This window comes from Entelurus aequoreus, linkage group LG24, assembly GCF_033978785.1.
Source record: "Entelurus aequoreus isolate RoL-2023_Sb linkage group LG24, RoL_Eaeq_v1.1, whole genome shotgun sequence".
Lineage (NCBI taxonomy): Eukaryota > Metazoa > Chordata > Actinopteri > Syngnathiformes > Syngnathidae > Entelurus > Entelurus aequoreus.
Genome location: NC_084754.1, coordinates 5,655,187 through 5,726,921, shown reverse-complemented (window position 1 = coordinate 5,726,921; position 71,735 = coordinate 5,655,187). Strand labels below are relative to the sequence as shown.

Genomic DNA, 71,735 nt, shown 5'->3' with positions numbered 1-71,735 from the left:
ATATATATATATATATATATATATATATATATATATATATATATATATATATATATATATATATATATACATACAGTACAGGCCAAAAGTTTGGGCACACCTTCTCATTCAATGCGTTTTCTTTATTTTCATGACTATTTACATTGTAGATTCTCACTGAAGGCATCAAAACTATGAATGAACACATGTGGAGTTATGTACTTAACAAAAAAAGGTGAAATAACTGAAAACATGTTTTATATTCTAGTTTCTTCAAAATAGCCACCCTTTGCTCTGATTACTTTTTCCGCACACTCTTGGCATTCTCTCGATGAGCTTCAAGAGGTAGTCACCTGGAATGGTTTTCACTTCACAGGTGTGCTTGAAACTCATCGAGAGAATGTCAAGAGTGTGCATAACAGTAATCAGAGCAAAGGGTGGCTATTTTAAAAAAATAAAATAAAATAGAATTTAAAAAAACATGTTTTCAGTTATTTCACCTTTTTTTGTTAAGTACATAACTCCACATGTGTTCATTCATACCGGTAGTTTTGATGCCTTCAGTGGCAATCTACAATGTACTAGAGAGTCATGAAAAAAGTCAAATAAAAACGCAGTGAAGGAGAAGGTGTGTCTTAATTTTTGGCATGTTCTGTGTATATAAATATCACAGATTAAATGTGTCAATACCAAAATATTACATCTAATCCCTTTTGGGCAACCAAGAGGGGTTTGGTCTATGTAGACCAAACCAAAAAGGGGTAGGATTGTATAAGGGCTGCTTCTTCCTACTCCTTTTCGGACGTGCTGAAATTAAAACAATTGGAATATATGTGATACATAACATTGTATCGTATCCATGTTCGAAACAAACTGAAACTGAACTGAATTTGTCAAGTAAAATGGAAAAAAAAAGGCATTTTGAAAGGTCAAATCTGTCAAAGTATCAGCTTCCTCTTTTATTTTGAAAGGTGATTGTTAAAAAGGAAATGGCGTGTTACAATCAGCGTTTGGTCACCGGCTAAGTTATGCCTATCACCGAGATAATGTCACTAAAATGTCTAACGAACAGCTAAATGTGTTTATATTTCATTGAAATATAATAATACAACATATGTGTGACCAAAATTACGCTACTTGGCTAAATAAATGTACTAAAGTAGGTTAAAAAACGAGGAGAAAGATCAAAGACTTCACCATTTTCTTCAAATTGGACACCAAGCTTCTATTAAGGTACTGTACCACTATTTGTTTATCTTCAGAGGGTACATTGAGATAATTTAATTCCATGGCAACAGTACTTTGATTTAATGTATTTTAATCATTGGACTACACATTTAAATACAGCTTTTATTTCGTAATTTAAGAAACAAAAGAGTGATAACATATACGTGTTCTGCTGCGTCCTAACTAGATGTAGGCAGATCCCCACATCACTAGTTACCATAGAGCTAAACTGTCCTCTACTTTGTTTTCATGCATCTTCTCTATGTAGTCCAACCTACTGTTTCTTACTAGATAGACTAAACAAGAACCTGTTGCAGGTGAATATTACAAATAACTGAGTTTACTGTTAGTTTCAGTAACTATGAAGGATGCAGCCAACCCAGGGGTGTCAAACTCAATTTAGCTCAAGGGCCGCATGAAGTAAAATCTATTCTATTCATGGCATAATAACTTAAAAGTAAAGACAACTTCAGATTATTTTCTTTGTCTTACTTTGGCCAACAATAGAACAAGTACATTCTGAAAATGCACATAACTACAAATAATCCTCTTGGCAAAACACTTGACGTAAGTGAAAAATTGGTGCCGTTTCAAAAACACCATGAAGAACACAATGAACTTAGACTTTGTCTCAGTGTTTTTACAAAACCATTAAAACTTTAAGCACTTCCTGTTTAGCATTCTAACGTTGGCAGTTTATTAAAAATGATTGGAAAAGCAACCGATTGTTTCCACAAACTGCCGCATTGGTGAAATCCGCGTACTGCCACAACACATTCATTTATCATCATTCAAATATTACAATTGTAATTAAACATGGTGTCAGTTATCAAAACGACCGCCATAACCACAACACCAGGGGGAGCTCCACTAACCACGTTAAACCCAGATTCCGATCTAACAAAGGTCTTAACTCATTTTCCTTCTATGCCACATCAATATGGAATGCACTCACAATAGGTGTAAAAGAAAGGGCATCTCTATCCTCCTTCAAAGCAGCAGTAAAAGAACACCTCCAGGCAACTTCAACCGTAAACTAACAAACTTCCTTTCACATCCTACCTCCCCGGATTGTAAAAAATCAAATGTAAATAATCAAATGTAGATACTTATTCTTATGCTCTTTGATCTCTCTCTCTATGTCCACTACTTGCTGTACATATCCTACCAAGTCAGTCCTACATTGTTCCAATGTCCATTTCTCTGATGATGCAATTGTTGATGACTGAATTGTTGATATCAACTAAACCTAACCCCCCCCCCTCCACACCCCGGATTGTAAATAATTCAATGTATATACTCTGATGTTTATCTTGTGTGATGACTGTATTATGATGATAGTATATATCTGTATCATGAATCAATTTAAGTGGACCCCAACTTAAACAAGTTGAAAAACTTATTCGGGTGTTACCATTTAGTGGTCAATTGTACGGAATATGTACTGCACTGTGCAATCTACTAATAAAAGTTTCAATCAATCAATCAAACCATAGAGCTAAACTGTCCTCTACTTTGTTTTCATGCATCTTCTCTATGTAGTCCAACCTACTGTTTGTTACTGAGAACCTGTTGCAGGTAAATATTACAAATAACTGAGCTTACTGTTAGTTTCAGTAACTATGAAGGATGCAGCCAACCCAGGAGTGTCAAACTCAATTTAGCTCAAGGGCGGCATGAAGTAAGATCTATTCTACTCATGGCATAATAACTTAAAAATAAAGACAACTTCAGATTCTTTTCTTTGTCTTACTTTGGCCAGCAATAGATATACACTACTGTTCAAAAGTTTGGGGTCACATTGAAATGTCCTTATTTTTGAAAGAAAAGCACTGTACTTTTCAATGAAGATAACTTTAAACTAGTCTTAACTTTAAAGAAATACACTCTATACATTGCTAATGTGGTAAATGACTATTCTATCTGCAAATGTCTGGTTTTTGGTGCAATATCTACATAGGTGTATAGAGGCCCATTTCCAGAAACTATCACTCCAGTGTTCTAATGGTACAATGTGTTTGCTCATTGGCTCAGAAGGCTAATTGATGATTAGAAAACCCTTGTACAATCATGTTCACACATCTGAAAACAGTTTAGCTCGTTACAGAAGCTACAAAACTGACCTTCCTTTGAGCAGATTGAGTTTCTGGAGCATCACATTTGTGGGGTCAATTAATCGCTCAAAATGGCCAGAAAAAGAGAACCTTCATCTGAAACTCGACAGTCTATTCTTGTTCTTAGAAATGAAGGCTATTCCACAAAATTGTTTGGGTGACCCCAAATTTTTGAACGGTAGTGTATATATATATTGATCTTTTTTAACTGTTATTCCACAAGTGTTGGCTTTAGCTAGAGTCATTATCACGACTGGGAGCATGAGGCGATTTCTTAACCCTCCTGAAGTTGCGCTAAGTTGCTGTCCTACTCCTCCAGGATGGCACATCCATGCGTGCTGTTGCAAGAAGATTTGATGTGTCTCCCAGTACAATCTCCAGAGCATGGAGGAGATTCCAGGAGACAGGCAGTTACTCTAGGAGAGCTGGAAAGGGCCGTAGACGGTCCTCAATGGCAACCAAGGTAATCAGAAAGGTTAACCAACGAACAAGATTTCTCTACAGAATCTCCTCTCTGGTCAACAAAAGCACCATGAGGATTCTGGCGGGAACTCTCGTTCAACCCCTTTTCGATTACGCATGCACCTCCTGGTACCCTAGCACCTCCAAAACCCTCAAATCTAAACTCCAAACATCTCAGAACAAGCTAGTCAGGTTACTTCTAGACCTCCACCCCAGATCCCACCTCACTCCTACCCACTTCTCCAAAGTGGGCTGGCTCAAGGTGGAGGACAGAGTAAAACAACTTGCACTGAGCCTAGTCTATAAAATCCACTACACCTCCCTGATACCGAAGTACATGTCAAACTACTTCCTTAACGTAAATGACCGCCATAACCACAACACCAGGGGGAGCTCCACTAACCACGTTAAACCCAGATTCCGAACTAACAAAGGTCTTAACTCATTCTCTTTCTATGCCACATCAATGTGGAATGCGCTCCCAACAGGTATAAAAGAAAGGGCATCTCTATCTTCCTTCAAAACCGCAATAAAATTTAACCTCCAGGCAGCTACAACCCTTAACTCACACCCTCCCCGGATTGCTAATAATCAAATGCAAACAATCAAATGCAGATACTTTTTCTTATGCCTTTTGATCTCTCTCTCTCTCTCTCTCTCTCTCTCTCTCTCTCTCTCTCTCTCTCTCTCTCTCTCTCTCTATGTCCACTACTTGCTGTCCATATCCCCCCCCTCCACACCCCTGATTGTAAATAATGTAAATAATTCAATGTGATTATCTTGTGTGATGACTGTATTATGATGATAGTATATATCTGATAGTATATATCTGTATCATGAATCAATTTAAGTAAACCCCGACTTAAACAAGTTGAAAAACTTATTCGGGTGTTACCATTTAGTGGTCAATTGTACGGAATATGTACTTCACTGTGCAACCTACTAATAAAAGTCTCAATCAATCAATCAAAAAACTCATCCCATCAGCAGGACCGATATCTGCTGCTTTGTGCAAGGAGGAACAGGTTGAGCACTGCCCGGGCCCTACAGAATGACATCCAGCAGGCTACTGGTGTGAATGTCTCTGCCCAAACAGTCAGAGACAGACTTCACGAGGGTGGCCTCAGGGCACGACGTCCTGTAGTGTGCCCTGTGCTCACTGCTCAGAACTGTGGAGCTCAATTGGCATTTCCCATAAAACACCAGAATTGGCAAGTCCGCCACTGGCGCCCTGTGCTTTTCACAGATGAGAGCAGGTTTACCCTGAGCACCTGTGATAGACGTGAAAGGGTCTGGAGAAGCCAAGGAGAGCGCTATGCTGCCTGCAACATCATTCAGCATTAGGGTTGGGTATCGTTTGCATTCGAACGATTCCAATTCCGATTCCGATTCCTTACGATTCTCGATTCCGATTCTTTTAAGAGGCACGGTCAAAAAAAAGTTTAGGATATTTTAAATGAGCTAGCTAACCTACAGTCTTTCTGAATGAAATAGTCTGACATTCTCCATCAAATTTTAATTCTATTAACTTTTTATGAACTTTACTATAAATTCCTCACAGGGCCGTTTTCAACTAGAATATAAATATCAAATCTATGAACTTGAATATAAATATTATAAACATTAAAAAAAATAAAAATAATAATGATAAATTATGAATACATTTTCCCAGGGGTACACTTTCCTCAAGAGAGCTTTATTTTTGAAAACCTCATGAAAACACATTTACACATAAGTGTATGATGCTGCAGGAAACCTCATGAAAACACATTTACACATAAGTGTATGATGCTGCAGGAAACCTCATGTAAACACATTTACACATAAGTGTATGATGCTGCAGGAAACCTCATGAAAACACATTTACACACACAAGTGTATGATGCTGCAGGTACTTAAACATGTTACCGTGCTCCCACTGATGGGCTAACCTGGTGCAGAAAAGCAAATAAACAATAAGAAACAACTTGCAAAACCCAGTCCAGATTAGCAGCAGGTACAGTATAAAATCAGAGACAGTTCTTGTTTAGGAAAATGACCATATCCGCCTTCTCAAGGAGGATGCGTGAGCGTTCTGGACAGATAGTGTCTCCTGCTGTGGGAAATACACGTTCGCTGGGTGTGGAAGAAGCTTGAAGGCATAAATAGGAGAAAGCTAGATCTGACAGCAAAGGATAAGTCTTTTGTTGGTTCCACCGGACCACCACCATGCAGCAGGGTCGTCAGACATAAGTATCGGTGGAACGTCCTGGTACATCTGCAGCTCTCTCTCCACTCGTTTCTTGATGGACATGGAGCTCTGTTATTTCGCGGTTATTTCATTTTTTTGTAAAGTAAAGCCACACTTTCGACCGCCGACGCCCGCTATCCATGCTTGAGCTTGACTGACTCGCTCGGCTATGCTAACACTTCCGGCGGTGGGCGCTTCTTCGTTGGTGTTCAGCGTCTTCTTCTTCGGATTCGGCGGACATATTTTTTTCCGGTCGGCGGACTGGTATCGAAAATAGGAATCGAAATTTAAACTTTTGAACGATTCCGGGAGAATCGGAAAGTTAGTCCCGGTTCCAATTGATACTCGATACTCGATACTCGATACCCAACCCTATTCAGCATGACCCGTTCGGTGGTAGGTCAGTGATGGTCTGGGGAGGCATTTCCATGGAGGGACGAACAGACCTCTACAGGCTAGAGAACGGCAGTCTGACTGCCATTAGGTATCGGGATGAAATCCTTGCACCCATGGTCAGACCCTACGCTGGTGCAGTAGGTCCTGGGTTCCTCCTGGTCCACGACAATGCCCGGCCTCATGTGGCAAGAGTATGCAGACAGTATCTGGAGGATGAAGGAATTGACACAATTGAATGGCCCCTAAACCCGATAGAACACCTCTGGGACATAATGTTTCGGTCCATCAGACGCCGCCAGGTTGCTCCTCAGACTTTACAGGAGCTCACTGATGCCCTTAGACAGATCTGGAAGGATATCCCACAATATGCTCAGCCTTTGACCCGAGCTGAGTCCGCCAACTAGGCCACCATTTCTAGTCCCCCCCCCTCCCACCCCTTCGCTTTAGTTGTATTTTTCAATTTGTCGCACTTTCATTATTATTATTTTTATTCTGCAAATTTTTTTAAAAACGTTTTATTCGACCCCTTTTACCGTATTGCATTTGCACTATCTTGTTTAGCACATTCATTGTTTATGTTCTTTTTTTTTTTTTTTTTGTTTTGCTTAGTTTTTTTTGTTGCTCTATGCCTTTTTAACCTGTAAAGCGCTTTGGTTCAATTTAAAAGTTGTTGAAAACGTGCTATATAAATAAAGTTGACTTGACTTGACACCATCCGTCGTCTCATTAGGAGCATGCCGCGACCTTGTCAAGCATGCATACAAGCACGTGGGGGCCACACAAGATATTGAAAATAATTTTGAGTTGCAGAAATTTAATTTAGGCAAAATGGACGAGCCTGCCACATAATTTTTTCACTTTGATTTTTGGGGTGTCTATATACTGAGCCCTCTGTAGGCTGAAAACTTTTATATCCATCAAAAGATGTGGCATCCTTTTGTTCCTGAGACATTCAACTGTCCATATCAGTATAGATATCCGACATTTTTTTTTTTCACCATTGAAATCTGATGTGTTTTTAAAGTGTTCCTTTAATTTTTTTGAGCAGTGTATTTGACATTTTTGCATGCAAAATTATAAGTATTATTTTTTAAATATATTTTGTGTTAATAATGTTGGGTGTCATAAATACAATTAATCCATTTCTATTTTATATTTCTTATGGAAAAACACTGCTGAAAATTCTAATCAAACAGGTGTTTTCTCCTCAGATGCTACTCTTATTGGGGGTTAAATCACCTAAAATGATTCCCGGGCGCGGCACCGCTGCTGCCTACTGCTCCCCTCACCTCCCAGGGGCTGAACAAGGGGATGGGTCAAATGCAGAGGACAAATTTCACCACACCCAGTGTGTGTGTGACAATCATTGACACTTTAACTTTAACTTAACTTTAAATATTCATGCACACTGAAGTTTTACTGAGTTGTCGACTTTTTGTTGTACTTGTGGGAACCTTGAGTATTTTAGTCCCCAACTGATTCACATTCATCCTTGCTTTCTTTTGAATGAGGATTGATGTACTCTTTTCAGATTTGTTAGGTGTACTTGTTGAAATGCAAATTTTGGGGTTATAAAGGATTGGAACAATAACAGTTGATCATGCATTGACCTGAATATAAGACAACTCTAAAAAATAAGAGACTCCTTTTTAACAACCTACTTTGGCAAAAGATCTACTGTAACATGACATATTTGTAGTGTAAAATCATGCTTTCAATATGACAAATCACCAAAACCTCTCCCATTTAATAACTTACCTAACCTTTCGACTACATTTTGGAGAGGGTCTCTGTGTCGCGGCTGCATCTCTCCTCATCACTTATGTGAGTGATCAGAAGAAAAGCTCTTGCTTGTGAAGGAGTCTTACGGCGCCACTCGCTGATTTGCATGCATGGATCTTGAATATAAGACAATACAGCAAATATTTTGAGGGAGAAAAACTAACTTATATTTCGGTCGGTAGTGTATTTGTTCATTTCACACAGAACCTAATCAAGCACCATATTTCTGTAACTGTGTGTGTCTTAACTCGCAAAACGGAATCCTGCTGTAAGATAATTAGATGTATGACGTATAAAAAACTAAGTCAATTGTTTCAAACGCAACAGTGCAGGAAAAGTGAGTCAGCTGTCAAACCTTACCCCGGTTTGACATATTGCACAGGGTAAACTTTCTCACCGGCGTCGGCCCACCTCTGTTACAGCTGTAATACAATACCTCTCAAGCAAAAATACAGTACAGGCCAAAAGTTTGGACACACCTTCTCATTTCAATGTGTTGTCTTTATTTTCCTGACTATTTACATTGTAGATTGTCACTGAAGGCATCAAAATTATGACACCTGTGAAGTGAAAAACATTTCAGGTGACTAACCTCTTGAAGCTCATCGAGAGAATGCCAAGAGTGTCCATCCATCCATCCATCCATCCATCTTCAACCGCTTATCCGGAATCGGGTCGCGGGGACAACAGCTCCAGCAAAGACCCCCAGACTTCCCTCTCCAGAGCAACATTTGCGACTTCCTCCTGGGGAATCCCGAAGCGTTCCCAGGCCAGAGAGGAGATGTAATCCCCCCATCTGGTCCTTGGCCTGCCGGGGGGCCTCCTCCCAGTGGGACGTGCAACAAGGACCTCCCTAGGGAGACGCTCGTGAGGCATCCGCACGAGATGCCCGAACCACCTAAGCTGGCTCCTTTCCAAGCCAAGGAGCAGCGGCTCTACTCCGAGTCTCTCTCGGGTGACTGCACTTCTCACCCTATCTCTAAGGGAGATGCCAGCCACCCTTCTGAGGAAACTCATTTCGGCCGCTTGTATCCGCGATCTTATTCTTTCGGTCATTACCCACACTTCATGACAAGAGTGTGCAAAGCAGTAATCAGAGTAAAGGGTGGCTATTTGGAAGAAACTAGAATATCAAACATGTTTTCAGTTATCACACCTTTTTTTGTTAAGTACATAACTCCACATGTGTTCATTCATAGTTGTGATGCCTTCAGTGACAATCTACAATGTAAATAGTCATGAAAATAAAGAAAACCCATTGAATGAGAAGGTGTGTCCAAACTTTTGGCCTGTACTGTATGTTTTGTCCGTGTCGGTACTGTACAAACATTATTGAATCAAAAATACTGAAATTCCACGACATAGTGAATTTGCAAACAGCTAAAATTATGCACAAAGCAAACTATAACCTGCTACCCAAGAATATACAACAATTCTTCTCAAAAAAAGAGGAGAAATATAATCTTAGAGAAAAACGTAATTTAAAACATTTGTTTGCACGTACAACACTTAAGACCTTCAGTATATCAGTATGTGGAATTAAATTATGGAATGGATTAAGCAAAGCAATCAAACAATGTACTAATATGATACACTTCAAGAAACTCTTCAAACTTAAAGTGTTTACAAAGTACAAAGAAGAAGAACTATGACAAACATTCTCCATTTATTTCATCCATCCATTCATTCATTCTTAAAGTAATCTTACTTATCTCATCATATGAAATATGACTTACTTCACCAATTATTATTATTAAATTCTTACTATTATTTATTTATTTATTTTTATTGTGATTACTTATGGAGTTTATTGTGAAAAAATTGTGAACAGGAAGTGAACAAAAAGTTTTGCAACTGTTATGTAAAGAAAGGGGGTAGGATTAAATAAGCTCTGCTTCTTCCTACTCCTTTTCGAACATGTTGAAAAGAAACTGGAAATTGTGATGTATCATGTTGTATGCTTGCATGTTCGAAATAAACTCAAAACTCAACTCAACTGTTCACACAGAACAGCCATACAGCAAAAAATAAGATTTTAAGGGAAGTGTCAAATGAGTAACACTGTAGATATTTAAGGACTACCTCATTCAGTGCCTCCTGCCATTACAGAGATGATATTACTCAACGTGGACAGTCATTTAGCAATATTTAGCATTTTTGTGGTCGTAGTCTGAAGAGCTGGGGTTGTACACTGAATCATAATGATAGCTGATTCCTACATTGTGCTGTATTAGTTTGTACAAGTGTGGCCTAATAAAGGCTATGTTGGGTAGGGCTACCCTTGGTATCGATGTAGGCCAATGGTAACATACTAAAACTATTTTTTTTTCGTCCTCTTCTGTTTATGTTCACAAATATCTGGGTTTTTGTTGTGTTGTTTGTTTTTATTACATTTTTATAGACTGTATGCTGTATGCATAATGACAAAACCCCACCTCATAGAATAAGTTTTGTACACAGGACTGAAGGACTTTGGAGTTGAATGAGATTTAAGAGTAGTTCTTGTTTTTCTTGACCTATACACTTAACTTTATTTTGCTGAAACAACTGTTTGCAATGAAAGGTAATAATTACCGTATTTTTCGGACTATAAGGCGCACTTAAAATCCTTTCATTTTCTCAAAAATCCACAGTGCGCCCAATGTACGGAATAATTCTGGTTATGCTTACCGACCTCGAAGCAATTTTGTGGTACATGGTGTAATGATAAGTGTGGCTAGTAGATGGTAGTCACACAAGTAATACGTGTAGACTGCAATATGACACCAGTAAACAACACCAAAACTTTAAATGTTCCATTGAAAATAAAGAACATTACACACGGCACTCAAAAATCTGTCGAAATGTTTTAGTGTGACTTTGAAGCCGCACCGCTTGATGGATTGTCGGCCCATTACGGCTACCGTAGTCAGAGATACAAGTATTACTATGGTGTGTGTATAAGGACCACAAAATGGCACCCATTAGCAGACATATTATCTGGCGTTTTGTTTCACAATATTATGCAAAACCAACTTTTCTTACCTTCTGGTACCTGCTGATGTGTATTTGATATCTGCATAAGTCCTGAAAATTTGCGCACGTAGTCCGTGGCGATGCCGTAGTCGATAAGCTTCTTCTTTTTCTCTATCTTCTTGTTATGGGGCATTCACCCTCTGCTGTTGCCATTTCTAATATAAAGTAGTGTAAAGTTCTAACTTATATCTCGCTACAGAAGTGCTAACAACTACCAGTGTAGTGGGTTTACATTATTCACCCACGGAACTTTAGCTATTAGAGAGTTCCGGTCGGACGTTTTTTCAAGGGACACATTTCCGGCGTTGTTGTTGCACTAGTGAGTCACGGATGAGGAGATGCTGCTAAGTTATTGATTGAAGTAAAGTCTGAATGTCATTAAAACAGTTAGCTCCATCTTTTGACACTTCTTCCACTCCCGTCCTTGCACGCTACACCGCTACAACAAAGATGACGGGGAGACGACGCTGTCGAAGGTGAGCCACGTAAATAAGACCGTCCACAAAACGGCGCATCCTGAAGAGACTGTCAGAAAGCGACTTGAAGATGATCTGTAAAACATCATCCATGCAACATTTTGACCAAAGAACCACCATTACATGTTATGTAGACCACGAGGAAGTGTTTTACATTTAGAATAAAATCATAATATGACCCCTTTTTAAAGCGCCCCCAAAAAAAGACCTGAATAGACCCGTTCATCGGCAGTGCGCCTTAAAATCCGGCGCGCCCTATGGTCCAGAAAATACAGTATATTATTTTGTAGCTATTGTTACATTGTTGTATATTGTTGTATTAATATATTGTTAAATGATGGTTTTATCAACCATGTATAGACAAAATCAAGTAATTGAAGGATCTTGAAAATGTTCAAATAAAAAGTATCTTTACCATTGAGTGCAAATGCTGAAAGATTTTTACCATTGTCACATCCTGTATGCTAAATACAAAGCTAAAGACAAAAAGGCAGGAAACAAAGGAATTAATATGCTGGGAAATATTCTGTGGGTAAGACTAATGTATTTAACAGACAGTTAATAGTGCTACAGATAATTTGCATGTAGCAAAAATGTAGACATTTTCCAACTGTTGAATATCTTAACATCAATGTAAAATACACTTAAAATACACTTGAACACATTTGAGAGAGCGGCAACAGTAGCAAGCCATGTAAAACAATCAAAACAAAGGTGACACGTCTTGCTGAAAAACAGAACAGGAAGTGCATGTGATATGGTAATTTCTAAGGCATCTGGTGGCTCTTACCGCCCCCAGAGAGTGTTTTAATGGCAGATACCAGGGCTAGCAGTCAATGAGGCTGTCAGGTTCAATGAATTCACGTCAATTCACGTGTTTTTTTTAGTCTTCTTCCACGCTGTCAAATGGGCACTAATCTGGAAGTAGCAACATTTTCCGGGATAGAAAAGTCAAGTTGTTGTCCTTTTAAAATGTGGTGACGTTGTCTTGGAGCATTAAGTCACAGCATAACTCACAAAACAACACCAACCCCAAACCAAATTGTGTTCTTGCTGCGCTGCAACTCTTAAATTAGGCCGTGACAAACCACATGGGGATTACTAAAAGTCTGATCCAGAAACCAGCCTGCATTCATCCAAACATGAAATACTCACGCAGTCAAATCAACGTCCTCCCAGAAGGTTAGTCAGATGTTTAAATACTCTGCGAGGCTTTGCAAGGTGTTGGAATGTTTGATAGAAACTTCCAGCAGTCACCTGCTGACTTTAAAACCCATCACAATCACACGCAGGGCAGTTGTTATAAGAATTCTGGGCCGCCTGAAAGAATATCGGTGTGGCTTCTTCCACCCCATTCATTGCCTGTGTGTGTGTGGCGGTGTGGGCCCTTAGAATTGCCACCACCTTTCCCCCTTATACAACGGCACTGGTCACGATTACAGAGTATTCACCTCTGTAAAGTCTTTTAGAGGAATTATTTCCTACCAAAAAGCTTATGGTTCTGTGAGAAATGAAAAATCTCGCTTTTTGTATCCGATGATTCATCACTGTCTGTCTGCACGCCTACGGTGCAGCACTTTGTGGTGGTCAACATCCACAGCTCAGTTTGTTGCCATTGGAAACAAAAAAGCTGCAGAACAATAGTCCTTTAGACTGCTGATGCGGCTTTTTCCTGCTTGAGGCAAACTGTATTTATATAAATGGTGGGGGATTAGATCCATCAATCCATAGAGAATATGACAGAAAGGGATGGTTGTCTCTCAGGCGCTCGGTGCTGAGTCTAGTGCCGATCATAGTCGTGGTTTGATTGACTTACTATACGTCACTATTTTTCACTCCTGAGTTGAAGCTGAGTGCTGGTCTTTTAGTTTGAGCCATGAGAGGTGTACACCCCATGATTTTGGCAGCAGATAGGTTGCATCAATATACTGTCACGTCTTAAGCCATGGTCCACATCCTAACACGAGGGAGTGATTTAATTGAATCTGTTATGCTGCATCTCAAAAATTACCTTTTTAGCCTCTGTGGAAAACCCCCAACTTGTAACTGTTCAACACACCACAGTGTTTACGACTTAACCAGATTTCCATCCGATGTCCTTGAATAAGTTGGCATGTTCTTGCGCTATTTTCCCGGGAACACAGTGATTTTTCCAGCTTGAGCCAGTCTTTCAATGATCTGGGCTTCGAAGTCTGCATCGTGGACCCCCGTTTTTCGGAATTCTCCAGCATAACGGTTCTGCTCCCAGTAGTGGTGCCAGTTTCCACGACCGTCCGCCCCGAATCCAAACACGTTCACCTGTAGGAGAGTTGGCAATGGAAGTGTATGAGAATTTTCCGAACGAGAAGACATTGAAGTTACCGGATGTCGAAGTTATTCACTGACCTCATCGCAGACGTGCAGTGCGAAGAAGAGCACCAGCATGCCTGTGGACGGGTAGCGACCGTGATGCCTGGTCCAGTGATCGTGGATGTATTTAAAGAATGCTGGGTTAAAAATTTGGACCTGTAAATAGACCAGAAGAAAATATTTGAAGAACTCAACATTTTATACCAGGCTCGACTTGGGCTAGATTGCCTCTCCTCCTTGGCCTCCACCCACACTGAGCATTCGTCTTTCAGCATGTTTGCTTGTCTCATCACTTTTATACTGCTGTATTATTGCAATTTCCCTGATTATTTTGAGTCTTTTCAATAATGATATTGTTGAAGTTGGTAGCTATCATTAATGATGACGGACTAAGTAGCGATTGCATGAATAATGTCTTTATTCTGCACACTAATTGGTATCAAGGCTTAGCAAACATGCCGCAAAATTGACTTTAAGTATTTATAGTCTTAGTCTTTTGTTTCTACCTTGAAATGTGCTGTTATCATTACGTACTTGCAGGGAGTGATCGCATTCCAGTCATTCTCTGACTTGGCTATGTTGTGCGAGGGAAAGTGCGTGGGCATGTAATCCTTCCATGCTTTTGTAGGTTTGATTATGCTGTGGTTCTCCTGAAGTCTTTTTAAACACTGACTATTTCATTATTTGTAATACTAATGCTGAAGTGTGAATGGTTGTTTGTGTATACTGCTTGTGCCTTGTCATTGTACTGGAGACCAGTTCAGGGTGTAGAAAATCAATTAATCATGCAGGTATGCATTTATGCTGGTACTATTACAACATTTTCTAGTAATATCACAATAAAATGTTCCTAATAATAGGATATTATTATAGTAGCCAGGTACTGTATGCTAACGTAACACATTAACAGTTATTTAGCTTCATAGAATAATATATAATAGGGTGCATCAACATAAAAAGCAAGTTACCAGTAAACAAGTTCAAGTCCCTGAAATCATTCCATATCACTAAAACCATTGAATTATCCTCTCTGTCAAACACGAGTAGGGATGGGGACCGAAACCCGGTGCTATAATGGCACTGTGCCAACATAAACGTTAGTAACCAGACCGGGAAAAGAAGAAACTATCGGTGCATAATTTTTGTGCCAAATGAGTGCTTGTCTGTAATATTGTACAAGTACCGACAGCCATCAGACTGTATAATGCATATGTTCCTTTTTGACTGTACTTAAATGTATAATAGACTGTATTTATATTATTCACATGTGAATAATGCTGTATAATAGACTGTATTTATGTTATTCACATGTGAATAATGCTGTATAATAGACTGTATTTATGTTATTCACATGTGAATAATGCTGTATAATAGACTATATTTATATTATTCACATGTAAAAATACCTAAATGTTTATTGTCTATTGTGAGCAAACTGTGGTGCTGAATTTCCCCCAGGGATCAATAAAGTACTTTCTATTCTATTCTAAGTATGTAATGTGGCGTCCCAAAAGAAGCACAATGAGTCCAATGCTCTTTTAAAATTGTATTGCTGACCTTAACATGCTAACAACAACCTTCATAACGCGAGTAGCCACAACAAGCAACACTTCCTCATTATGCACTAAAGACGGTTACAGCGAGCAAAGTTGCATTCATGAACCCCCTGGAATTATGAGCATCAATATTACACAAGCTGCTTTTTGCACATTCTCTATGTTCTGCATTGCTGTTTGCTGTGCATTTTATTTCTTATTTTTGAATGTATTGCCTAGTTATTTCATTTATAAAAGTATTTCAATCAGTAGTCTGTTCAACTTGAATGTCACAAAATTCCTTTTTTTTTATTTTTATTTTTTTTTAAATAAAATTTAAAAAAATATATATATATATATATATATATATATATATATATATATATATATATATATATATATATATATATATATATATATATATATATATATATATATATGTGTGTGTGTGTGTATATATATATATATATATATATATATATATATATATATATATATATATATATATATATATATATATATATATATATATGTATATATATATATATATATATATATATATATACATATATATAATTTTTACAAAAATAAAATGTTTAGCATTTTTTTAAGTACAGGTTCAGGTGCTGTTTAAGCACTGGCAACACAATAGTCCTGAGTTAAATCCAGGGCTCGGGATCTTTCTGTGTGGAGTTTGCATGTTCTCCCTGTGACTGCGTGGGTTCCCTCCGGGTACTCTGGCTTCCTCCCACCTCCAAAAACATGCACCTGGGGATAGGTTGATTGGCAACACTAAATTGGCCCTAGTGAATGAATGTTGTCTGTCTATCTGTGTTGGCCCTGTGATGAGGTGGCGACTTGTCCAGGGTATACCCCGCCTTCCGCCCGAATGCAGCTGAGATAGGCTCCAGCACCCCCCGAGACCCCGAAAGGGACAAGTGGTAGGAAATGGATGGATGGATGTCAAGTTATACATACGTATTTTGCACCTGACTAAGTTGCAGAACCAGCCTAACTATGAAAAAGTGTCCAGAAAATATTCATTATAATCATTACAACTTATTTCTTGCAAAATTACGCCTTAATCTCTTTATAAACTTTACTTTCTTAATTCTATGACGTTTTCTTCTCTATATGGCCCCAATACAGTGGAACCTAATCGACTTCCGTGTGTCACGGCGGGGTCGCATTTTAATGCACGGATCGTTTTCCCAGGATGCAGACGGAACTCCAGAGGCAGCGTGCAGGTAAGACAATGATTTATTTACCATAAATCAGTCAGGAAATACAAATCAAACAGAAAAGAATGCCGATAGCATGGGAAGCTATGGCAAAGCTTAGTCCAAAAACAGGAATCACTAAGGTATTCACACGTAACTTGTTGCATACAGCAAACTAGACAGCCAGACTGATTGTGGCAAAAAGCAGGAATAAGTAGCTCTCTGATTAGTGCCCGGGAGCAGGTGAGCGTCCCGAACACTAATCAGAGGCAGGTGAAAATAATCAGCACCCATGGCAACCAAGAACACACAAACCCAGAACTAAGGGAGTCTTTAACTAAACAAAAACATGATCACAACGGATCATGACACCGCGGGCACTGTTGGCCGAGACTTGATGAGTTGGCCTCCGTACGTTTTGCATGGATGGAAAAAGTGACAAAGAATCTTTACAGTCAACACAAACAGGTTGTCGTTAAAAAATGGCCCAATCTAAATAGGATCCTCTCTAGTCCTGTTTACAGATTATGAAACTATTTGACCCTTTAATATTAAGACCTTCGGAGGATTTGGTCACTGTAAAGGACCAACCAGATGATGAGGAATGATTAATAAGGCTCGGGGCCTACAACCTACAAATCTATATTTTTGACCGCATTTCGAAAAACACTGTAAAAGGATGTCTGTGCTGAAGCAAATATATGCACCGTGAAGTCTCCACATGGTGAGGATTAGTTGCAAGTTTTTTTATTGTCACGGATTAAAGCAGAAGTAGAAGATTAGAAAAAACAATGGGATGGTTTCTAATCTAACTGTAATCCTTTGTCAACAATGTTGACATTATTGTTTTTGTATGTGTGCATAGGCATTTCTGTCTGTTGTGTTAATGAGCAAGTAGCTACAAATAATGACTTACCTTGTCTTTATCCACACGGAGGAACTGCTTCACTGGAGCGTAGGTACTAAAGAAGAGACGTGTTTAATTAGCATTTGTCAATTGGATTGGCAACTTGTCTGAACTGTACGCTGTTCTTACAATCGGATCTGGCCACTGGACAGTGCGCTGGTGATCCAAACCAGATCCAGAGTTTTAAAAGGAACCAGGACAAAGCTGACGTTGGCCGCCAGGTTCTTGGCGCTCTCCGGGTACATGAAGTGGTGAGTGGTGTGGCTGCCGGCGTCTTCCTCGTAACCCACCGTCGGGGCTAAGTTTATTCTAAGTGTGAGAGAGGAGCAAAGTGAATTGGTTGTTATTATCCTTTTTCAGATTGTATTGTTTTTCAAAATGTTGACTTGATAATTTAACATGTTTGATCCTGGGTTCGATCCTGCACTCAGGATCTTTCTGTGTGGAGTTTGCATGTTCTGCCAGTGACTGCATGGGTTCTGTCCAAGTACTCCGGCTTCCTCCCACCTCCGAAGACATGCACCTGGGGATAGGTTGATTGGCAACACTAAATTGGCCCTAGCGTGTGAATGTTGTCTGCCTATCTGTGTTGGCCCTGCGATGAAGTGGCGACTTGTCCAGGGTGTACCCCGCCTTCCGCCCTAATGCTGCTGAGATAGGCTCCAGCACCCCCGAACGGGACAAGCGGTAGAAAATGGATGGAATAAAACCTTCATTATTTCCCTTATTCATAAAAGGCACCAAGCAAATAATAATGTCACCAAGTTTGCATCATACAGAATCATACTAAAAGTTCTTGAGTCATGCTGTTATTAAACAGCAAAAATAATGAGACTGGTGGTACAATCGGAAGAGTGGTAGTAGTGCTGTAGGAGGCAGTAATGTACTTTTACTCTTAAACTCTGTGCATTAAAGAGCCATTTTGCTTGTAAAAGAAATGTCCAAAATGTTTCTAGGTCTAAGGTCTAAAGCAGGGGTGCACATTACGTCGATCGTGAGCTACCAGTCGATCGTCGAGGGTGTGTCAGTTGATCGCCAGCCAGGCATTACAAAAATACACCTAAAAATTAGCAGTCACAAATCTTCACTATGACGTCACCTTCGTCACTTCATTGACATTCACGGCACCCGAGGGTCTTGTGAGTTCATTGCTAAGAAAAAATGACAGAAAGGAAGGCGAGAAACACTTTTCATTTCAACAGAATGCACAGTTCCTGTCTTCACAATAAAAGCCCTGCTTCATCCTGCCTGCGCTAACGAAATAGGAGTCTCAGAAAGCTAGTGCGTACAAGCTAGCAAGCTATGGAGTTTGCCATCAATGTATTTCTTGTAAAGTGTATAAAAAGGAGTATGGAAGCTGGACAAATAAGATGCCAAAAACCAACCACTTTCATGTGGAATTGGACTTTTTTTCTCCTCCATTAGAAAATGTGGACGTTATCATCACTACTGTCTGATTCCAATCAATGCAAGTCATCAGAATCAGGTAATACACCAACTTATATTCTTGTCTTCATGAAAGAAAGGAATCTATATGTGTTAAACATGCTTAAACACCTTTCACTTTTAACAAAAACGTCTTTCATAAATAAATAAATAAAAATTATATACATGAATGAGGTAGATCCCTTCGACTTGGTCAATTGAAAAGTAGGTCGCCTGCAGAAAAAGTGTGGGCACCCCTGGTCTAAAGCATGGATTCAGTTGAAAATTATACTGAGCGACTTACAACAAGTATATTACATCGATTTGATGGCACGTTTGGACGTCTATAGGCCTTTTTCTACCGCAGGACCATTTTTTTTTACCAGGGTAAATAGAGTAATCCCTGTGTTTCCACCAAAAACTACCCGGGTAGATTTAGATTTAGTTCTTCAGGAACTATGTAGTTCTTGATAGTGAGGTGGGACTTTCGGGAGTTCCTCAGGAACCTTTGAAGGGTGGCCTCTTCAGTTTTCTAAGTTTCAGCTGCCATTAGAGTATGCGAAGACAACTTGTTTATGTATTATTTCTTGTGTATTTCTATTACAACATACTTGACAATGGATAGAAAGAAGAACAAAAGGGAACGTTTGACCTGCATGCATTATGTGGGGCATCTGTGTGCTGAAGAAAGCGGATTAGTGGCACTATCTTGCATTGTTTTTACTCAGCCGTAGTCTTTAAACGTTTATGAATCTTTTTTAAACATAATTTCAATGCTTGGAGCTACGAGAAATGAATGGACTCTTGCAAACTTGTTTACAGAGAAATATAAAGTATTCAGCTGGACTTCGAAACGGCGAGGCGAGCTGCTTCTTGGGACTTTCTTTCTGTTTTCCTAAAATTTGTTTGGTTGAGCTTTTTCCTGACGTTCTTTCTTGTTACGCGGATGTATAGAATCCGTATATTGCATAGCAGTTTGGACTGCCCACCTGTTCTGGGGTCATGAGGTTTTTAAAGATTAAGAAGAAGTAGTCAAGGCTGCTGTCTTCTATGGATCAGGTTTCTTTTGGTAAATGCAGGATTCTTCTGCAAGAGAATGACCTCTGTCAATGTGCCACGCACATCAATACTGAATATAAAACAGGCAAAATCTGTCGTCTCCTTTTAATGCACAAAATCAATTCACCAAAGTCAGACTAAAAGTGAAGCTCATGGCTGCGAAATGTGTTGAATAATGATGACGGCAATAATGTCACACTAATGTGCTCATATTTAGACAGTGAGCAGAATCAGTAATCATGCCATTAGGACGTGGACATTGCAAGCAGGAACTTAACAATGTCCAAGAAATGATCACGGTATCAACATGTCATCTTGTTGCATTACAATATGTCGCAGACGAGACCGACCACAGCGAACAAAGCAGTTGTTTGTTCAGACAGGCAGGAGGTAGCCGGGCAGTGGTGCTTGTGAGCTACAGATGTTTTTTGTTTAATAATCAAACTTAAAAAATGCAAACGTCTAAGTTGTAAACTGCCCAGACATGCGTACTCCAATGTTAATGTATGCTAATTGATTTAGCACTAAGAAACATAAATTTTACTTTTTTGACCCGCCCTTTGTATACCCCCATAACGTACGCTTCACAACACATCTTAAAATACTTTTGAGCATTCCGTGGCTAGAGAAGGCTCAAAAACAACAAGGGTGCCAGCTTGCCACATAGGCACGTTGCTTAGCAGGCTGCTATAGCGCACATATATCTAGGGTTCTGATAGCGTCCGAAAATGACGAGCCAAGGGAGGAGCCTTATATACATATTTTTTATTAAATATAATTAAATCATGTGAGACATGCACCAGGGGATAGGTTGATTGGCAACACTAAATTGGCCCTAGTGTGTGAATGTTGTCTGTCTATCTGTGTTGGCCCCGCGATGAGGTGGCGACTTGTCCAGGGTGTACCCCGCCTTCTGCCCGAATGCAGCTGAGATAGGCTCCAGCACCCCCCGCGATCCCGAACAGGACAAGCGGTAGAAAATAGATGGATGGATAATAATAATAATATACCATACAATAATTAAATATGCATAAATAATCAATTTATATTGTAATCATAGCCCCTGAATTGTAATCCAATCGTTAGGTCCCTCCCTTAGTTAATGCTATGCTAGTAGTGCAAGTGTTAATGTTTGTGTGTCCCTCTCTACACCTTAATGTTACATTATTGTATGTGATGGCAGTGTTTCCCATAAACTGCCAAGATACCTGTGGAGGTGGGGGCGTGGCTATGGGCGTGATCACCATGACATCATCGAGTAATTTGCTAAATTTACTACAATGATATGATTTTCTCTAAAAAGGCTAAAAAAATGTATACTTACTAATTAATAATAAGTTTTGTTTTAATTGTCCATCCATCCATCCATCCATCCATCCATTTTACAATATAGTTACAACACTTTATGTACATATTTATATACAGATTTGAACAATAAGTTATTCACTGAAATATATTTATTAATTGTGGTTCTTACAAAAAATATATCTTATACAAATATAAAAGCTAAAATGTCTCTTAAAGCTCTGCCCCTTTAATTAGTGCATACTAAATAATTTAACTTTAGCCTACTACTACAACCATATTATTTACCAGCAACATAAAGTGAAACAGAGGCATAGGTGTCCTGCCACAGTCAGTAACAAATAAACACAAAACAGTAGTGGTGGTAGATAGACACAGAGCTTCATCAAACATCTGATCCACTGAACAAAGAGCTCCAAAAATCTTGATCCTACACTTCTCTTTTGTAAAGTAAATCCGAACAGCCGATATGGGCATCTACATCAACTATATGATTTGCCTGAGAAGCTGGATAGGACCAAAAAAAAAAAGCTGAAAAATCTATTTGTGGCGGCCTTAATTCTTTCGTGGCGGGCCGCCACAAATAAATGAATGTGTGGGAAACACTGGTTGATATGTATTACCTAGGACAAAAATAACACAAATGATGGTAGTAGTGCACATTAGTGCTTCGTAGAGCCACACACAGGCATGGACAAACACAACTCATTAGCATTAAAGCTACAAGCAGACCAACCATTGTGTTCCACTCCCAGTAGGTCTTATTAAAAAAACATTTTTAAATGTTTAAATTGTAACATCAAGGACAGATTTTGAACAATGACTTCAATTAGTCAATTTTTTAATTGACTGTGTGAAAGGGGTTCCTGTCAGGATGGTTTACTTGCAAGGTTTTGTGGATAGTATGTTGCCCGCGACCCCGAACAAGACAAGCGGTAGAAAATGGATGGATGGATGGATGTTGTTTGGCACAATCCTGCTGACAATCAAAACAACCAAAAATACATTTAACAGACCAAATGGTAGATTTGCTCTTGGCACAATGCAACAGAGGGGATAGATTAAGTCCAAAGGATTTATTTTTTATATCCGTGCGAGCAATATAATTCAACTTCTTAGGATTCTTGACCTCCCAAGAAGCCCGTGACCCCTCTGCCAACCATTTGCATCCAGGAGCGTATGAAATGTTAATATTACATATAGCATTAGGTGCACATCTGTTTACTTTTCGTCTTTCAGCCGTGATGTAACTTTAATGACACATGCCGTGCTGAGTGACAAGAGTATCGTGCTCCTTTGTGACGCCCTCCAGCCATCTGCCGCCTTCTTTCCCTCTGCCTTAGTCTTCATCTCTTTCTTCCCCCATCCCCATCCTCTCGTCTCTCACCTCATGACATAGTTGTGTTCGTCGATGGTGGCCCCATATGCAGCCCCACGTAGGTTTCCAGAGTTCCCCACCACGGCGCACCGCAGGCATCGTCCCGGATCCCAAGAGCCGTACGGAGATCTTCCGGGTATCACCTTTGACAGAACATCGTCGTCACAACTAGGAGCTTTCATTAGCAGGCAGATACAATATTCATTTGAAGAGTTTGATATTACATTAAATTCATTCCAATTCAGGGAATTTCCCAACAGCCAAGTAACAGGAAGGGTTTCTCACAAGTTTTAACACAAGTTTTGACTTGAATACTAAAAATACTTTACAAACACTAAAATGAAACACAAATTCACTTCATTGTGAATAGTTATATACTGTAAATTAAATTTTATTTCCCACCATTTTGTTCATAATTGTGTGTGTGTGTATGTATATATATATATATTAGGGCTGCAACAACTAATCGATTAAATCGATTAAAATCGATTATTAAAATAGTTGCCGATTAATTTAGTCATCGATTCGTTGGATCTATGCTATGCGCATGCGCAGTTTTTATTTATTTATTATTTTTTTAATTTTTTTTAACTAAACCTTTATTTATAAACTGCAACATTTACAAACAGCTGAGAAACAATAATCAAAATAAGTATGGTGCCAGTATGCTGTTTTTTTTCCAATAAAATACTGGATAGGGTAGAAATGTAGTTTGTCTCTTTTATCCGACTATTAATCGATTAATCGAAGTAATAATCGACAGATTAATCGATTATCAAATTAATCGTTAGTTGCAGCCCTAATATATATATATATATATACTGTACAGGCCAAAAGTTTGGACACACCTTCTCATTCAATGTGTTTCTTTATTTTCACAACTATTTACATTGTAGATTGTCACTCAAGGCATCAAAACTATGAATGAACACATGTGGAGTTATGTACTTAACAAAAAAAAAGGTGAAATAACTAAAACATGTTTTATAAAAATTCTAGTTTCTTCAAAATAGCCACCCTTTGCTCTGATTACTGTTTTGCACACTCTTGGCATTCTCTCGATGAGCTTCAAGCACACCTGTGAAGTGAAAACCATTCCAGGTCCTCTTGAAGCTCATCGAGAGAATGCCAAGAGTGTGCGAAAAAGTAATCAGAGCAAAGGGTGGCTATTTTGAAGAAACTAGAATATAAAACATGTTTTCAGTTATTTCACCTTTTTTTGTTAAGTACATAACTCCACATGAGTTCATTCATAGTTTTGATGCCTTCAGTGACAATCAACAATGTAAATAGACATGAAAATAAAGAAAACACATTGAATGAGAAGGTGTGTCCAAACTTTTGGCCTGTACTGTGTATATTAATGGACAAATTGAATGATCTGTTTATAAAAGATGCTTGTATCATAATTTTCGTTAACAATATTTGCTATGAAATAACACAATATAGACATTAAGTTAATTTTAATAATAATTATATGAAAAACAGCCATGTATGAATTGTATACTGTAAAGGATGTTTCTGGAATAGACAGAAATTAGTAATTAAAATGTTTAATTCTCCTTCCTTCAATTGAAATGGGAATTACAATTTTTTTTGGAGACATTTTCAATTCAGTTTAAGATTTAACAAAAGCCAATTCATTAGAAAAGGTTAAATCATAACTCCACCATTTGGCAGATTTATATTTAAAAAATTATTGATATAACAAATAGGAATGGGACAATATATCAAAACATTGCGATATGTAACCTTACAATAAGATAATCACATCTTTCCACCTTGGGATGGGCGATATGGCCTAAAATCTAACAAAATTGATAAAAAAGTCAATATTTTGCACAGATGGGAGCAATCCATTCTGCCTCTAAATCACTTTAAAAATGAAAACAATACTTAATTCACATTTCACAACCTGTCTAATAACCAAGATGTAGCAACATTGTTATTGTAAGAGCGAACACTGAGGAACTGTTTAGCGCCGTAACACATCGCCATGCTACGGCATTAGCCAAAAGCTAACTACGACAAGAAGTAAGATAGCAACCGCGTCAACAGCTCAACGGCTTTTAAGTTTGTAATACACCAAACAATGCACAATACATTAATCTGTACTGACGGAAAAACATGAGCTATCATATTGCAGTATCTGTAAAGTATTTGCACACATTTCATGTTTTGTTTCCAAAGTTTCACCCTCTGTTCGTGCTCGCCTCTATAAGTTCATCCTATGTATTTTCAGGTTAAAAAAGATAAGGTTGTGAAACCTCATTTGTCCCAGAATAGTCGTCTTCGTTGTTTATTACCAAGTCTGCCATGTTTACAACACACTCGCGTTTGTTTCCAGAAGTAGGAACACACGTTTGTTGCTGGAAGCCAGAAGTATGTTGCTATTGAAATGCGCAGAGGAAAAAAGATATGGTATTGCTTCAAATGACCAAAATACGGTAAATATTGTACGTACTACATATTTTTATGAACGTGTCTGTTACTACATTTTATATATATATACTTTTAGTGTGTATATAAAATGTTGATGGAGGGTTTTGAAGTTGTATTAGAGGGCTTTGAAGGCTACAACGGTGACTCCCATTAGCCGCATCTTGCAAGTATTTATCATCTTTAAAATCCCCCCCTCCCAAAAAATATGTCTTCTTGTAATGATTGTGAACGATAGGCAAAATGCTAAAAAATTTACAGTTCCTCATTAAAAAAACTGCTCTGACTTTTGCTCAGGACTTTCCCTGTCTGTCCGATATTGCCATTACTGCCTTAAGTGGTGGAAAAGTGTATTACAACTGAATACCCTTGCCGACCACAGCTGAGAAACAGATGTTTTTCGCGGCCCAACAATGGCCCTATGGTTAAGAAACATTGCTGTAAGGCACATTAACTTTGCCCCTCTCACGACTCACAGAAGAAAGAGAAACAAAGGGGCTACAACATGCAACATGAGTTGTAAAAATGCAAAATATGAGCTATGAATGTTTTCCTTTGTTTTAACTGTATTGCAGAATCAACATATCGAGATATTATCGTTATTGTGAACCAAATATCGTACATCATATGATCACACGGTGAGGTACCCTGAGGCTCCCAGCCCGAATAACAAGCAGCACACATCCTTCTCATATACAGGTAGATGCATGCCATTCATTCCTGGAATACTGACGCTTTTTGAAAAGTCTTGTAAGCTTATTTTCAAATGCAGCAGAGTAATAATGTGACAAGATGAATGAGTAGAATACCTGGAACAACCTGAGCAGCACCTGCTGGATGCTGTGAGATTTAAACTGGGGCTGCAACATCTACAGGGAAAGAAAATCTGGTTAGGAGGCTCTGCAGAGAAATAACATCATTGAAGTGTAGTACTTTGCGTGCGTGTGTGTTCTTTTTCTGATTTGATGAACATATCTAGTAGGAAGGAACACACCCATGTGGACCAACCCCAAGTCCAAAATGAGGTCAGCAACAAAATAAAGGATGGACAAATGCAGGAGATTCCATTATGTGACTTGCAGTGAATATTTACATTATTTCTTATGTGAAAATGTTTACATTTTTTTATTTATTTATTCCAATTTGGTTTTGACGAAGCCTATGGAACCAATTCCAGTACAATAGCTAAAACCGAGGTATCATTCCACTTGATTTTTTTCTGTTACTTAGTTCTTGCAAGAGTATTCATTTGTGTTGGCCTTTTAAATATAGCTTTATGCTACTGTAGTTAACATAAAAAAGAACTGCAGACAAATTGGAATTGGATGAATCAACTTTCAAGCTTATGCTTCTGTATAGTAACCGTCCCCTCCAACGCCGCATTGTTCCTTTTATAGCGCTTTGTCAGGGTCGATGTGCAATTCTCTGCCGAAACGCTTAAGGCGGTGTTGTTAGGGGAAAAAACAAAGAGGCTACATATTGTGTATACCCTGCAAATGACAAAGAGGAGGTTTTTTCCCCCTCTTTTTTGCCTCTTACAACCCAATTGTTTATCTAACTTGATGTATTGTTACATTTGAAATGATAGTAATGGTGACAACAGAGCTAAATATTATCATTGATGATCAATATTGATGTGTACGGGTATGACAAATAAATAAACACAATATTTGTCAATTTAAACAAGTATCAAGTAGTTATAGTTGCATATTACTTGCACATACAAAGTCTCCAAGGGAACGTATCCAGTAAAAAACGTGTCTGCATCATTCAACCTACTGCGTCATGAGCTCAACTTAATTATCTATATTATAATAAATAGGTTGGTGTTTTTCATACCTACCATTATTCTCTGTTTGACTAATTTCATGCGATGAAGCCTTTTTAAAAAACATTTATTAATCAATCCAACAAAATAATTTACAATAATACCATAATAATACAATTCCAAAACCAAACGAGGCTCAGCAACATCCAGAATAGCAATCAACAGAGCAATTGAGAGGACAACACAAACATAACACAAAACAATCCAAAAGAAGTCAAACAAAACAATAATATCAACAACAGTATAAATATATTAATAAGAATTCCAACATAACAGTGATCAGAAATCCCTCATTTACATTATCATCACAGCCATTAATACAAAATAAAATAAAAACATTTAAAAAATGAACAAAAGTGCTTGCATCGATTCGTATCTCATAGGTTTGACAACACATTATGTCCAATATTTTCCACAAAGATAAAATGAATAAAATTAAGCCTTTTCTAACATTCCATTACTACAAAACATTACAGGTATGTGCTATTTTTGTTGTCATATTTGATTGATATAAGTATTTGCCAGTACTCAAGGCTCCAATATTGGTTTTGTATCGGAAATGAATATTTCGATACAATACCCCTAATTTAGGTATTTATTTTTTGACAAAAAAAAACACGTTTGGAATATTTTGTTGCATGATCAGATCATTGTAAAGTTTTGAATATATGCCATTGAATGCATTTTTCCTGAACAAATACATTGAGCAATACAGCTGAAGTGCTTTGTCAAGGCACATTATTTCCAGGCTTTAGCAGGCCACATAAAAGATGTGCCTTGAGTTTGACACCTGTGGTTTAAATTAAGAGGACAACGATGGCGTAGCTGTAGCACAGACTGAGTCTTATTGACATTTTACAAAGGGGTTGAGCTAGAAGTGCCCCACTTTCTAAACAACAGCTACCAAATGATCCTCTGTACGTCTTGTAAAGAATCAAACATCCCCTCCTCGTCTTTCCTGTTATTTCCACTCAACAAACTTCTCTAACACTCTCCTCTACCAGCGGCCGAGTTCTGCTCCTCCCTCACATTTCCATTCATGCGTCATCCCTGGCAGCATGCGTGCTCTTATGTCTAATTCTTTCTCTTTTAATTTCCCCCGCTCCCCCTTTGCCTCTCCTCCACCCCTTCTTGTTCTCTCTGAGACGCCTGTACACTACGCAGCTCATCAGTGCTGATCAGAGAGCACTAAATCTGTCTTTCACTCCCCCATTACCTCTCTCATTCTCCGGCTGGTCTCTTCTTCCATGAGTCTCCCTATCCATTTTTTCATCCCGCCATCCTTCGGCTTTTCCCTCTCTGAAGCCGCCAAATCCAGCTTGGCACATTGTGCCGCTGTTGTTCAGGGACCATTAAACTCCCTGTAAGCTGACTACTAAGGTCTACGATACCTGCCAGCAACTTTGAACACACGGATATTGTCTTTTCTAGCAAGCGTAACAACACACACTCGCGTTACTCTTTGCATGCTTTCAAGCAGACCTGGGCAAAATACGGCCCGCGGGCCACATGCGGCCCATTAAGATTTTCAATCCGGCCTGCCGGACTTTCTACATAATTTTTTTAGACCTTTAACATCAAAACTGTAGCCGCCATTATGATGTGCAGTGCTGTTTTTAAATTACCATAAGTCTTGAACTATAGAAAGTAGAGATGTCCGATAATGGCTTTTTTGCCGATATCCGATATTGTCCAACTCTTAATTACCGATTCCGATATCAACCGATACCGATATATACAGTCGTGGAATTATGCCTAATTTTGTTGTGATGCCCCGCTGGATGCATTAAACAATGTAACTTTACCATGAATTGATTAACGTGGACCCCGACTTAAACAAGTTGAAAAACTTTAGTGGTGAATTGTACGGAATATGTACTCTACTGTGCAATCTACTAATACAAGTTTCAATCAATCAATCAAAAACAAAGTTTTCCAATATAAGAGAACAACTTCAACTCCAGTTATGGAAAAAAATGCCAACATGGCACTGCCATATTTATTATTGAAGTCACAAAGTGCATTATTTTTTTTAACATGCCTCAAAACAGCTTGGAATTTGGGACATGCTCTCCCTGAGATAATCCTGATACCCATTACAACTATGGGAAATACTATACTTTGACTTTCACAAAGTGCATTATTTTTTTTAACTTGCATCAAAACAACAGCTACAAAAACAATGAAGGCACACAGCTTCAGTCCAGAGTATACTACAGCATACTTGCCAACCTCAGTGTTTCCCACACATTCATTTATTTGTGGCGGCCCGACACGAAAGAATTACGTCTGCCACAAATAACAAAAATTTAAAAAATTTTTTTTTTTTTTTTTTGTCCTGTCCAGCTTCTCAGGCAAATCATATAGTTGATGTAGATGCCCATATAGGCTGTTCAGATTTACTTTACAAAAGAGAAGTGTAGGATACTTCTCTTGTTGCCTTATTTGTATTTGACCACTACTGTTTTCTGTTTATTTGTTACTGACTGTGGCAGGACACCTCTGCCTCTGTTTCACTTTATGTTGCTGGTAAATAATATGCTTGTAGTAGTAGGCTAAAGTTAAATTATTTAGTATGCACTAATTAAAGGGGCAGAGCTTTAAGAGACATTTTAGCTTTTATATTTTATAAGATATATTTTTTGTAAGAACCACAATTAATAAATATATTTCAGTGAATAACTTATTGTTCAAATCTGTATATAAATATGTACATAAAGTGTTGTAATTATATTGTAAAATGGATGGATGGATGAATGGACGTTTAAAACAAAACTGTTATTAATTAGTAAGTATACATTTTTTGAGCCTTTTTTAGAGAAAATCATATCATTGTAGTAAATTATGCAAATTACTCGATGATGTCATGGCGACCACGCCCATAGCCACGCCCCCACCGCCACAGGTATAATGGCAGTTTATGGGAAACACTGAACCTTGAGACCTCCGAATTCGGGAGATGGGAGGGGGCGGGGTTTGGTGGTAGCAAGGGTGTATATTGTAGCGTCCCAGAAGAGTTAGTGCTGCAAAGGGTTCTGGGTATTTGTTCTGTTGTGTTTACGTTCTGTTACGGTGCGGCTGTTCTCCCGAAATGTGTTTGTCATTCTTGTTTGGTGTGGGTTCACAGTGTGGCGCATATTTGTAAAAGTGTTAAAGTTGTTTATACGGCCACCCTCATTGTGACCTGTATGGCTGTTAATCAAGTATGCCTTGCATTCACTTATGTGTGTTTAACAGCCGCCTAAAATATGTGACTGGGCCGGCACGCTGTTTGTATGGAGGAAAAGCGGAAGTGACGACAGGTTGTAGAGGACGGAAACACATTTTTACGGGATAATACATCATATTGTAGGTGTTTATTACACTTTTCATATTTTGATGTTTGTTACAATTTTGTTGTTTTGCTTGATTGTAAAAGATGTCTATGGAGGAGCTGGTCTGAGAAGTAAAAGAGGATCGATGTTCATATGTTGTTAATATTCAGTGTTTTATTGTTCATAGTTAATATTGTAAATCCCACTTTCTTTATTTTCATGTACATTTTGGGTGTCCCATTCAGTAAAAAAGTGTACAATTCCATTCGTTTTTTTTGAGGCGGTCTGTCTTAACTTTTTTAGAACTCTATCGGATGTTGTGACTTTTGGTATTAGTGTTCCTGAAAAAAAGAGGGACCCAAACACACATACTGTACAGCAGATTTTTTACAGCTAAATGTGTATGTATCATTTATACACACATACACCTTGGTCCCCCCAAACACATTTTTTCCTCTCAACGTAGCCCCCCAAGTCAAAATATTTGGAAATATCAGAAAAAGATGCAGAAGCAAATTTTTACATGATAATATATCATATTGTAGGTGTTTATTACACTTTTCATATTTTGATGTTTGTTACATTTTTGTTGTTTTGCTTGATTGTAAAAGATGTCTATGGAGGAGCTGGTCTGAGAAGTAAAAGAGGATCGATGTTCATATGTTGTTAATATTCAGTGTTTTATTGTTCATAGTTAATATTGTAAATCCCACTTTCTTTATTTTCATGTACATTTTGGGTGTCCCATTCAGTAAAAAACTGTAAAATTACATTTACAAAATTAAATTTTTAGAACTCTATCGGATGTTGTGACTTTTGATATGTTCCTGAAAAAAAGGGACACAAACACACATACTGTACAGCAGATTTTTTTTACAGCTAAATGTGTATACATCATTTATACACACATACACCTTGGCCCCCCCAAAACACATTTTTTTCTCTCAATGTGGCCCCGGAGTCAAAATATTTGGAAATATCAGGAAAAGATGCGGAAGCAAATTTTTACAACAAATGTCTGCATAAAAGTGATAATATATCATATTGTAGGTGTTTATTACCCTTTGCATTCATATTTTGCTGTTTGTTGCATTTTTGTTGTTTTGCTTGATTGTAAAGATGTCTAAGGAGTAGCTGGTCCGAGAAGTAAAAGAGGAGCGATGTTCATATGTTGTTAATATTCAGTGTTTTATTGTTCATAGTTAATATTGTAAATCCCACTTTCTTTATTTTCATTTACATTTTGGGTGTCCTATTCAGTAAAAAACTGTAAAATTCCATTTCGTTTTTTTGAGGTGGTCTGTCATAACTTTTTTAGACTTTTGGTATTAGTGTTTCTGAAAAAAGGGACCCAAACACACATACTGTACAGCAGATTTTTACAGCTAAATGTGTATATATCATTTATACACACATACACATTGGCCCCCGAGACACATTTTTTCTTGCAATAATGTGAAGGTTTACAACACTACAGCATATGTTGACATAAATGCACCTATGTTTCTTATCAATAAACCCTTTGAATCTCAAAGTTTACGTTGACAAAACGGTCTGCCACTTCTAGTGTATTGATGTCGACCTACAGGGCCACTTTTTTCACAATGAAGCAAACACGGTGATTGTGTTGTTGATAAAAGCGGGACCGGCTTAAACTAGTTCTGCTGTAAGGAGAAAAGACAAAACAGGGTTTCTTAACCATTGTTAGCCAGCTAGCGCCTTCAAGAGGACTGCCAAAAAATATGTTTCTCAGCTCATGTCCGTATGGGCCGCAGCGGTACTCGGTTGTAATACACTTTTTCATCCACTTGTGGCAGTAATGACAATATCAAATTGTAGACTGTCGATTTTACAGTAAAAACTTTACATTTACAAAATGTTACTGTAAAATAGTGTTGTTTTTTTTTCTTACATTTTACGGTAAATATAAAAACAGTACCACTGTTTTGTTTTTTGTTTTTAGCGGAAAAAGCTGGCAGCTTAGTTGCCAGAATGTTACTGTTAAATTTACATTGGTTTTTACTAGGGATGTCCGATAATATCGGCCTGCCGATATTATCGGCCGATAAATGCGTTAAAATGTAATATCGGAAATTATCGGTATCGTTTTTTTTATTATCGGTATGGTCTTTTTTTTTTTTTTTTTTTTTTTTTTTTTTTTTTTTTTTTTTTAATTAAATCAACATAAAAAACACAAGATACACTTACAATTAATGCACCAACCCAAAAAACCTCCCTCCTCATTCACACAAAAGGGTTGTTTCTTTCTGTTATTAATATTCTGGTTCCTACATTATATATCAATATATATCAATACAGTCTGCAGGGATACAGTCCGTAAGCACACATGATTGTGCGTGCTGCTGGTCCACTAATAGTACTAACCTTTAACAGTTAATGTTACTCATTTTCATTAATTACTAGTTTCTATGTAACTGTTTTTATATTGTTTTACTTTCTTTTTTATTCAAGAAAATGTTTTTAATTTATTTATCTTATTTTATAATTTTTTTTTAAAAGTACCTTATCTTCACCATACCTGGTTGTCCAAATTAGACATAATAATGTGTTAATTCCACGACTGTATATATCGGTTGATATCGGTATCGGTTGATATCGGTATCGGTAATTAAAGAGTTGGACAATATCGGAATATCGGATAACGGCAAAAAGCCATTATCGGACATCCCTAGTTTTTACAACATTATATTGTTAATGGGAAAACAGTACAAGTTATTTTTTATTCTGGCAACTTACCTGCCAGTTTTTCTACCGTAAAAACAAATGTACCATCTTTCCATTTACAGTAGTACACCGTTAAAAACAACAACCGTAGATTTTGGCAGCTCAGTCAACAGAATTTTAACGCAAAAAACAGTAGTAGTTTTTTTCAATTTACATTAATATGCTGTAAAGAACAACATCAAATGTATTGTCATTTTTATTAATTTGATGGGTAGTTTGCTGTAAAGTTAAGCATTTTAATTTAGACAAGCATGTTTGGAAACTATGATAATATACTGTAATATTTGTTGCAATATTGGATACTATTAAAGTTTAAAATGTATGCAATTTCAAGCAGTACATGTATTTTTTCTGTCAAAATGAAAAAAAATCAATTACATTTAGTGAGAAAACATATATAATTTCCAAGTGTTTGCGGGCCAGATAAAATGATGTGGCCCCCGGGCCTTGAGTTTGACACCTGTGTTATAGTGTAACATGTCAGTGTTTCCCATAAACTGCCAAGATACCTGTGGTGGTGGGGGCGTGGCTATGGGCGTGGTCACCATGACATCATCAAGTAATTTGCATAATTTACTACAATGATTGGATTTTCTCTAAAAAGGCTCAAAAAATGTATACGTACTAATTAATAATAACAGTTTTGTTTTAAACGTCCATCCATCCGTCCATCTATTTTACAATATAATTACAACACTTTATGTACATATTTATATACAGATTTGAACAATAAGTTATTCACTGAAATATATTTATTAATTGTGGTTCTTACAAAAAATATATCTTATAAAATATAAAAGCAAAAATGTCTCAAAGCTCTGCCCCTTTAATTAGTGCATACTAAATAATTTAACTTTAGCCTACTACTACAACCATATTATTTACCAGCAACATAAAGTGAAACAGAGGCAGAGGTGTCCTGCCACAGTCAGTAACAAATAAACAGAAAACAGTAGTGGTGGTAGATAGACACAGAGCTTCATCAAACATCTGATCCACTGAACAAAGAGCTCCAAAAATCTTGAACTTTAGACTGCCATCAGTTTTACTCCCTACACTTAACCATGTGTTTCCTACTGCCTGAGGACTTTGCACCCTTTGTTATATACACATGTTGTGTTTCTAATATAAATACATTTAATAAAGTCAAATACAAATAAGGCAACAAGAGAAGTATCCTACACTTCTCTTTTGTAAAGTAAATCTGAACAGCCTATATGGGCATCTACATCAACTATATGATTTGCCTGAGAAGCTGGAGAGGACAAAAAAAAAAATAAAAAAAAAAATTATAATTTATTTGTTTTACTTTTTTTTTTTTATTTAAATTTTTAATTTTTTTTTTATTTGTGGCGGACGTAATTCTTTCGTGGCGGTCCGCCACAAATAAATGAATGTGTGGGAAACCCTGCATGTACTGTAGGTATCGGCATTCCTGTCCATTCATTCCATTCTTTCAGCACTGAAAATAAGATTTGTTTCAAAGTGGTAAATATTACAGTTGGTTTGGATCGCCACACAATTCATGGCCATGAAGGTTTATAGATAATCATTCACCAGGTCTCAAAAAAGTTTTAGGACCCACAGAGGCAATACAAGAAGCTACATAATGTCTATAAATCCTTTGTAGTGATCTCACAGGTCTGCAGTCAATGCCATTTGTCTTTTTCTTTGCTTTTTCCTATACTTTCCTCCTCACTAGTTTGTCTCACTGTTGCAGTGTGACCTAATGACTTGGCAGCTGCTGGCCTATGTTTGGACTCTTTTTGCCTTTAATGAGCTGGACTGAGCCTGAGGCAACACGCACTCCCACCACATTCATGCTTAAAACTTGGATTTATACTCGGGCCAACAAAGTTAATGTACTAGCGCATCCATCCATCCATTTCTACCCCTCTTGGCGTCGCGGAGGGGCTGGAGCCTATCCCAGCTGCACTCGGGTGTAAGGCAGGGTAGACCCTGGACAACCTCATCGCAGGGCCAACACAGATAGACAACCGTTATTTATCACAAAATTCAAAAAATATTGCGTTAATCATGCATGAACACTGATTATTCAAATTTAGCTACAACATACACCCCGACAGGAATCGGGATAAATGATTTTGAGCAAACAACATTTTGTGCATTCAAGTAAAACATTTAAAAAACTTTCCTGGATGACATGGATGAAAGCAAAATTGCATTTGGGTGAAAATGTTGGAGTCTTTTTTTTAAAAGTTGATTTGAAAGTTGAAATTCTGCAAGCAAGTTATTTACTGCGATTCATTTTGATTCATCATCATTCAGTAGTGCGATTAATCTGATTTCAAAACTAATCGTTTGACAGCACTAATGTATATATACAAGACAGTGAGGTAAAGCGATTACCGTATTTTTCGGACCATAGGTCACACCAGATTAAAAGGCGCACTGCCGATGAGCGTGTCTAGTCAGGTCTATTTTCATACAAAAGGCGCACCAGATTATAGGGCGCATTAAAGGGGTCATATTATGATTTTTTTTCTAAATGTAAAACACTTCCTTGTGGTCTACATCAGTGGTTCTCAAATGGGGGTACGCATACCCCTGGGGGTACTTGAAGGTATGCCAAGGGGTACGTGAGATTTTTTTTAAATATTCTAAAAATAGCAACAATTCAAAAATCCTTTATAAATATAAATAAAAACCTATCTTTTTTTCCAAACAGTTCAAGAAAGACCAATACAAATGAGCAATATTTTGCACTGTTATACAATTTAATAAATCAGAAACTGATGACATAGTGCTGTATTTTAGTTCTTTATCTCTTTTTTTCAACCAAAAATCCTTTGCTCTGATTAGGGGGTACTTGAATTTAAATTTTTTTACAGGGGGTACATCACTGAAAAAAGGTTGAGAACCACTGGTCTACATAACATGTAATGGTGGTTCTTTGGTCAAAATGTTGCATAGATGATGTTTTACAGATCATCTTCAAGTCGCTTTCTGACAGTCGCTTCAGGATGCGCCGTTTTGTGGGCGGTCTTATTTACGTGGCTCACCTTCGACAGCGTCTTCTCCCCGTCGTCTTTGTTGTAGCGGTGTAGCGTGCAAGGACGGGAGTGAGAGAAGTGTCAAAAGATGGCGCTAACTGTTTTAATGACATTCAGACTTTACTTCAATCAATAACGGAGCAGCATCTCCTCATCCGTGGCTCACTAGTGCAACAACAACGCCGGAAATGTGTCCCGTGAAAAACCTTCCGACATGAACTCTCTAACGACTAAAGTTCCGTGGGTGAATTATTATTATTATTATTATTATTATTATTATATATTTTTTTTTCATGTTTATTTCGAATATGTAGACAAAACAAAAACAAACAAATTTTGCAAAAAAACAACAAAAAAGCCATTCAAGAATGAATAACAAAAACAATAATAATAATAATAATAATAATAATAATAGTAATAATAAAAAGCAAAAAGAAACAAGAAATGAAAATAAACATTAATGTAAACATATCCGAAAAATATATGTATATATATATATATATATATATATATATATATATATATATATATATATATATATATATATATATATATATATATATATATATATATATATATATATATATATATATATATATATATATATATACATACAACATACATTTAACAAGTAACTATGAATGTGACACAACAGCTCTTAGTACAGTTCACTATATCCTGTGAACAATATATTTTTGTACATTCTTTTAAAAACATTGATGCTTGGACTTTGCTTATGTACTTCACTCAGATTGTTCCACAACTTGACACCTGTGATGGAAATGCGAAAACTTTTCATGGTGGAATTTCTCATCTGAATTTTTAAATTGAGTTCTCTCCTCAAACTATGCCCCCCCTCACGTTCACTAAACATGTTTTGAATGTTCAGTGGTAACAAATGGTTCCTAGCCCTGTACATAGTTATTGCTGTTTGTTATGAGACGATGTCGGTGAATTTTAATAATTTAGACTGTAGAAATAGTGGATTGGTGTGTTCCAGATAGCCAACCTTGTGAATGATCCTTATGTACACCCACTACAGTTTTTAGCACTTTGATAGCTAGTCTACTGACCGATATAAGTAAGAACTTTACGCTACTTTATATTAGAAATGGCAACAGCGGAAAATTAATGCCACATAAGAAGATAGAGAAAAAGAAGAAGCTTATGACTACTGTGTCGGCATGGACTACAATTGCGGACACGCGCACGTTTTCAGGACTTATGCAGATCCCAAATACACATCAGCAGGTAAGAAAAGTTGGTTTTGCAAAATATTGCGAAACAAAACGCCAGGTGATATGTCTGCTAATAGGTGCCATTCTGCAGTCCTTATACACACACCATAATAATACTCGTATGTTTAATGCGCCGACAATCCATCAAGCGGTGCGGCTTCATAGCTTACCGAAGTCGTACTAAAAACATTCTGACAAATTTTTGAGCGCCGTGTGTAATGTTCTATATTCTCAATGGAACATTTAAAGTTTTGGTGTTGTTTACTGCCATTATATTGCGGTCCAGACGTACCTCTTAAGTATGACTGCCATCTACTGGTCACACTTATCATTACACCATGTACAAAATAAAATTGCTTCGAGGTCGGTAAGCACAACCTGAATTATGCCGTACATTAGGCGCACTGTCGATTTTTGAGAAAGTGAAAGAATTTTAAGTGCGCCTTATGGTCGGAAAAATACGGTAACTGACAAAAACATATCAGATAATCTAATGTAATAATTTGGATTGATCATGATTAATCACACTAAATTACTTACTTACTTGCATAATTTAGACTACCCTTTTGACAAAACCTTTTTTAGCCAAAATCCATCCATTTTCTACCGCTTGTCCCTTTCGTGGTCGCGGGGGGTACTGGAGCCTATCTCAGCTGCATTTGGGCGGAAGGCAGGGTACACCCTGGACAAGTCGCCACCTCATGTCATATACTAACATTTTTTTCATATTTATACATGATTAATGCAATTATTTTTTGTCATAAATCACATGCGCTACTGTTAACTTTGACGGGCCCAGGATAAAATTTAAAAAAAAATAGATATCCCTAAGAAGATGTATCTGTTTCAGGTTTTCAAACATTTTGGCACTGTGGTGGTGGTGGAAAAGTTCTTCTTTTTTGCCGGCATATTAACATGGACACATGGAGAGCATGTAGTGCTTGAAGCAGTGGATTAGTTGGCATGGCGACAGCAGAGGATGAAGGGGATTTGTGATTACTGTTATACTACTTTCTCTATATTGGTGTAAAAGAAAAAAATCAAACTGGTTGAAAGGACAGCGTTCCTATGGACAATAAATGTACTATTGCAGGCTTCAGTTTTAACCTGAGGGTGTATTTACGATATCAGCTGCAGATGCAGCGCGGCCAGGAAATACAAAGGTCGCTGCCCCTCAGGAGGTTTCCGGATGAAGGCCGATTGGCAGACAGTCCGCTTTTCTTTTCTTTTCTTTTTTACAGATAAAAGCTAAAGCAGCGGACAGAATCACACATAAGAGCTGTATAAAGGCCTTGAGATAAACCGAGAGCTCCTTCATAACTCATGAAGGGAATCCAACCCACAATGGTGTATAAAGAGAGTACGGCCAACTAAATGATTGCTACCAAGGACGTGTGTGGCTGTGCCCGGATGCATGCAACTGCTGGATGGATGGATGGATATATAGTTCTAAACCTCAGGTGTCAAACTCAAGGCCCGGGGTCCAGTTCTGGCCCGCCACATCATTCTATGTGGCCCGCGAAAGCCTGGAAAAAATGGGTTTCAGTAAAATAATAATTATTTTCTTTTTTTTACTAAATGCATTCGTTCTTTAAATTTTGACAGGAAAAAAATGCACATTTTAAATTTTAATATCTGATCATGCCCGGCGGGACAGGGGTTAGTGCATGAGCCTCACAATACAAAGGTCCTGAGTAGTCCTGAGTTCAATCCCGGGCTCGGGATCTTTCTGTGTGGAGTTTGCATGTTCTCTCCCTTTTCTGCGTGGGTTCCCTCCGGGTACTCCGGCTTCCTCCCACCTCCAAAGACATGCACCTGGGGATAGGTTGATTGGCAACACTAAATTGGCCCTAGTGCATGGGTCCCCAAACTACGGCCCGCGGGCCGGATCCGGCCCCCCAGCATCCAAAATCCGGCCCACAGGAAGTCCCAAGTAAAAAAAAAAAAACTTTTTTTTTTTTGATCTTTCCTTTATAATCCATTTTCTACCGCTTGATACTCTTGGTGTCTCCTCGTCGCTCAGGCGAATCATATTGTCTAAAAATTTATTTTCCCATCGATAACTGGTGTAAAGCATACCTGTCAACCCTCCCCCTTTTGCCTGGAAATCACGTATTTTGTCCTCCGTTTTTGGCGTTTTGCTGATCCCCTCTTTGAAAAAAAACAATCCTCGGCAGTAATGTCAGCAATCTGGTCCGTTTGACTTAAGCCTCTGCAAACATGCGTTCATGACAGCGGTGTGGCGAGTGGCAATTTTCGTGATTCTATGAAATCAACAATGACAGAGAGATGGATGCACTTGAAAACAATGTAGAAGACACTTCTGACAAAAAAAAAAAGCTTTGTATGAATAGATATTTTTCCTCGTTGCAATGGTATGAAAAAACCTATTCAAAAAGCTGCCAGAAATAATTGACATGTTATACGAGTTTCCCAGTTTGCTCAAGAGGCACTGCCACAACAAATGTATACACAACATGAAAGGGTGTTTAGCCGCAGTGGCAATATTGGCACCTGCCACGCAGCATCCTGCACTTGGTAGCTTGGAGTTTGTGGCTTACATTTTTAAGGATCTTCTAATAATGGTGAGCTAAAAAAAAAAAACACGATTACTAAAGGTAAATTATTTTCCTGTTACTGCAGATGTTTAAAATGTCCTCTCAAACCAGGAACTTCTTTTTTTATTTTTTTTATTAGCTGGGGATTTGAGTGTAGCTAAAGATTATACTAAGACTATTTACCGGGGGTCAGCAACCCCGTGGCTCTAGAGCCACATGTGGCTCTTGAGCAGCGCCCTGCTGGCTCCATGGAGCTTTTTCACAAAATGAAAAAAATGGGGTGAAAAAAAAACACTTCACAAACCTTCCTAATTGTTAGAAAGCCAACTGTTTAATATGTTTGTGTTTATGCTTCGCTGATGAGAGTATTTGGCGAGCGCTGTTTTGTCCTAATAATTTCAGCGGCCCTTGAACTCACCGTTGTGTGGAATGTGACTCAACAGTTTATTTACATGTAAATCTTTCTCCGACGCTGCCACAGAAAGATGTTTTATGCCACTCCTTCTTTGTTTAATTTTGTCCACCAAACGTTTTATATTGTGCGTAAATGCACAAAGGTGAGCTTTGTTGATATTGTTGACTTGTTATGGAGTGTGAATCAGGCATATTTACATCATTTTAAAGTTAAAGTACCCATGATTGTCACACACATACTAGGTGTGGCGAAATTATTCTCTGCATTTGACCCATCACCCTTGATCACCTCCTGGGAGGTGAGGGGAGCAGTGAGCAGCAGCGGTGACCGCGCCCGGGAATCATTTTTTGTGATTCAACCCCCAATTTCAATCCTTGATGCTGAGTGCCAAGCAGGGAGGTAATGGGTCACATTTTTATAATCTTTGGTATGACTCGGCCGGGGTTTGAACTCACAACCTAACAATCTCAGGGCGTGTTGCCATCATTATAACACTTATATAAGTCTTTACATTTTTTGCGGCTCCAGACAGATTACTTTTTTGTATTTTTGGTCCAATATGGCTCTTTCAACATTTTGGGTTGCCGACCCCTGCTATATACCAATATTTTATGTGCATCTATCCATGCGTGAAACTTTAAAAAATCCAGAAATGTGTTCATGTTTGTCAAAGCGTGGACTTTGGGTTGGGGAAGTTGGAGCGGGCAAGGCGTGAAGGTAAGGACATATTTATTTAAACACTAACAAAAGGAACAAACGAAAAGGGCGCACAATGGCGGAAGTACAAACTTGGCTATGAAACAAAACTAACTCTTAGACAGAAACTATGGACATGAAACAAAACTACACTTACTGTGACGTGAAAAAACAAAACTTACGTGGCATGGAACTATGGCTTGGAATGAACGCATGGGTGTCAGAAGTAATGTCGCCAGGCCGACTGCCTGGCAACTGAAAGCATAAATAATACCGACATGATTAATGACAGGTGTGTGAGTGCAGACGTGGAACAGGTGAAACTAATGGGTAACCATGGAAACAAAACAAGGGAGTGAAAAAGCAGGAACTAAGTGACCAAAACCAAACAGGACATGACTAAAACAAAACATGATCTCAGACATGACAATGTTAAGTATTTGTTTCAATAAAACAACTAGAAACACATATTTGGGTTTTGACTGCAAGTTCACTTCCCCCAAAAAATTTTGCAATATAAATCGGGATGTTAGTTTTGGTCCATATCGCCCAACACAGCACCCATCGACACACGAACAGATGTGTAGTTGTATTGTTCCTCAACAATTCTTCAATAAATACAATAAATACATGACTTAATTTAAGTCTTTATCCATTTCATTTGTCACTTCCTGGTATACAATTATTTTTTTCATTGTTGATGTAAACTTAACCATATTTTAGGGAGTAGCCAGAACAGAGACATTTGTACCATTCCTACGTCACAATAGCTAGTATTTCTAGTCCTATGGTCAACACCACACATAGGGATAGGTACATTTCACATTCCTGTACCTGGGAATTGATACAGGTATTCAACGATTCAGTACTTTTGTGTTCTCAAATGTGTTAAATGTTTGTTTTTAAAACAAAAATCTAATTTATTTTATTTAACAATTAACACTGAGCTCTGCTGTCCGGTTGTTATCTTGTTTTCTTACACTTCTGTGTCTCAATTGTAAACACTGTATTGTAATGTAAAGTACACTTTGCATGCAGTTGCCTTAGACAGGAAGTAGTCTTTGCCATTAGGCTGAATGTACCAGTCTTGTCTTTTTTTGTTCTACACAGTTTTTATAGTGTACATATTGTACTTATTACACACCAGCTGTTTGATTACCGGTAAGTGTGTTTTAGTTGTAGTTTTCATGACTAAATTTGGAGGTGTTGAAATCGCCTTGTAAAATCAATTATGCTAATCTTAAGCATGTCTATGGCAATTTAGCGTTGAGGTAGTGCATTTTGATAAGTGGATCGTGACTGTACTTTTGAGCGCCTTCTTCACTTGGAGTTAATCCTTCAGATGCTCACGAAGTGGAAGTTTCAAGATATATGCTGACATGTCACATTGTGACTGACTTAATTGTGTAATCTCAGGTGTGTTCAACATGGATGCCTTCACTATAGTTTAATCAAAGGGGTCATATTATGATTTTGTTCTACATTTAAAACACTTCCTTGTGGTCTACATAACATGTAATGGTGGTTCTTTGGTCAAAATGTTGCATAGATTATGTTTTACAGACCATCTTCGAGCTGCGTTTTGACTTGTCTCTTCTAAATGTGCCGTTTTGTGGGCGGTATATTTACGTGCCTAAGTCTTCTTCGACTGGGTCTCCATTCCGTCAGCCTTGTTGTAGCTTTTAGCACTTCCATATGGAGTCTACTGAAGGATATAAGTATACGCTATTTTTTATTAGCAATGGCGGCAGTGAAGGATTTTACCATGCATGTGCATGTACGAGCCAGTCTGCCTCACAACAAGAGGACAGAGAAAAAGGAGAAACTTATTGACTACAACTGAATAAAAATGTGGGTAAAACTCTACCATATATGAGTACATCCACTGACTTAAGTAATGCAAAATATGCTACTAAAATCTCAAATTCCAAACGGCCCGTTCGGAGAAAGTTTGGAAGAAGGCAAGATTGTTTGTAAATATCTCCACCATGCCTCTATGATTTCATTTAAAATTTTCGAGACTTATAGGGATCCCGACTACACAAAAACAGGGACCAACAGGTAATAAAAGTTGATTTTACATAGTGTGGCCGCTAGGCTTATACGGTATACCAGTACTAGTATAGTATCGCGGTACTAATTAATTAAAAACGGTAGTATACTCTGTTTGAAAAGTACCTGTTCCCGGGCATGACGACGCGTCGTCACGTCGTGACATTGCTGGTTTTACGAGCAGAGGAGCATGTTCGGCAGCACAGAATCACGGAGTACTTACAAGCAGACACAGTGTGTAGACAGAAAAGGGAGAAGAGACACATTTTGACCTATACACTAAAGATAAAGGTGGAGTTATAACACTGAAACGCCCTCAGGAAGAGGTACTTTAAGACATGGCTAGCTGGCTAGCAGCGAACATCCATTGATTGATTGATTGAGACTTTTATTAGTAGGTTGCACAGTGAAGTACATATTCCGTACAATTGACCACTAAATGGTAACACCCGAATAAGTTTTTCAACTTGTTTAAGTCGGGGTCCACTTAAATTGATTCATGATACAGATATATACTATCATATATACTATCATCATAATACAGTCATCACACAAGATAATAACATTGAATTATTTACATTATTTACAATCAGGGGTGTGGAGGGGGGGGGGGGTAGGATATGGACAGCAAGTAGTGGACATAGAGAGAGAGCGAGAGAGAGAGAGATCAGAAGGCATAAGAAAAAGTATCTGCATTTGATTGTTTACATTTGATTATTAGCATTTGATTATTAGCAATCCGGGGAGGGTGTTAGTTTAGGGTTGTAGCTGCCTGGAGGTGAACTTTTATTGCGGTTTTGAAGGAGGATAGAGATGCCCTTTCTTTTATACCTGTTGGGAGCGCATTCCACATTGATGTGGCATAGAAAGAGAATGAGTTAAGACCTTTGTTAGTTCGGAATCTGGGTTTAACGTGGTTAGTGGAGCTCCCCCTGGTGTTGTGGTTATGGCGGTCATTTACGTTAAGGAAGTAGTTTGACATGTACTTCGGTATCAGGGAGGTGTAGCGGATTTTATAGACTAGGCTCAGTGCAAGTTGTTTAACTCTGTCCTCCACCTTGACCAAAGTGGGTAGGAGTGAGGTGGGTCTAGAAGTAACCTGACTAGCTTGTTCTGAGATGTTTGGAGTTTAGATTTGAGGGTTTTGGAGGTGCTAGGGTACCAGGAAGTGCATGCGTAATCGAAAAAGGGTTGAACGAGAGTTCCCGCCAGAATCCTCATGGTGCTTTTGTTGACCAGAGTCCGCAGTCAGAAGTGTTTTAGCTACTTCTAAATCACTAATCCTCGCCTCCATGGCGACAAATAAAGTAAGTTTCTTACAAGAATCATCCCTGCTTCACTACACACTGTAGGAGGATACGATAGCTCATCGGCGTCACTGCTAACGAAAGCTAGCGTGCCTAAATGTAAACAAATGCCATGGGTGGATCTACACCTGACATCCACTGTAATGATACCAAGTACAATAGCGTACAGTATCTAGTCGATGCTACTATGATCACAGCAATATTTTTTATCGTCACAAAATATTTTTTCCTTTTTTAAAAATTCATACTATATTTATAAACTCCGGCAATACGTACCTGGACACATGAGGACTTTAAATATGACCAATGTATGATCCTGTAACTACTAAATGTGTGGTATCATCCGAAACTAATGTAAAGCATTCAAACAACAGAAGAATAAGTGATTATTACCTTTTAACAGAAGTGTAGATAGAACATGTTGAAACGGAAAATAACCCGATATTAACAGTAAATGAACAAGTGGATTAATAATCCATTTTTACAGCTTGTCCCTCATAATGTTGACAAAATAATAGAATGATAAATGACACAATATGTTACTGCATATGTCAGCAGACAAATTAGGAGCCTTTGTTTGTTTACTTACTACTAAAAGACATGTTGTCTAGTATGTTCACTATTTTATTTATGGAGTAAATTGCAATAAGAAACATATGTTTAATGTACCCTAAGATTTTTTGTTAAAATAAAGTCAATAATGGCATTTTTTGTGGTCCCCTTTACTTATAAAAGTATCGAAAGGTATCAAAATACATTTTAGTACCAGTCTCTGTACCAAAATATTGGTATCGGGAAAACCCTAGTGGCCCCTTTAAATAAATTAAGTAGTTAGTAAGTTATTTAATTAAGTTAGATAAGTGTGCTTGTAGTGTTTACCAACAGGCACATTCAGTATAATACAATCCATTAAAGAAAATATATATATTTTTTAGAAGTGATGGGATCAATACCACTCTCCTGTCTGAATGAAGTGAATGCATCAAGAGAACATGGAGGTGCATTAAGGTGGATGTTAAAAGTGGGAGGATACTTACCACCCACCAGTAGTAGACATCAGAGGGCAGCTGGATGTTGTCTCTGGTCCACACAGGTGAGACATCTGGGTCATAGTTTTCATCAAACCAGTCCGATACCCCGGGGTCTCCAACACAACGAGGACAGGCACATGTTTTCTGTTGCTGGGGATCAGGGGGGGACAGTCTGTGGGCGCCCACGTAGCTGGGCACCAGCTTCACCCGCCGAGACTCCTCCCATCCGGGCGGCTCCAAGTAGTTGAATCCGACGCTCCCCCGGAGCGAGACGGAGAAGAAGAGCGAGGTGAAAAAGATGAGAACCAGAGAGCCGAGGACGACCAGGACTCTGCGGGAACATCTGATCCGTCCGCTCCCTTCCACGTTAGGACCTGCGGCCCCCGACCCTTGGGGGGCTCGGCTTAGCCAAGGCCTTAGCTCTGAGAGTCTGGATGCACCTCTGAAGGGGCCACCGCCCCAAAACCCCCAGCGTCTGTCCCGTTGCAGGGTGGAGGAAGGGATGCGGCCCCCCCATGGCCATGCGCCCACAACTGGGCCTGCCAGCGTACCCAGCTCACCTCTTCCTGCGCTTCTAAGGCCTGGTGAACGTGCACAGGCCAACCTCTTGTGCAACGCCTCGGACTACGAGGTCACACACCCTGTCATTCTAGTACACACACACACACACAGTCACAGTTAATGTGCACTTGGCAGTCTTCTGACGTCAGCTTGATTTGTCTCTCGCCTCACACGCTAAAGTTGCATTTACTTAAAAGACACACAGCTGCAGTCTGAGAGGGTCGGAAGTTCTTTCTTTCCCATCAGGACACAAACCGCATCTGATTCTTTATCCTGATCGCTACCCTCGCTGCCCTCATTTCCTGCCTCCTTGATGCCTTCCCGGTTTTAACAGCGGAATCCAGCAAAAAGTGAGGGTCCATGCAGCCGGTCGTCTTCTTTCTCTCCACCATCCGCACTCCGGCTCAAACGATCCGCTTTCTCTCTCTTCGCTCGGTGTCTTTGGTCGCACTGTAGTCGGAGCCCGGGAAAGCTGGCACTCTAGTTGAGAGCAGGGGAGAGAGGGAGGGACGAAGGCTGGAGGAGGAGGAGCAGTAAAAGGGAGAAAGTCAGAACTGATGGGTATTCTGTCACTTCTTGAGGCATCCTAGACAAAAAGTAGCGTGATGTGGTCTTTCTTTTCTCCCACTGCACTTGCTCCCATTGCTACCTGCTGAGGGACTATTTTAAACTGACCCTTTTCTTTCCGTGCTCCGCCTGAGCATCTTTGCTTGGGGGATTGCCGGGTCACGATCTTCACATGCTCCTAAAAAAAAAAACCCCACCACCTAGACAGTCATGTCCTTGAGGGCTTCCAGAAATAAATCCAGACGACTTAATCAAAGGAGCCCAAAAGCGTCGTAAGATGATGTTTCTACGTTTGTTTGGCTGCGGGATGGCAGGCCGGGGTGGGTGGAGTGACGTGGGCAAGTAAAAAAAAAGAACCAATCAATCCTAAATCTCATCTTCTCTCCAGCTGGCTTTCAGAGGACAATAGGAGAAAGGGCGGAGGCAGCATCTGTCCGGGGGGGCCACCCGGGGTGTGTGTGTGTGTGCCACTTTGTGCCTTTTGATTGAATGTGTGTAAGCTAGGGTTGCACACCGTCTGCCCGTCGCATTGCTTTAATTGTGTGTGTGTCTGCTGCTGCGAACCTGTTCAGCTGGCATTTGAAAGCAGCACAACTGCAGCCGTCTCCTTTAGCTCCGTTCCATTCATCCAACACCTTTTCAACACAGTTGCATGGTGTGAGTTTGGGAGATCAACGGTCTTTATCTAGTGCAACACCACTGCAGCCGTCTCCTTTAGCTCCGTTCCATTCATCCAACACCTTTTCAATACAGTTGCATGGTGTGTGTTTGTGAGATCAACGGTCTTTATCTAGTGCAACACCATGGTCGAATTTCTGTCCAACCAGTCTAATGCTCCAAGGCACAAAGCAAGTGCAGACAGGAAACTACTTCATTCCATATCCAAGCTTTTGTGTGTTTGGGAATCCACGTTTGGGAGACACGCTGCTTCTTCCTTTGACAACCTGAAACGATAGAAAGAGAGAGAAATTCACTCACCATTAAGATTGATGTCCCGTCTTTAGGTAACGATTTTCATGAGGGGAAGACGGTGTCGAGTAGTATTTAGTGAGGCATGGTTTCAGTCTTTCCCACAGGACTGCAACGCATTTATGGTGGTGGGGTGTGTTTAATTTGCATAAATGGCCTTGAGGCATTTTTTAAATGGCTAAAAAAAAGTTATAATGTATTTAAAGTAGAAATGTCCGATTATGGCTTTTTTGCCGATATCCGATATTCCAATATTCTCCAACTCCTAATTACCGATTCCGATATCAACCAATACAGATATATACAGTCGTGGAATTAACACATTATTATGCCCAATTTTGTTGTGATGCCCCGCTGCATGCATGAAACAATGGAACAAGGTTTTCCAAAATAAATCAACTCAAGTTATGGAAAAAAATGCCAACATGGCACTGCCATATTTATTATTGAACTCACAAAGTGCTTTTTTTTTTGACATGCCTCAAAACAGCAGCTTGGAATTTGGGATATGCTCTCCCTGAGAGAGCATGAGGAGGTTGAGGTGGGCGGAGTTGGGGGGGTAGCGGGGGGTGTCTATTGTAGCGTCCTGGATGAGTTAGTGCTGCAAGGGGTTCTGGGTATTTGTTCTGTTGTGTTTATGTTGTGTTACGGTGCGGATGTTCTCCCGAAATGTGTTTGTCGTGTGGGTTCACAGTCTGGCGCATATTTGTAACAGTGTTAAAGTTGTTTATACGTCCGCCCTCAGTTTGACCTGTATGGCTGTTGACCAAGTATGCCTTGCATTCACTTGTGTGTGTGTGAAAAGCATTTATCGGCCGATAATATCGGCAGTCCGATATTATCGGACATCTCTCATTTAAAATAATGCTGTCAAACAATTAATTCTAATCAGATTAATCTCACGTTTAAATTTTGATTAACCGTGGTTTCCAACTTCCGGCAAAAAATGTGTGTTCCTACTTCATGTGTGTTTTAATCATGGCAGACTTGGTAATGGACGACGGTGATAGCTGTTTTTGGACAAATGAGGACTCACAACTTTATCTTTTTGAACCTGAATATAAGGAAGATGAACTGCTGCCTACAGAGGTGAGCACGGCCAGAGGGTGAAACGTTGGAGCAGACGGAAGCCGAGAGTGTTAAAGTTAAAGTTAAAATCCCGACGATTGTCACACACACACACACTGGGTGTGGTGAAATTTGTCCTCTGCATTTGACCCATCCCCTTGTTCACCCCCTGGGAGGTGAGGGGAGCAGAGAGCAGCAGCGTGTGCCGCGCTCGGGAATCATTTGGTGATTTAACCCCCAATTCCAACCCTTGATGCTGAGTGCCAAGCAGGGAGGTAATGGGTCCCATTTTTGTAGTCTTTGGTCTGACTCGGGCGGGGTTTGAACTCACGACCTCCCAGTCTCAGGGCGGACACTCTAACCACAAGGCCACTGAGCTGGCGTGTCACAACTGCCGTGACTCGACGCTGCAAATGTGGCATTTGGAGTTTGTTATGTCGACAGAAATGGAGGCTTTACCCAAAATGAACTGGAGAAAAAAAACGTCCCTGACCAGCTGGACCAAACAGACAACTGTCCATCGAGTGAGTCACTTTAATATTGATCATGATACACGCAGCACGTCATGCTTGTTAGTACAACTACATACACTGTCGAGCAAGCTGTGTACAAACAAAACATGAAATGTGGGCTAATACTTTACAGGTACTGTAATATGATTGTTCATGTTTTTCAGTCAGTACAGATTGGCGTCCTATCGTGTTGTGTTGTGCATTACAAACTCAAAACATTCAGCTGTTGACATAGAAGCTAGTTTACGGCTAATATCGTAGCATGCCGTCGCAAAGAAGAAAAATAGTTCCTAAGTGTTCGCTCTTACAATAACAATGTCGCTCCAGCTTGGTTATTATATATCAGGGGTGCCCATTACACCGATCGCGAGCTACCGGTCGATCGCGGAGGGTGTGTCAGACCTAAAAATGATCAATCATCAATCTTCACCAGGACGTCACTTTCGTCACTTGATTGACATTCACGGCACCCAAGGGTCTTGTGAGATGACGCCGGGTGCTGCCAGATCATTATTAAGAAAAAATGACAGACAGGAAGGCGAGAAACACTTTTAATTTCAACAGACTCTCCTGCCGTACCTGCCGTCAAAACTCTTAAGACCGACCGCACAGTTCCTGTCGTCACAATAAAAGCGCTGCATCATCCTGCCTGCGCCTACAAAACAAGAGTCTCAAAAAGCTAGCGTGCACAAGCTAGCAAGCTACGGAGTTTTTCGTCAATGTGTTTCTTGTAAAGTGTATAAAAAGGAGTACCACTTTCATGTGGTATGGGACAGAAAGGAGGACTTTTTTTCTCCTCCATTTTAAAATGTGGACGTTATCATCACTACTGTCTGATTCCAATCAATGCAAGTCATCAGAATCAGGTAATACACCAACTCATATTCTTGTCTTCATGAAAGAAAGTAATGTACAGTAGGGCAAAAAAGTATTTAGTCAGCCACCGATTTTGCAAGTTCTCCCACTTAAAATGATGACAGAGGTCTGTAATTTTCATCATGGGTACACTTCAACTGTGAGAGACAGAATGTGAAAAAAAAAATCCAGGAATTCACATTGTAGGATTTTTAAAGAATTTATTTGTAAGTTATGGTGGAAAATAAGTATTTGGTCAATAACAAAAATTCAACTCAATACTTTGTAATATAACCTTTGTTGGCAATGACAGAGGTCAAAGGATTACTATAGGTCTTTACCAGGTTTGCACACACAGTAGCTGGTATTTTGGCCCATTCCTCCATGCAGATCTTCTCGAGAGCAGTGATGTTTTGGGGCTGTCGCCGAGCAACACGGACTTTCAACTCCCTCCACAGATTTTCTATGGGGTTGAGGTCTGGAGACTGGCTAGGCCACTCCAGGACTTTCAAATGCTTCTTACGGAGCCACTCCTTCGTTGCCCGGGCGGTGTGTTAGGGATCATTGTCATGCTGGAAGACCCAGCCACGTTTCATCTTCAAAGCTCTCACTGATGGAAGGAGGTTTTGGCTCAAAATCTCACGATACATGGCCCCATTCATTCTTTCCTTAACACGGATCAGTCGTCCTGTCCCCTTAGCAGAAAAACAGCCCCAAAGCATGATGTTTCCACCCCCATGCTTCACAGTAGGTATGGTGTTCTTGGGATGCAACTCAGTATTCTTCCTCCAAACACGACGAGTTGAGTTTATACCAAAAAGTTATATTTTGGTTTCATCTGACCACATGACATTCTCCCAATCCTCTGCTGTATCATCCATGTGCTCTCTGGCAAACTTCAGACGGGCCTGGACATGCACTGGCTTAAGCAGGGGGACACGTCTGGCCCTGCAGGATTTGATTCCCTGTCGGCGTAGTGTGTTACTGATGGTAACCTTTGTTACTTTGGTCCCAGCTCTCTGCAGGTCATTCACCAGGTACCCCCGTGTGGTTCTGGGATTTTTGCTCACCGTTCTCATGATCATTTTGACCCCACGGGATGAGATCTTGCGTGGAGCCCCAGATCGAGGAAGATTATCATTGGTCTTATATGTCTTCCATTTTCTGATAATTGCTCCCACAGTTGATTTTTTCACACCAAGCTGCTTGCCTATTGTTGATTCACTCTTCCCAGTCTGGTGCAGGTCTACAATTCTTTTCCTGGTGTCCTTCGACAGCTCTTTGGTCTTGGCCCTAGTGGAGTTTGGCGTCTGACTGTTTGAGGCTGTGGACAGGAGTCTTTTATACAGATAACGAGTTCAAACAGGTGCCATTAATACAGGTAACGAGTGGAGGACAGAAGAGCTTCTTAAAGAAGACCCTGTAACTTCAGGTCTGTGAGAGCCAAAGATCTTCCTTGTTTGAAGTGACCAAATACTTATTTTCCACCATAATTTACAAATAAATTCTTTAAAATTCCTACAATGTTAATTCCTGGATTTTTTTCCACATTCTGTCTCTCACAGTTGAAGTCTACCTATGATGAAAATTACAGACCTCTGTCATCATTTTAAGTGGGAGAACTTGCACAATCGGTGGCTGACTAAATACTTTTTTGCCCTAAACATGCGTGTATTATCATTAAACACCTTTAACTTGTTAACAAAAACCTCTCTTTCATAAATAAATAAATATAAATTATATATATGAATGAGGTAGATCCCCTCCACTTGGTCAATTGAAAAGTAGCTCGCCTGTAGAAAAAGTGTGGGCACCCCTGCTATACAGGTTACGGAACGTAAATAAAGTATTGTTGACGGTTTTTTAATGCGTTGCCAAAGGGATTTTAGAGGCAGAATGGATCTCATCAGCTGCATTACTATCCACCGAGAACAAGCCGATGAAAAAAACCACACCCTCTGTGTCTCTCATAATTATTGTTAAACGAAAGGCAAAAGTCCCCAAAAAAGTGCATTTCCCCTTTAATATTATTTTACATTGGTCAAAGAGTTGAAATGAAGTGTAGCAATAGAGGACATATCTACATTTGTCCAAAGTTTTCTCTGAAAGTACACTTTTTCATCTTGTTCAGGCCACGTCAGTGAGGTTGTTGTTTTTAATTAGTGCTGTCAAGCAATTACGATTTCTAAAGAAAACTCCTTCCTGCACTGCATACATAATACTTTTGTTTTTGTCTTTTCTTTTACTTACCGTATTTTCCGGACCACAGGGCGCACTGGATTATAAGGCGCACTGCTGATGAGTGGGTCTCGTCAGGTCTCTTTTCATACAAAAGACGCACCGGATTATAGGGCGCATTAAAAGGGATCACTTTTTTTTTCTTTTTCTCAATATAAAACACTTCCTTGTGGTCTACATAACATGTAATGCTGGTTCTTTGGTCAAAATGTTGCATAGATGATGTTTTACAGATCATCTTCAAGTCGCTTTCTGACAGTCGCTTCAGGATGCGCCGTTTTGTGGGCGGTCTTATTTACGTGGCTCACCTTCGACAGCGCCTTCTCCCCGTCATCTTTGTTGTAGCCGTGTAGCGTGCAAGGACGGGAGTGGAAGAAGTGTCAAAAGATGGAGCTAACTGTTTTAATGACATTCAGACTTTACTTCAATCAATAACAGAGCAGCATCTCCTCATCCGTGTCTCACTCGTGCAATAATGCAGGAAATGTGTCCCGTGAAAAACCGTCCTACCGGAACTCTCTAACAACTAAAGTTCCTTGGGTGAATAATGTAAACTCACTACACCGGTATGTTTTAGCGCTTTCATGGCGAGTTTACTGACAGACATAAGTAAGAACTTTACACTACATTATATTAGAAATGGCAACAGCGAAGGATGAATGTCCCATAACAAGAAGATAGAGAAAAAGAAGAAGTTTATCGACTACAAAGGCGGAAGCGCGCAAATTTTCAGGCCTTAATCATTTTACTTATCGTACTAAAATATTTTGATAACATTTTGATAGATTTTGGAGCGCTGTGTGTAATGTTCTATATTTTCAATGGAACATATAACATTTTGGTGTAGTTTACTTGAGTCATATTGCAGTCTACACGTATCTCTTATGTGTGACTGCCATCATTTTGCAGTCTGCACATATCTCTTATGTGTGACTGCCATCTACTGGTCAGACTTATCATTTCACCACGTGCCAAATAAAATAGCTTCAAGATCGGTGAGCACAACCAAAATTATTCCGTACATTAGGCGCACTGTCGAGTTTTTAGAAAATGAAAGGATTTTAAGTGCGCCTTATAGTCCGAAAAATACGGTAAATGTCTTATGGAGAAGACCAGTGTGCTGTTTAGCACCTTCCATCTTGACTTGTCTTTCTTCTCTGCTTGTCACTACTGCACGTTCGCACATGCGCCGCAGTAACACGACATTGACAAACTGCCCGAAATGCTACACCGGAAACGTTTCAGGGATTTTAAATCATTCTGCAAATGGGTTGCTTGTGTTAAAATGTTAAAATCGGATTAATAATGATGGATTAATCTACATTTATGCCCTACTTTATGTTTAATCCTGTTAACAGACAGCACCTGTAAAAACACAACCATGACACAAACCCACATCATAGATTTCAACACTGTTTGGACTCGCACTTTAGTGAGCTGCTAAAAGTTCAACCTCACAGTTTGCCCCCTGCAGATCTATGCAGCAGCTTGTTAGTTAGTGTCCCTATCATTTGTCAGCCACGCCAAGGGATACAATTAAGTTGAGTATGAGACGAGCATCTACTCCATTGGGTTTATTAAGCCCTGAATACAAGTCCAATTGTTATTCATTTGCAGGGCAGTTGCAAACAAATCGAGAAAAGTGTTTTACTGACAGGATCTATGCGCCCACTATATTTTCACTTTGGCTCCCTGGCGTCCTGTCGAGTCCCACACAGCTGTCGCAGCCTCTGTTCTGTGTGTGTTGTTTCCACAAAAGTGACTGTGGCTCATTGCTATTCCACTCTCATTGCTGTAACACAATGATGCAAAGCCCAGTGCTGCTCACACAGAGCATGTTTTCCATCAGCGCAGGTGTTAGAGCCTTCTAGCTGTTAATGTGTTTATACGGCTCAGCAGCAGCTTTCACAGTGTGAACTTCACCTTTGTGTTTTCTTTTCTGTCGACTGCATTTCTTTTGAATTGATTTCACTCTGGCTGGATAGCACAAACTTGCCACTCTCAATTGCCACCTTGCTCCATTTTGAGCATACAGGTCATACTTTTTAAATCGGATGCCGTCTCATTTTTACAGCTGGGTGTTATGATTCACTTTAATTGTCTCTGTTAAACCTGTACAACAACAGGTGGTGGAAATTGTCCTAAAATATGTGAAATATGTCCTGGGCATGACGTTAAAGTGCATCCGGCAGTGGAGGCTCTTCTATGGGGTCTTTGGGCACTAGGAGGTTAACCCCTTTACTACTGTTACCCCAGGTGGCCCTTGGCAAAGACCTAGTACCTGACTGCCCCCTAGCCAGGGATATGGTGAAGACCTCAACGACGGAGCAGGCGGAAGACGGTAGATTAAAGAACTACCACAACGGTTGCGATGCCGGAAGAAGGCTACAGCAGAAAAGGGTCCCCAGTTGTCTTGGACTCCATGCCAATGGACCCTGACCCGATTCTGTCAAGGATCGTGTGGTGACTGTCTGTGCACCACACGTTAAACAAAGTCACGCACAGGCGTCCTCCATAAAGGGATACACCCCTACCAGGAGGATCGTCATACTCGTTTGAGTGACCGCCGATGATGATGGTAGAAATTGTAGTCTCAGGCCCCGTTTACACTAAGCCGGATAAAGTTATCCAGGGTAAATCAAACCTAACCTTATCCGTGTCCGCACACACACAACAATGCCACCGTTTAAGACCCCCCCCCCCCCCCCCCTCCGTCCCCCGGCGCAACGCGACCTAGTACGCATGCGCGGAAAATGCACACGTCATTAGTCACCTCCAGTGTTGCTTTGTGTGCAAGTTCTTCAAATTAAATGTAACTTATCTGAACAATATCCAGTGTTGTGGTATTTCAATGAACTGGAATCCAGTGTGCTGTGGAGCCCTATTGTTGTGAATCACACCTGAGACGTCATAAATTAATCAAATCTTTATTAGACACGTAAACAATGTGATAAAGAACATTTGACATCAATCAAACTAGGGATGTAGATATCTGGTCAGGACGCTCCTCACTCTTTTGCCTTCACCTTCATTGTCCATTCCTTTTTGGTGACTTTATATACTCTGGACCGAGACGTCGAGTCCGCGACATACAATAACTGATACAGTCCAAAAGCATTCGCTGTTTCCCTCGACGGCCAGGTAATACAAAGCACATGCTACCTTTTTTTTTATCACATCCACAGGAGCTCGCATTCTCGTTGACTCTCCTTCGACAAATGGACAAAGTTTTTCGCTAAGTAGCATCACAGCTGACCCGGCCTGGTCATTGGAAAGTTCTCTTGCCGTCTGAGAAGTGTTGTATCCCAAATAGCTGCAATCGCTTTCTCTTAAGGTATTCATGTGTGCTTTCCACAAGTGTCTGTACATGTAGAAGAAGGAGAAACACGGGCATGTCTGGATGACTCGCCTTCATATTTCCAGCGGTTAGCTCCGAGTTACGAAACCGCTTTGTTATGAAGCTGGCGGTGACGCGTTCTTTCTGACGTCACTTCCTGTGTGGGGCGTGGTCTTTCTGGCGTCACTACCTCTCCGAACTCACTTTGTAAACGATCAATGAGTCCATACAAAGCTAAGTGCGGGAGATTCAAGAACTACGCGACTGACTTACCCGTGTAAAAATTTGTCTGAGGAGAGGGACCTTAAACGCTGGTTTAGTGTGGCTGAAACGGGGCTTAGGCTAATTCATTATTTGTTTAAGGGGTTAAACGACTTAGTGTAGACTTAGTCTAATTGCCTCTCATTATTATCTCCTGTTGAGTGCTCTTGTGTGCACCCACTCGGCTCTACTGCATTAAGGATGTCTGATTTACTTAAGATTACAATTGAAAAGAATTCAGGTACAGTGGAAACCGCTTATGTCGACAGCCCTCACACTGGTTGACTGATGTCTACATCAGTTATCAACATAACTGAAACTAGCCATTTCTTGTACACTTCCTCGTGACTTGGAGACGTTACAAAAATGGGAGATTATCAAGAATTTTGTTTGTTGACATCGTTTCCCTCCATTTGTTCATGTTTTTTGATTCCATATATTTTATAATCTTATATGACAGAGCTGCTGAGGTAATTTTGTTGTATATCCTGACTACAACGACAACAAATCTATATCTTTCTTCCAATGGCTAACAATCTTAAAAATAAGTACCGTATTTTTCGGACTATAAGGCGCACTTAAAATCCTTTCATTTTGTCAAAACTCGACAGTGCGCCTTATAACCCGGTGCGCCTAATGTACGGAATCATTTTGGTTGTGCTTACCGACCTCAAAGCAATTTTATTTGGTACATGGTGAAATGATAAGTGTGACCAGTAGATGGCAGTCAAACATAAGAGATACATGTTGACTGCAATATGACTCAAGTAAAGAACACCAACATTTTATATGTTCCATTGAAAATATAGAACATTACACACGGTGCTCAAAAATCTATCAAAATGTTTTAGTACGACTTTGGTAAGCTATGAAGCCGCACCGCTTAATGGATTGTACTGTGCTTCAACATACGGGTATTATTATGGTGTGTGTATAAGGTAAGACATATTATTTGGCATTTTGTTTCGCAATATTATGCAAAAGTAACTTTTCTTACCTTCTGGGTACCTGCTGATCTGTATTTGGAATTTGCATAAATCCTGAAAATCTGCGCGCGTCCGCCTTTGTATTCGATAAGCTTCTTCTTTTTCTCTATCTACTTGTTATGGGACATTCATCCTCCGCTGTTGCCATTTCTAATATAAATCTCCATTGTTGTATTTTAAGCTCGGGCCCGGCGAAGCCGGCGGCGTTTCTGGGTGTTGTTGATAAATGGCTTTCGCTTTGCATAGTAGAGCTTTAACTTGCACTTACAGATGTAGCAACGAACTGTAGTTACTGACCATGGTTTTCTGAGGTCTTCCTGAGCCCATGTGGTGATGTCCTTTACACACTGATGTCAGTTTTTGATGCAATACCGCCTGAGGGATCTAAGGTCACGGGCATTGCCGCTTACATGCAGTGATTTCTCCAGATTCTCTGAACCTTTTGATAATATTACGGACCGTAGATGGTGAAATCCCTAAATTCCTTGCAATAGCTCGTTGACAAATGTTGTTCTTAAACTGTTCGACAATTTGCTAAGGCATTTGTTCACAAAGTGGTGACCCTCGCCCCATCCTTGTTTGTGAATGACTGAGCATTTCATGGAAGCTGCTTTTATACCCGATCACGGCACCCACCTGTTCCCAATTAGCCTGGTCACCTGTGGGATGTTCCAAATAAATCAGAAGCTACTCACCAGTTACTCCGTGCTTGAGTAGTTGTTTTCCCTAAATACATGATAATCTTACTCAAGTAATTAATCGGATAACAATTTTTGTTACACTACCCACTACTGACGATAGGCAAAAACGAATCAGATTTGACGATGAAAAGGGCACTAAGTAAATAGGAGTAAGGTGGCGGCTGTCAGCCAGTCTAAGGTTGTCAACATGATCTGAGTTTACTGTATTATTCTCTTCAGCTGGCCCCAGAAGTCTTTTCTGGTGTGTTTTCCCTTCAAGTAGAAGCATTGTTCCATAGCAGAAGTGCAGTTAGGTTCTCTATGTAGTGAGTCAACAATTAATAATACAAACGATATAACTGGTAATACCGGTATACCGCCCAGCCCTACCGACTATCATCAGAAAATGAATTTGTCTGAGAGACAAATTTTATTAATGAGTCTTGTCGACAACGCCTACTAATGATTGCATCCCTACTAGTACTTTGAATTTTAAACAAAATGTATTGTTTTTGTAGGGAAAAATGAGACGTGTCCCTGGGACGCAAGAAGAGTAGAGTTGACTCCGTCCTTTCAGATACATATGCGTCAGGGACGCAGGACATGTATTTAGCGCCATCACTGGAAGTAGAATTGATTTTCAGATAGATCCAAACATCTTCCATCCATTTCCTTCACTCTTAGTTTGTATGTTCCCCACACCAACTCATTCATCATTGTTTTTATGTTTCCCTTCATTCAGCCCTTAATCTAGTTCTTTATTCCTTAGCCATTACCATGCTGCCCGTCCCAATACCCCCTATGTTTGTAAGATTTATAGAAGTGACAGTATGTCAGGAGATATGTACGTACAATACAATAACATGTCAGCAACTCTGCTGAAGACAAAACTGCTCTGGTTTTCAAAAAACACCTCTCTGCAGCTATAGAATCTCTGCGTATATTAATTGTGGACTATTTTTTTTTCGAAATATGAGTGATTTTGTTGTGTTGTTCAGTGTGTTACATTTTTGCATTGTATACAACTTGAAGACTAACCTACGACATCCAACAAAATGGATTAGTAAATGTAATTATACGCAAACCAAATCAATGTTATAGAATCCAAATATTACCAAAATATACTGTAGCATCTACCGAGACATAAGGATGATGACTAGGTTGTTGTAAATTCTGTAAATAACTGTGTTTAATAAAGGGGCCTTGGTAGCTGAGGGGTCTTAGGGAGGACATGTTTAGCAGTGCATCACAAAAAGCAGAGAGACAGCTTGTATATTAAATTACTTACACTTACTATATAGTGATATATATATTGGTATTGGAATTTAAAATGACCTACAATACAGGCCAAAAGTTTGGACACACCTCATTCAATGCCTTTTCTTGACTTTTTACATTGTAGATTGTCACTGAAGGCATCAAAACTATGAATGAACACATGTGGAGTTATGTACTTAACAAAAAAAGGTGAAATAACTGAAAACATGTTTTATATTCTAGTTTCTTCAAAATAGCCACCCTTTGCTACGATTACTTTTTTGCACACTCTTGGCATCCTCTTGATGAGCTTCAAGAGGTAGTGACCTGAAATGGTTTTCACTTCACAGGTGTGCCTTATCAGGGTTGATTAGTGGAAGTGTATATCGGGAGATACTGTACAGGGTGACTCAAAAAGAATACGCCAAAATCATCACGCATTTATTCAGTTCTAAGGCATTGTAATAGGCTGAATCAATGGTCATTTGATAGAGGAGTTATCCAAGTTGTATTGTGTTACAATTTCACCATTGTGGTCATGTCATCCTTTCGGCACCGTTCAATTGTAAGAAGATCACGTGGTTATTTACCCTGAAAATGGCGAATAATAGCAGCAAACAACACGGTGGATTGCGACATCCTGGGGCGCATTTGGGACGGCAGGGTTTGATTGATTGATTGAGACTTTTATTAGTAGGTTGCACAGTGAAGTACATATTCCGTACAATTGACCACTAAATGGTAACACCCGAATAAGTTTTTCAACTTGTTTAAGTCGGGGTCCACTTAAATTGATTCATGATACAGATATATACTATCATATATACTATCATCATAATACAGTCATCACACAAGATAATCACATTGAATTATTTACATTATTTACAATCAGGGGTGTGGAGGGGGGGGGGGGGGGGATATGGACATCAAGTAGTGGACATAGAGAGAGAGAGAGAGAGAGAGAGAGAGATCAGAAGGCAAAAGAAAAAGTATCTGCATTTGATTGTTTACATTTGATTATTAGCAATCCGGGGAGGGTGTTAGTTTAGGGTTGTAGCTGCCTGGAGGTGAACTTTTATTGGGGTTTTGAAGGAGGATAGAGATGCCCTTTCTTTTATACCTGTTGGGAGCGCATTCCACATTGATGTGGCATAGAAAGAGAATGAGTTAAGACCTTTGTTAGTTCGGAATTTGGGTTTAACGTGGTTAGTGGAGCTCCCCCTGGTGTTGTGGTTATGGCGGTCATTTACGTTAAGGAAGTAGTTTGACATGTACTTCGGTATCAGGGAGGTGTAGCGGATTTTATAGACTAGGCTCAGTGCAAGTTGTTTAACTCTGTCCTCCACCTTGAGCCAGCCCACTTTAGAGAAGTGGGTAGGAGTGAGGTGGGATCTGGGGTGGAGGTCTAGAAGTAACCTGACTAGCTTGTTCTGAGATGTTTGGAGTTTAGATTTGAGGGTTTTGGAGGTGCTAGGGTACCAGGAGGTGCATGCGTAATCGAAAAAGGGTTGAACGAGAGTTCCCGCCAGAATCCTCAAGGTGCTTTTGTTGACCAGAGAGGAAATTCTGTAGAGAAATCTTGTTCGTTGGTTAACCTTTTTGATTACCTTGGTTGCCATTTTATCACAGGAAAGGTTAGCCTCTAGAATGGAACCTAGGTAGGTGACCTCATCTTTCCTGGTGATGACACTGTCACCTACTTTTATGGTGAAGTCATTGACTCTCTTAAGTTTGATGTGGGTCGCATGTTAATGCGCGGATCGTTTTCCCAGGATGCGGATGGAACTCCGGAATCAGCGTGCAGGTAGGAAAATGATTTATTGTCCATAAATCAGTCAGGAATACACAAAATGTAGTAAAGCGTGCCGATAGCGGAAGCTATGGCAAAGCTTAGAACAGGAATCAAAAAGGTATGTGAACATAACTGTTGCGTGAAGCAAACAAGACAGCCAGACTGAGTGTGGCGAAAAGCAGGACTAAATAGCTCTCTGATTAGTGCCCGGGAGCAGGTGAGCGTCCCGAATACTAATCAGAGGCAGGTGAAAATAATCAGCACCCATGGCAACCAAGAACACACAAACCCAGGGGTGCTGAAACAGAACTAAGGGAGTCTTTAACTAAACAAAACATCCTTTGCCCGGATCATGACAGTCTTGATATTGTCAATGCTGCCGGTGGTGGCCATATTGAGCACTTGTAAGTATGAAATTAATGCTCGAAGTTATGTACAACACATGTGTTGAAACTAGGTTTTCTATTGTTTTTTTAATTTTTTAAATATCGAGTGATAATTTTGGTGTATTCTTTTTGAATCACCCTGTATATTAGTGTCTATATCCCACGACACCAGTGAAGACATACAAGTTTGTATGTGCAAGCAATGGCTACTTTGTTGATTTACGTCGACACATGTACCGTATTTTCCGGACCATAGGGCGCACCGGATTATAAGGCACACTGCCGATGAGCGGGTCGATTCAGGTCTATTTTCATACAAAAGGCGCACCGGATTATAGGGCGCATTAAAGGGGTTATATTATTATAAATTTTTTTCTAAATGTAAAAGACTTCCTTGTGGTCTACATAACATGTAATGGTGATTCTTTTGGTCAAAATGTTGCATAGATGATGTTTTACAGATCATCTTCTAGTCGCTTTCTAACAGTCGCTTCCGGATGCGCCGTTTTGTGGGCGGTCTTATTTACGTGGCTCACCTTCGACATCGTCTTCTCCCCGTCATTTTTGTTGTAGCGGTGTAGCGTGCCAGGCCGGGAGTGGAAGAAGTGTCAAAAGATGGAGCTAACTGTTTTAACGACATTCAGACTTTACTTAAATCAATAACGGAGCAGCATCTCCTCATCCGTGGCTCACTAGTGCAACAACGCCGGAAATGTGTCCCGGGAAAAAAACATCCGACCGGAACGTCATAGACAATTTAGAGTGAAAAGCAAATTTTATTTTCACTCGTATACAAAACATTCTGACTTGGATTGTTTCCCTGGCTTCGAGACTCTCCCGAAGGACAGTGCAGCGAAGACACAACAAACTCCCTTCTTGTCTCTCATGGACACACACGTGTTGTTGTTGACTTTGAACTAGCGACTGCACGACATCAAGGCCGCGGAACAGAGACACACTGCAGGCTTACACACAAACATGCATCCACAAAAATATATGCCACACACATACATACCCCACCCCCCCAATCCAACGCCCTCGACGCAAATCCCATAGGGGTGATGAAAGGATGGTCAGCGCCTGAGAGCTGCGGCCTACCACCATGACCCCGCACTCCCTTCCCTCTGTTGCTAGATATTTCGAGATGTATGTTGTAATATGTATATGTGCTTTGCTATGGAGGTTTTTTCCCACTCCAGACTGGGCCCCCTTAGGAGCCTAGTCTAGATTGTATTTTTTTACTCATCCTTCCCCAGCGTTTACCTTTTTCCCATCTTTTACGGGGCGCCTTGTGGCGACCCATCAGCGTTCCTGTCCTGTAACCCTGTACACTGTTTGTCTAATCTTGAACGGGTTTGTGCTGAAAACAAAGTTCCGTTGTACTTGTACTCCTCTCTAAAAAGTAACAGATTTTTGAGTGCTGTGTGTAATGTTCTATATTCTCAATGGAACATTTAGAGTTTTGGTGTTGGTTACTGGCATCATATTGTAGTCTACATGTATCTCTTATGTGTGACTACCATCTACTGGTCACACTTATCATTACACCATGTACCAAATAAAACTGCTTCGAGGTTGGTAATTACAACCAGAATTAATCCGTACATTCTGCGCACCGGGTTATAAGGAGCACTGTCGATTTTTTAGGCAAATTAAAAGATTTTAAGTGCGCAGTATAGTCCGGAAAATACGGAATTATAAATTATGTTGTCGCCAGTCAGCCAGTCTGAATGGTGTTGACATAAACTAGTTTTGATTTCTTTGTTTATTTTATTGTTTAACATTCAAACGACATTTAAAAAAAAAAATTACAAACATTCCAATTGGTTTGACTGACCTTCCCTCTTTCCCAATATTTGTTGTTTTCAGCGTTTTGGTTGGTCACCCAGATGGATCGGGGACAGGGAGAGATCAAGTGAGGAGAAAAAGGCACAGCCTATCCATCCCTCACACAGTTCCCCTGTGTCCAATTAAACACATCAGACATCTCTCTGCTGGTGGAATGCCAATGAGCTATGTGTGACTTTTGTGTTGTCTGAATCAGTCTCTAATACTGTTTGGATAAATACGTGTTTGTGTGTGGGAAGTGGGGGATTGTGTTCAAACTACGTTGTAATACATATTAGCATTCATGTGTTTCAGATTTTCTCAAAGTTTTATCATCGTTACAAAAATGGTCAATGACTGATGGCTGCTGTATATCACGGTTAACTAGAGGGCGCTCACGTGCTACCAAGCTGCAGGCATAACCCTATTTTCCTTTTAGAAGTCAAAAAAATATTTTTTCATGTATTTCACTAAATTTATTGTACTTTATCAGAGAGTCTTTTGGTTTAGTTTGGTTCGATATTTATTATATATTACCTGGTTTTAGACGACAGTTTTATTTTTTTTTATTTTATTCTAAATATAAGTAATTGTGGTGAAAGTGCAATTTCAGTGTTATGTGCATTATGTCATGATCCGTGGCCGGATCATGTTTTGTTTAGTTATGTTCTGTTATTTTTGGACTCCCTTAGTTCCTGTTTTGTGCACCTCTGGGTTTGTTTTGGTTTCTATGGGGATTAATTGGGTTCACCTGCCTCTGGTTAGTGGTCGGCACGCTCACCTGCAGTCGACCACTAATCAGAGAGCTATTTATTCACCTTTCTCGCCACGCTCAGTCTGGCTTCATTGTTTGCTCCATGCAACTGTTACGTTTGGATATTCCTGGTTCTTGCTTCTATGTTTCCTGTGCTAAATTTTTGCCTTGGCTTCCGCGTGCGATCGGCACGCATCCTTTTTGCGTGTTTTCTGTTTTGCTATGATTTATGATAAATAAATCATCTCCTACCTCACGCTGTCGTCCGGAGTTGTCCGTTTGCATCTTGGAGGAACGACCCCACAGTAAGTGGCGGCCCACATGTGACACATTATAAGAAGAAAGAATAAGCTGGTCAGAAAAATCCTTGCTTATTACAACTATTTTCCCTAAAAGACGCATTGAGGCTATAAAGTGTGTTTTATCGGATAACTTGTGTATATAAATAAATAATCGATAGCTGCAGCCATACTTGTGTGTATACATGGCAGTGTTTCCCATAAACTGCCAAGATACCTGTGGCGGTGGGGGCGTGGCTATGGGCGTGGTCACCATGACATCATCGAGTAATATGCATAATTTACTACAATGATATGGTTTTCTCTAAAAAGGCTCAAAAAATTTATACTTACTAATTAATAATAACAGTTTTGTTTTAAACGTCCATCCATACATCCATCCATTTTGCAATATAATTACAACACTTTATGTACATATTTATATACAGATTTGAACAATAAGTTTTTCACTGAAATATGTTTATTAATTGTGGTTCTTACAAAAAATATATCTTATAAAATATAAAAGCTAAAATGTCTCTTAAAGCTCTGCCCCTTTAATTAGTGCATACTAAATAATTTAACTTTAGCCTACTACTACAACCATATTATTTACCAGCAACATAAAGTGAAACAGAGGCAGAGGTGTCCTGTCACAGTCAGTAACAAATAAACAGAAAACAGTAGTGGTGGTAGATAGACACAGAGCTTCATCAAACATTTGATCCACTGAACAAAAAGCTCCAAAAATCTTGAACTTTAGACTGCCATCAGTTTTACTCCCTACACTTAACCATGTGTTTCCTACTGCCTGCAGACTTTGCACCCTTAATTATATACACATGTTGTGTTTCTAATATAAATACATTTAATAAAGTCAAATACAAATAAGGCAACAAGAGAAGTATCCTACACTTCTCTTTTTTAAAGTAAATCTGAACAGCCAATATGGGCATCTACATCAACTATATGATTTGCCTGAGAAGCTGGACAGGACAAAAAAAATTAAAATATTGTTTTTTAAATTGTGGCGGACTTAATTCTTTCGTGGCGGGCCGCCACAAATAAATAAATGTGTGGGAAACACTGCATGGGCACAACGAGCATGTGCATTAGCACTAACCAGCCCTGACGGACAGCCTGAACATCATCTTATTTGGGCCAAACTGTGATGTTTACAAAGTTTAACTTCTAATTTGAGACAGATACATTTATTTAATGCATCTCTTCTCTTAAACCACTGCTGGTAAAATATGCTAGCCGCTGGTGGTGGTGTAATATGTTTTGGTTTGAAAAGTGCAATTTGGAGCTGCGGACACAGCAGCTTAAAGTTCCACCCATGCCCCCTGTAATGACATTTTTTACAGGGGGTGTTTTGTAGAGTGGTGTGAGAAATTTTAAGCTACTGTGACTCCTACAGCACTGCCATGGAGTGTATGTGCACAAGCAACACAGTAGGTGTCCATGAGTAGAGGAGTTAGTGTACACAAATCATAATACCGTCAGTTATAATACATACCCCCCATTGGGTGTCCTAATTTTTTCACATGACTGTAATTGACCACAGAAGCATGTGAAGAAAGAGAACATGGCCGTTATCTCATTGAAAAATGATGATGGTGCACTTTGCTGGCAGCCAGATAAAAGGTGTCACAGCAAAGCCATTACCTCTTCTGGTTTCATATACCTGTACCATGGAGCTTTTACCAAACATCCTATATTTTTCTCAGTTTTAATCTTTCAGACATTTAACTTCCTGTCCTGTTTTTATCATTGGCTTTGTAGATATCTGCTCCAGATAGAATAAGCCTGCCAAGAAGTAAACACGCCCACACACCTTTTAACTTCCAATCATATCTTCTTCATTGGTTTCTACTTGGCTGCCAAACAAAGGGATGCCTTTCAAGGTAAGTGCAGTGTTTTCCACACATTCATTTATTTGTGCCGGCCCGCCACGAAAGAATTAAAAAAAAAATTTAAAAAAAAATTTTTTTTTGTCCTGTCCAGCTTCTCAGGCAAATCATATAGTTGATGTAGATGCCCATATAGGCTTTTCAGATTTACTTTACAAAAGAGAAGTGTAGGATACTTCTCTTGTTGCCTTATTTGTATTTGACCACTACTGTTTTCTGTTTATTTGTTACTGACTGTGGCAGGACACCTCTGCCTCTGTTTCACTTTATGTTGCTGGTAAATAATATGGTTGTAGTAGTAGGCTAAAGTTAAATTATTTAGTATGCACTAATTAAAGGGGCAGAGCTTTAAGAGACATTTTAGCTTTTGTATTTTATAAGATATATTTTTTGTAAGAACCACAATTAATAAATATATTTCAGTGAATAACTTATTGTTCAAATTTGTATATAAATATGTACATAAAGTGTTGTAATTATATTGTAAAATGGATGGATGGATGAATGGACATTTAAAACAAAACTGTTATTATTAATTAGTAAGTATACATTTTTTGAGCCTTTTTAGAGAAAATCATATCATTGTAGTAAATTATGCAAATTACTCGATGATGTCATGGTGACCACGCCCATAGCCACGCCCCCACCACCATAGGTATCTTGGCAGTTTATGGGAATCACTGAAGTGACTACTTTATGCAACAAATTAAGTCCACAGATTTACAGTACTGTGCAAAAATATGTTGTTCTTCTTGTTTTTGCAATACGTTAATAACCACATATAACTAATACGTCGCTTATTGAAGCGCAGTCCTCCACCAAAATAAGTTTGTTAGCTTGCAGACTACTTATTGTGAAAGTCGAAATCCAGATCAACTGCTTTTCCTATCACTTGCCCGCTTAAAGGGGAACTGCACTTTTTTTGTAAATTTGCCTATTGTCACAATCATTATGAAAGACAGGATGACGGATGGATTTTTTTTAATGCATTCTAACTATTAAATAAACGTAAATAAAAGTCCGCCTTTAGCGGAGCCAATGGGAGCTCCACTATTAAGCACATAAAATGCAATATAAAACATCCAAAAAGTTGCCAATAATTCACCATTTACATTTCGTGACTTGAATATTAACCAAGTATTAGTTATATTGTTATTATTTGCGCTAACAAGTACAATTTGATCAACTGGCGAGGTGTTTCCTTGCTTCCTTGCCCCCTGGAAGTATATTGTCGATCATAAATCATGTTTCTCACCTGGACAGAAGAAGTATATATATGTATTCCGACTAGTTGGTACACTTTGACAGCCAATTTAGGACCTGGAGATGGCAGGAACAACACAAAGAGATGCTTGGTCTAAGGCAGGGGTCGGCAACCTTTACCACTCAAAGAGCCATTTTGGAAAGTTTCACAAATTAAAGAAAACAATGGGAGCCACAAAAATTTTTTGAAAATTTAAAATGAAAAACACGCATACAAAGCTTAAATTGCTTTGCGCTATGTTAACCAGGGGTCTCTGACACATGCACCGGCACGCATCTCTATAAGGTAATTTAATGTTAGAGCGGCCCGCGACTTTTAATTGAACAGCGCTTGATAGCGTCTTTCTTGCCAACCCTCTCAATTTTCCGGGAGACTCCCAAATTTCAGGACGTGCTGGCACTGCTTTTAGCGCCCTCTACAGCCTGCCCAAACAGCGTACCTGCTTGGCCACATGCTGAATGCAGCTTTTGATTGCACACGTAAGTGCCAGCAAGGCATAGTTGTTCAACAGCCACACAGCTTACACTGACGGTAGTCGTACAAAAACAACTTTAACACTGTTGCGTTACAAATATGCGCCACACTTTGAACCCACACCAAAAAAGAATGACAAACACATTTCTGGAGAACATCTGCACTGCAACACAACATAAACACAACACAACACATACCCAGAATCCCATGCAGCCCTAACTCTTCCGCTCAACCGACGCACGGAGAAGGGGGGTTGATGTGTGGGGGGGGTTTGGTGGTAGCGGGGGTGTATAATGTAGACCGGAAGAGTTAGGGCTGCATGGGATTCTGGGTATTTGTTGTGTTGTGTTACGGTGCGGATGTTCTCCAGAAATATTTTTGTCATTCTTTTTTGGTGTGGGTTCACAGTGTGGCGCATATTTGTAACGTAACAGTGTTAAAGTTGTTTTTGTGTAAGCTGTGTGGCTGTTGAGCAAGTATGCTTTGCTGTCTCCTACGTGTGCAAGTAAAAGCAACATATAACATGTGGCCGGGCTGGCACGCTGTTTGTAAATCCTATAGAGGACAATTAATGCAGTGCCATTAGGGCACGCCCTTGATTAAGTCATTAGAGTGAAAATAGGATAAAATTTGCCCTGGGAGATTTCTAGGAGAGGCAGTCTCCTGGGAAAATCGGGGGGGGGGGGGGTCGTTAAGTATACTGGGAAAACCGGGAGGGTCGGCAAGTATGCAGCTGAGCCGCATCAGAGTGGTCAAAGAGCCGCATGCGGCTCCGGAGCCGTGGGTTGCCGACCCCTGGTCTAAGGGCTTTATAGAAGGAAAGAGCAGCTACCATAGGCTCCATTGTAAGCAGACTTTTAATCGCATTTATTTATATTTAGAATGCAAAAAAAATAACATCCGTCATCATGTCTCTTATAATGATTGTGAACGTGTTTCCTTGCTTCCTTGCTCCCTGGAAGTATATTGTCGATCATAAATCATGTTTCTCACCCAGACAGAAGAAGTATAAATATGTATTCCGACAATTTGGTACACTTTGACAGCCATTTAGGACCTGGAGATGGCGAGAACAACACAAAGAGATGCTTGGTGTAAGGGCTTTATAGAAGGAATAGAGCGGCTACCATAGGCTCCATTGTAAGCGGACTTTTAATCGCATTTATTTAATACTTAGAATGCCAAAAAAATAACATCCGTCGTCATGTCTCGTATAATGATTGTGAACGATAGGCAAAATTCCCCAAAAAGTGCAGTTCCCCTTTAAGACATGATGAAATTACTGCAGCAGCATGGCTAGCTAAGAGCTTAAAATATATAAAAAACAAGAATCTAAATAGAAATATGCGCAAATGAAGGAAAACGATAACAAAAAGTCCTTTATCATCGCCCATTGTCCTTATGTCTCTAGTAAAAGTCACAAGTAAACGTACAAGTAGGGATAAGTACCAGAACGAAGTTCGTTGACACTACCAGGTACCGATTCATGTAAAATCAAACGCTGCCATATTTTGATATCTTTGTTGCACGTGTTGTCATGTCCGGTTACAGACTTGCACCCGCTCAAAGCACTTGGTCGAGAAACAAGCATCCAAGCATTCAGAGCAAACTCAGTCGGACTGCTTCTTGGCAACGTTACAATTTATAACATAACGTTAGAATGAAATTGATTCCCGTAGTATTGGAAATTGGTACCAATCGATTCAAATGCGAAAGGGTACCCATCCCTACGTGCAAGTAATGGATAGTTACTAGGGCTGTGAATCTTTGTTTGTACCACTATTCAATTCAATATCGATTCTTAGGGTCATGATTCGATTCAAAATCTTTTTTTTTTTTCAATTCAACATGATTCTCGATTAAAAAACGATTTTTTCCCCGATTCAAAACAATTCTCTATTCATTCAATACATAGGATTTCAGCAGGATCTACCCCAGTCTGCTGACATGCAAGCAGAGAGGTAGATTTTTGTAAAAAGCTTTTATAATTGCAAAGGACAATGTTTTATCAACTGATTGCAATAATGTAAATTTGTTTTAACTATTAAATGAACCAAAAATATGACTTATTTTATCTTTGTGAAAATATTGGACACAGTGTGTTGTCAAGCTTATGAGATGCGATGCAAGTGTAAGCCACTGTGACACTATTGTTCTTTTTTTTTCTTTTTAATAAATGTCTAATGATAATGTCAATGAGGGATTTTTAATCACTGCTATGTTGAAATTGTAACTAATATTGTTACTGTTGATGATAATATTCATTTTTGTTTCACTACTTTTGGTTTGTTCTGTGTCGTGTTTGTGTCTCCTCTCAGTTGCTCTGTTTATTCCAGTTCTGAGTGTTGCTGGGTTGGGTTTGGTTTTGGAATTGGATTGCATTGTTATGGTATTGCTGTGTATTGTTTTTTTGGATTGATTAATTTAAAAAAAAAAAAAAAAAATTAACATTTTTAAATTACTTTTTTTTTTTTTTTTAAATCGATTTTTTAAAAATGAGAATCGATTCTTAATCACACAACGTGAGAATCGCGATTCGAATTCAAATCGATTTTTTCCCACACCCCTAATAGTTACGGTTTCGGTTATGTTGACATCAGTCAGCCAGTCTGAGGGGCGTCGACATAAACACAGTTCCACTGTAATAATATGTAAATAATGCATGTTCTTGGTTACCGTATTTTTCGGACCATAGGGCGCACCGGATTATAAGGCGTACTGCCAATGAGCGGGTCTATTCAGATCTATTTTCATACAAAAGGCACACCGCATTAAAGGGGTCATATTATGATTTTTTTCTAAATGTAAAACACTTTCTTGTGGTCTACATAACATGTAATGGTGGTTCTTTGGTCAAAGTGTTGCATAGATTATGTTTTACAGATCCTCGTCAAGTCGCTTTCTGACCGTCTCTTCAGGATGCGCCGTTTTGTGGGCGGTCTTATTTACGTGGCTCACCTTCGACAGAGGACGAATGGCCCATAACAAGAAGGTAAAGAAAAAGAAGAAGCTTATCAACTACGGTGTCGGCACGGACTACAATGGTGGACGCGCGCATATTTTCAGTCCTTATGCAGATCTCAAATACAGATCAGTAGGCAGAAGGTAAGAAAAGTTGGTTTTGCATAATATTGCGAAACAAAACTCCAGATAATGTCTGCTAATTGGTGCCATTTTGCGGTCCTTGTACACGCACCGTAATAATACTCGTATGTTTAATGCGCCGACAAACCATCAAGCGGTGCGGCTTCATAGCTTACCGAAGTCATACTAAAACATTTTGACAGATGTTTGAGCGCCGTGTGTAATGCTCTATATTCTCAATGGAACATTTAAAGTTTTGGTGTCGTTTACTGGCATATCTCTTATGTGTGACTGCCATCTCCTGGTCACACTTATTACACCATGTACCAAATAAAATCCATTTGAGGTCGGTAAGCACAGCCAGAATTACGCCTTACTTTAGGTGCACTGTCGATTTTTGAGAAAATTAAAGGATTTTAAGTGCGCCGTATAGTCCAAAAAATACGGTACAAAATCTGACCGATTTTATTTAGTGTCAGGGATTTCACAGAAAAAGTCCTGTTTATTTCCGGTGTGGTTGAAGATCACACTGGAACCAAGTTTGAACAAATGTCCCCCTCTGCACACTATCTATTGTCTGTGAGACAGCTACTTTTATTTTAGAAAGTGCTGCAAAGACACAGATTGAAACCCAAAACTCTTTTTCTGTGGTGCAGTATAACCAACCACTGGTCCCATTGCTACTCTGCCATGCAGCTAGTTCCTATTCAGTGCAGATGGTACAAGTGAAGTGTATAAAAAAACAACAACAGGATGCTTGACAAAGCGGTGTAGACAGGTCCTCGCTATTGAATTTCCAAGCCTGCTTTTATGTGCCAGCATATAAAACAAGTTGATTAGATGGATGCAAAGATGGGCAGCATAACCATCTCAGTAGAATATGGTGGTTTCAAAATAAAATCCTGACTGAACAGATAGAATAAAGTCCATGTCTGTGTCACGTTGCTGCAGATCACGCTTATTCTCTTAGACAACAATGGATCTATTCAAACCCAACAACGAGTCATTATTCTCACATCAGCGTTCTTTGCAACCACCTGCGCGCACATCGTTAAATCTGCCATTATGCCTCACTTTGAGACAGCCTTCCTTTTACCTGAACTCTCCAATATTTCCGTTAAAACGGCAGGGGTGACACACGGTTTCCCTCCTATTGCTACTCATTTCGCTCTTTTC

The 71,735-nt window shown here is 39.3% G+C and overlaps 1 protein-coding gene across 1 annotated transcript; it reads right to left on the bottom strand.

Moving 5' to 3' along the window:
• Positions 1–12,150: 12,150 nt before the first annotated feature.
• On the bottom strand, positions 12,151–46,449 carry st3gal2 (ST3 beta-galactoside alpha-2,3-sialyltransferase 2). Its single transcript, XM_062035178.1, has 8 exons — positions 46,342–46,449; positions 45,503–46,120; positions 26,108–26,167; positions 22,869–23,002; positions 17,822–18,001; positions 17,702–17,747; positions 14,067–14,186; positions 12,151–13,979 (listed from the first exon to the last, which is right to left on the bottom strand). The coding sequence occupies exons 1-8, from the start codon at positions 46,447–46,449 to the stop codon at positions 13,806–13,808; spliced, it is 1,440 nt and encodes a 479-aa protein (XP_061891162.1). The 3' UTR covers positions 12,151–13,805.
• Between the last annotated feature and the right edge of the window lie 25,286 nt (positions 46,450–71,735).

Coding starts and splice junctions, on each gene's coding strand:
- st3gal2 (XM_062035178.1), bottom strand. CDS start 46,449: ATGGTGGAGAGAAAGAAGACGACCGGCTGCATGGACCCTCACTTTTTG. Junction 26,168..45,502: donor ATGTCTACTACTGGTGGGTG/GTAAGTATCCTC, acceptor CTTTCCCTGTAG/ATGTTGCAGCCCCAGTTTAA. Junction 13,980..14,066: donor CACTGCACGTCTGCGATGAG/GTCAGTGAATAA, acceptor ACTCTCCTACAG/GTGAACGTGTTTGGATTCGG.